Here is a 72089-nt window from a genome sequence, read left to right on the forward strand (position 1 = left end):
ATCTGGTAATTTTTAATCAACGTGGATTTGCTGCATCAAATAGTTCCTTCTTTTTCAAATATAAATATATAAATATATTGATCAACTCACACCTATGTGTTAGGGGAATGTCATACCTTTAGTAGCAAACTTGAAATCTTGGCCATTGGTTATGATTTTTGTTTTGGTTTGATTTGATTCGGTTTTTGTAATTTTAAAAATCCCTCCAGCCCTTGGCTCTGTCTGACCTGATTGCTTTCAGCTGTTTCTGCAACAAAGTTGTCCCAGCAGCAAAAACTCTCATTGTTTACAGTGGCGCCCCCTTCTGAACACTTTGTTAATAAAAAGCTTTTTCTTTTCTTTTTTTTTTTTTTTGCTATGGTAAATGTGGAACAACAGTGAGTATTTCAAAGAGTGAACCACAGATAAATTTCTCTAAGGGTGCGGTGAGGGTTACTCAAAAAGTAACTTGACAAGGCTTTTAAAGATATCGAAAATCATTATAACATAACGTGACTGATTGTTACCGTGCTCTTAACTGGGCAAACACTGGTTGGCTTCCAAGATAGACTAACATAGTTGAGATGGTTCTAGCAGCCTGCTAGCTCAGGGTCTCATGAGGCAGGGATTCTAGCCACTGGCTGTGCAAGGCATGAGGCCTGTTAGTGATTCTATTTTTTCCTTTCCAAATTTGTCTTTCTACATTCCAGGTCTTTTCTACCCCAATAAATAATGCGGCGATTCTCTCAGTGAGTTGTACTTTGGTTTAAACAGCCAACTGTCTCTATTCGCTCTTTTGGGTGAATACCAAGGAGCACGATTGCTGGATCATATGGTAAGAATATTTTTAGTTTTGTAAGAAACTGCCCAACTGTCTTCCAAAGTGGTAGCACCATTTTGGTGTTCTCACCAGAATGAATGAGAGTTTCTCTTGTTCCTCATTGTCAAAAGCATTTTATGTTGTCAGTAATTTGGTTTTTAGCCATTCTAATAGTTGTGTAGCGATATATCATTGTTTTATTTATTTATTTATTTTTTAAAAAGATTTTATTTATTTATTTGACTGAGAGAGATCACAGGAAGACGGAGAAGCAGTCAGAGAGAGAGAAAAAGGGAAGCAGGCTCCTGCTGAGCAGAGAGCCCAACGTGGAACTCGATACCAGGACCCTGAGATCATGACCTGAGCCAAAGGTAGCGGCTTAATCCACTGAGCCATCCAGTTGCCCCTCATTGTTCTTTTAATTTACAATTCCTTAATTAGACATGCTGTGGATGATCACAGCATCTTTTCATATCATTATTGCCATCTTAGTATCTTCTTAAGTGAGTTGTCTGTTCCAGTCCTTGCCATTTTTTCAATCAGGTCATTTATTTTCTTGTGTTTGAGTTAATAAATGAATAAATAATAATAATAAATAATAAATAAATAAATAATAAATGAATGAATGAATTTATTATATATATTATATATGTTATATATTATAAATATTATTTTATATTAAATAATAATTTATTAAAAATAGATTTACTTATGAGGCCAAGAATTCAGAATCACACATACTTCAGAACTATTAATAACTGCCTTCACTTGATGTTATTCTATAAGATAAATCCTACGATCAAGTTACAAATTTAAATTCTTACAATTTTAAATTCTTAAATCCTTATGAAGAAGCATCATTTGGAGGGAGCAGTTTTCATAATTTAGCATCCACCAGCCTTTTTTTTAAGATTTTATTTATTTAATGGACACAGAGAGAGAGAGAGATCACAAGTAAGCAGAGACGCAGGCAAGCAGGGAGGGAAGCAGGCTTCCTTTTGAGCAGAGCCCGATGTGGGGCTGTATCCCAGGACCCAGAGACCATGACTTGAGATGAAGGCAGAGGCTTAACCCACCACCCACGTGATGAGAGAGCCCCTCAGGTGCCCCTCATCCATCAGTCTTAATTGTTTGGAGGAAAATGTGTGGATGAATAATGCCTTAGGGAGCTAATCTCTCTAAAGAATTTTTAAGTCTTTACCCCTTCAAGGTTTTTGTACAGTTCTGATAGCCTCTAAACATCCAGCTGATTTCTACAGTGACAGGCCTATTAAGACCTTTCCTCAAACCAGGAATAGAGCTTGAAACATACCAGTCAAGAGCAACTTTGAGTCTTTTAAGGAATTTATCATCATTTCTTTGTTTTTGGTTCATATCCTAAATAGTTCCATATTACACTTGCATAATTTCTCCAGAGCTGACTTTGAAGGAGGCATTCAGTTCCAGCTAGTTCCATATTTTGGCAAGAACTATAATTCTGTATATAAAAAAAACATATTTTAGTGTGCCTGGGTGGCTCAGTGGGTTAAAATCTCTGCCTTCGGCTCAGGTTATGATTCCAGGTTCCTGGGATTGAGTCCCACAGTGGGCTCTCTTCTCAGCAGGGAGCCTGCTTCCATTCCTCTCTCTCTGCCTGCCTCTCTGCCTTCCTGTGATCTCTGTCAAGTAAATAAATAAAATTTTTTAAAAAACATATTTTATACCAGTTATTCATGTTTATTAACTAAGATATCACAATACAAATAATACAAACAGTTGCTCTTTATTAATACCTTCAACCAAGATCAAAAAAATATGTCATATTTTCTCCAAAAATGTTATATCATCTGATAGGTCAGATATATATAAAATTACATTTAACGTTTTAAAAATATTAGCAAATATTGGGAAGTGGTAGACTACCTTAGGTAGAAATAAGACCCACAGACCATAGAAGAAATGAAATGCCACTTTATTTTAAAAATTTGAAAAAGATTTGTATATCAAAAAAGAGTAAAGCTGCATGTGGGCAACAGGCTGTGAAAAGCATCTGTAACATCAGCTGTTCAAGGAGTTCATGTCTCTGACGTGCCTACAAATTGAGAAGAAGACAAACAGTCCGATTAAAAAACAGACCAAATGAGAGGAAGGAGAAGTTCATGGAAAAGGAAACAGAAATGACCCTGGATTTCATAGTGAGCCAGGGAACACCATTAGTTCTGGACCATGTTGAGACACCTTTATTCACTCACCCTGTAGACAAAAACTAAAAATCATCAGGTAGACAAAAATTTGCCTGAAATCATACATAAGAAACTCAGCCCCACTCTTTAATAAATTTTACAGTCTATCTTGTGTGATTGTTAAGTCAATTCAAAACAATCTGTTTAGAGACTCTGTTCCCTACTTGGTTACAAATTTTCAGGGAACCATCACTGTATTCATTGAGAATAAGTTCCTCATTCTTGAAAAATACATTTGAGTGATGAAAAATAGCAAGAATAGCGGAATAACCACAAACTCAAGGTTCTAGTTTCCCCCCCGCCCTTAGTTGGAAAGGAAACTTATCACACATGTGAGTCATCTACTTTTATTATCTGGCTTTCTTAGTTTCCGTAAAGTCTGACGTCCTGAATCAGTTTGGATGGTTGTCTCATCCTAACTCAAACTGCATTAAAGATTAAAAAAAATAAAAACAAAAACAAAACAACAACAACAAAAAACCCTTCAATCTCATGAAGAAGCAGCTCATGGCAGGGCTTGCAGAGAATGTGTTTTATTCACACTGTCTCCATGATTTTCTCCATTTTTCCCTACTCTGCCCTTTCCCTCTGGCCAGTTTGTCTTCCACCCCCTGCTGACTGTGTGATGGCTGCCCGCAGTGGGGGCACTGCTTTCCTTGTTCACATTCAGAGACAACCCAGATATTTCTGTAAAGCCCTTCCCGTTTGTGTGTGTGGGACATCCTAGGTTACTGTCTCTCGTAGAACAGTAACAAGGCACTGACTGTCGTGCAGCTGGTTGTGTGAATGGCCCAGGAGGAACATGACTGGCTTCCATGACAGAACCCTTCCCTGTAGTGTGGATGGGGCCAGCTTCCTGTGAGTCACCTGGGCTGCAGTGGAGGAGGCACACAGTGCACTGGGGTTCAGGAAGGGGGAGGGAGGAAGGATGCTGGCAGTCAACTCTCCAGACCCAGTACTACCACACCCTGAAGATAGTCCTACCTAGAAATGGTCCCTGCCATTGTACAGACTCAATATGTCTCAGTGAGTTCTAGTAGTTTTTTAGTGCCACTGTAGCAAATGACAAATTCTCAGTGGCTTGAAACAACACAAATTGATTATCTTGCAGTTCTGGAGGTCAGAAGTTCAAAAATCAGTCTCAGTGTGGTAAAATCAGGGTGTTAGCAGCCTGTGTTCCTTCTGTAGGCTCTAGAGGAGAATCCACTTTCTTGCCTTGTCCTGCTTCTAAAGCTACCTGCATTCCCTGACTTGTGGCCCTTCATTGCACCACCTTTTATCCCTCTGTTTCCAACTTCACATTGCCTTCTGATTCTGATCCTCCTGTCTCCTTATGGATTCTCATGATTACATTGGGACCACCGAGGTAATCCAGGATAAACTCTCCCCCCTCACACCTTAATTTAATCATGCTTGCTAAATCCCATTTGCCAGGTAAGGTGAAGTACTCAGAGCTTCTTGGGCTCAGGATATGGTCATCTTTGGGGCAGTCGCTATTCAGCTGATCAGTTGCCTCCTGTACTCCCTTTTATGCCTCACCCCTCATCTCACCTGTGTCTGCATTGCAAATGAGAAATGCAGCAATTTAAACCATTGAATATTAGATTTTGGAGATAGTTGCGGGAATAAAAGCACATATAATTTTATTTGTGTCCTAAAAGTTTTTGTTTGGAATTTTAAATTTTATCTAATTGTCCCTAGGTAAATTAAATATGATTCAATCAGTTGATCTGAAAAATCTTTTCAAAGAGTATACCGCTGTTGTAAAGGCCCTTCAAAACAGTATTTTGAGTGCTGTTTCCAAATGAAGTTTACACTTTCACCCTTATCACTGTATTAAAGGTCATGTTGGAGGGTTTTGTGTGTGTGTGTGTGTGTGCTTTTTTCCAAAGTGAACTTGCTTCTCTGTCTAAAACTAATACCTCTAACAGTATTTTTCACCAGGGAGGAGAGGAATTAGTGTACCTTCTAGACTAAGTTTTCTTTCCACGTGAAGAGTCTGTTAGGACTAATATTCATGGGAGAAGGAAAACACAGTAGCTCTTACACCCCATATACTATGTTGACAACAGCAGTATAAGCCTGACCAAAGCTGTACATCTTGGTGCATCATTTCAGCTGAAACGTGTTCAGTGAAGTGTGATTTATTCCTTAGTAATTCATTTTTGTGTGAGATAAAAGTACATCAACAGGAATTAGGGAAAGCAGAGTGGTAATTTTAAAATTTCATCAGTGACTGTTTTTTTACCAGTTCTATAAGCACATTAATTGATCTTAAAACCCATAAAAGTTCATTTGGGAATAAAAAAGAACGTTTGAGGTGGTATTGATTTTTTTAATGATATTTGTATTTATGTGTATGATTACGCTTAGTTACACTTTGATTGAGTCCGAATGTGCCCTTAACAATAATCCATGGGCTCTGGGTTTCCTGAAATTGTATGTCATGGGGTGAACAGTTAGAAAAAGTGAATCCCACAAATTGACAACCCTATGGGGTTTATATATTACACAAACACATTTGTTTGTTGACTGCCACTCCAGTACATTCTGTGTCCTAGAGCTCTACCCACGTGGTGCAGGCTGCCCCCATCTGTGCTGGAGAATCATGACGGGGCATTCAGTGGCCTTAGGCATCCCCACAGAGCTGCAGTTGCATCCTCTCATTTCCCACCTAGTTTGTGGGCATCCATCCCCCTTTAGCTTGACCCTGACAGTGGACAGGTCTCAGTATGAGCTGTCTGTGGGAAGAAACAAGATGTAGGGGGGCAGGGTAGTTGTTGATGGGAAGTTTTAAGTGTCAGGTTGTATCTTGCAATTTTCCGAACCCTGGAAGTGCAGGCCTGGGCCAACCTGGTATGTCTGTTTCACCGACCAAATCTTCCTCATGTGCCCAAGAAGTGAAACCATATTTGCATTTGCCACCAGAATCAACTAATACTAAATAATCTTTGAGAATTCCAGCTTGATTATAGTGAGTGGAAAATAGACCTCTCTCTGGTTAATTCTTACATATGATTTTACTGTTCATCTTCATAAAAGGGATAAGAAATGAGGAAAAGTGGATTATCAGTTTGTTTTCTCTCTCATCACTCACTGCAGTTATAATTTTCAAAATACTAAGATGTTTTTCGAAAGTAGGTTTTTTTTTTTTTTTTTTTTTTTTGTGGAGGGAGTAGGGACTAAGACTAAGGAAAGCATTGTTCTATCAAGAGAAGTCGTTTTCAATTTATGGTATGATGGGAAATCCATCTCGTATGTCCTATTTGGATAACAGAGCTCACTTTTAATTTTTTTAAACTTCCTTTGATTTTTTAATTGAAGTATAGCTGACCCACAATGTTGCATTAGTTTCAGATATAAAACAACAAGATTTGACAAGTCTGTACGTTATGCTGCACTCGCCGTACTGTACTACCAACCATATTCCCTATGCTGTGCCTTTCGTCCTGCAACTTATTAATTTTGTAACTGGAAGCCTGTTATCTCCCACTGTATTTCACGCATTTTGCCTGTCCACCCACTTCCTCCTCTTTGGAAACGATCAATTTGTTCTCTGTAGTTATGGGTCTCTTTCTGTTTTTCTGTGTGTTCAGAGAACTTTTTAAGATAACTTGGTGCCTTTAAACATATTCCTTGATTTACATTATTTTGGATACGTATTTGCCATGTTACCCAATTAGTTATGTAATGACTTCAAAATTTGGGGGCTTAAAACAACCCTTTTGTCATATTACATATGTTTTGGGGGTCAGAAATTAGGGCAGGATCACATGGGGCAATTTTTATGCTTAATACGGCATTAACTGAGGTCAGTGGGTGGTGGCCTTCAGCAGGTGGCTGCTTGGTCTAGAGGATTTAGGATGACTTCATGCACATGCCTGTCACTCAGGCATGGAGGGCTCAGATGGCCCTCCACTTCCGTGCAGTCTTTGTAACAAGGTTGTTGGACTTCTTTCCTGTCCACTCAGAGCTCCAATAGCAAATGTTCCAAGAGAGGGGTTCCTTTTGGACTTGGGCCTGAAACTGACACGTTTCTTTCACTGTTTAACAGTCACATAGCCCATGTGAATCAAAGGGAATAGGGAGTCATAGGATTTGTGATCATGTTTTAACGTGCTACATATGTTCATATGTGCATTTTTTCCCGTTTCTCTGACCTGTGGGAAAATGGAAGTTATCGATCAAAGAGTCACAGGTTATCAAGCTGTACGAGAGACTTCAGACTTAATCCAACCTCCATACTTTATAGATTAAAGAATATATATGTAGGTGCACATGTACATCTCCATATCAGTTATTATATATACACTTGTATATCACTAAAAATGGTATCTGTGGATCAGCCAATTCTTCTATTTTCATAGGAATGAAAAGGACTCGTCATTCCCCGGCAAATCTGAAGAAAGAAGCCAGATCAAGAGTAAGGGAGAAAGAGAGTGAGAGGAGCATCTGATGGGATAGGATTTCTTACAAAAGGACTCCTGAAATGACCAGAGAAAACAGACCAACAGAAAAGGGCAGACTTTGACCAAGCGGTGCTCAATGACGTGAATATCCACATGGAACAGAAGAGGTTTTAACGCTATTCCCTACTGATGTAGCCTACATACTAAAGAGGACATCAGAAGTTTTCTGGAAGATACAATAGAAAACCATTTTGAGGACCTGGGGGCGGTGGCAGAGATGAGTGAAACAGAACACCAAAAACAGGAAGCCCAAGAAAGCTTGGGTGCCGCTTCCAGTCGGCGACGAGAGAAGAATTAGGCATGAACCAGTCAGCTGCAAAAGACTGGGAGCAGGGGACAACAGTCGAAAAGGACGGCTGCCAGGAGCAACTCCAGTGTCTCACTTTTATTGGATAGAAAACAATAGCCAATAGAAGGATTGAGGAAGGTCAAATGTTAATCCCATCTTGCTGACAAGCAAGAAGGAGGATAAAGTTTATAGTTAAACAAGCACATTGAAAGAACTCTTCTAACTAACAAGGGCACTTCTGGGAAGAGAAAGGCTCCATGGCGGATAACGGAGGCAGGCGGTTTTCATTCCACCCTGAGCTAACCTGGCGTTCCCGGGTGCTCCGCTTTCCTGAAGCAGGCGGCATTCCGCCCTGGGCCGGCCAGGCTTCCAGCCAGCGCAGCTTCTGTGAGGGGGCTGCATTCTGCCATGAGCAAGCGAGGTATCCCCCGCTGCCCAGCTTCTGTGAAGGGGCGGTGTTCCGCCCTGAGGATCTGGCCATGCCATCCTGGGGGGAGATGCCCCAAGCAGGATCAGGCTGATGAGGGGTTAGATGTCTGGTGGGCAAGTCATGTTCACACCCCAGGTTGAGGCTGGTTAAGTGGGATCGGGTGTAGGGTCTAGACACTTCTGCCAAGGGTTTATCCTGAGACCTTGAAGAGATGGGTCCATGACCCAGAAGCCGGGCTAGCCCTAACAGTTAACACTAACCCTGAACCTGACACTTACTGTGAGCCTACCCCAAACCCTAACCCAAGCCCTGACCATGACCCTGACACTGTCCCTGACTGTGATCCAGACCTGAACCCTAAACCTAAACCTAAGGCTGACACTGACCCTGATGTGGACCCTGAACCTAAACCTAACTCTGACATTACCATAACCATGACTCAAACCTAACCAGGACCCTGACCCTGACCCTAATCCTAACCCTGACGCTGACCTAACCCAGTCCCTAACCCTAACCCTGACCGTGACTGTGTGCTTGACCCTAACCCTAAACCTAATGGTAACTCTCACCAGGACCATAATAAGGACCCGGAACCTACACCTCATGCTGACCCTGACCCTAACACTAAACCCTACCCTAAACCAAACCCTAAACCTGACCTTACGCTGTCTAACCCTAACCCTAACCATAACCGTACTTCTAACTCTAACCCTAACCCCAATCCCAAACCCTACCGCCAAAACCTAACTGTGACACTGAACCGAACATTGACCCTATACCAAAGCCTGACCCTCAACCTGACCCTGGCCCTGACCTTTACCTGACCCTGACTCTGACCCTAATCCTAACCTTGACACTAACCCTGACCACTACATAGCCCTATCCCTGACCCGAATGTGGACTTTAAACCCTGAACCTGAACCTAAAAGGACACTGGTGCTAACCTTCACCCTGACCCTACCCAGAACATGACGATAACCTAACCCTGACCTTTACAGTAACCCCGACAATCAACTGAACATTAAACCTGACCCTGACTGTGAGACTGAACCTAACTCTGACCCTAAGTGTAACCCTGACCCTGACACTAACATGGGCCCTCCCCCGAATCCTATCTCTGAACCTAACCCTAACACTAATACCTAACCCTACCACAGACCCTGACTTTACGAGGTCTAACCCTAACACTCAACCTAACGTTAAATGTAGAACTAACCCTAAACATTAACAATAACCCTGACCCTATACCTGACTATGATCATAACCGTAAACCTGAATTTTGCCTATACCAGACCCTGACACTAAACCTGACACTGGCCCTGACCCTAAACCTAACCATGACCCTAACAATGACCACTACATAACCCTGTCCCTGACCCGAATGTGGACTTTAAACCAATACCTGATCCTGACCGTAAACCTGACACTGGGCCTAGACTTCACGCTGACCCTGACCCAGGCAAAGACCATAAAATTAACCCTGACCCTAACAGTGACCCTGACCCTGACCCTAACAATAATCCTGACACTGAATGGGAGCCTGACCCTAACTCTAACCCTAAACGTAACCCTGACCCTGACACTAACACGGGCACTGACCCGAAACCTAACGCTGAACCTAACCCTAAAACTAACCCCTAACATTATCCCTGACACTGACCCTAACCCGGTCTAACCCTCACCCTCAACCTACCTCTAACCCTAACCCTAACCCCACTTTAACAATAAACCTGACCCTCTCCCTGACCCTGATCATAACCCTAACTCTGAACTTTGCCTATGTCACACCTTGACTTTAAACCTGACCCTGGCCTTGACCTTAACACTGACCCTAACCCTGACTGTAAACCTAACTCTTACCCAATCCGTGAGCCTGAACAGAATCATAACTGTAAAGGTAACCCTGATCCTGAACCTACTCATGAAACAGAACCTAAACATAAAGCTGACTTACCATAACCATGAACCTAACCCTGACCCTGACCCTAACCCTGACACTAAACCTGCCCAAAACCTAACCCTGACCCTGACATGAACCTTGCCCCCATACCAAATCTTGAACCTGACACTAAGTCTGACCATGACCCTGCCTGGACCTAAACCTAACCGTCAGCCTAACACTGAACTTGACCCTGACTCTGAGCGCAATGCTAACCGTGACCCTACTGTGATCCTGACCCTAAAGCTAACCATGAACCTAACCCTAACCCTGACCCCTACCCTAAGCCTTATGCTAACCCTGACCCCAAAGACGTCTAACCCTAACCCTGACCCTACGCCTTTCTTAGCCCTAACCCTAACACTAAGCTGGTCTAAACCCAGCTCTGTTCCCTCCTGCGGGGACAACAGCTGCACCCAGGCCTCCCAGAGTCTGGGGTCACTGGATGGGCACTGCATTGAGTGGAGTGTGAGCCTTGAGCAGCTTGGGGACCGGAGGCTCAGGGAGCTCTGGTGGAACAGGAAGTTCGGTAAGGAGCCCCAGGCAGTGGTGACCTCACTTCCCTGAAGACAGAGCCCAACGCAATTGGAACCCACATATCACGGCACCCCATAACAAAGAAAACAACCTGTGTAAATAACTTTAGGCATATCCTAAAGGAAGCGACATGTTCTTCTACTGTACTGAAGCCCAGAGGATACAGGAAGATGTGAGCTCGCCCGCCAGACACGTCCCCTCCCTGGCAGGTCATATCAGGTTTCCGCAACGCCGCAGGCCCTTTGGCTAATAAAATCAAAAGGTGAAACCAGTGGGCTCAGAGTCAGAGAGTCCCACACCATCTGATCTATGGATGTAACCCTAGGTCTCCTCCATGTCTGTGTGTGTGTGTGTGTGTGTGTGTGTGTGTGTGTGTGTGTGTGTGCCTCTGGGTGTCTGTGTGTCTGTGTGTAAAGAGGACCTGGCAATGCCATCGTGGGTGGAGATGCCCCAAGCAGGATCAGGCTGATGAGGGGTTAGATGTCTGGTGGGTAAGTCATGTTCACACCCCAGTTTTAGGCTGCTTAAGTGGGATAGGTTGTAGGGTCTACACCCTTCTGCCCAGGGTTTATCCTGAGACTCTGAATGGATCGGTCCATGACCCAGGAGCGGGGCTAACCCTAACAGTAACCACTAGCCCTGACCCTGACACTGACTGTGAGCCTGCCCCAAACCCTAACCCAAGAACTGACCCTGACTCTGACTGTGATCCTTACCTGAACCCAAAACAAAACCTAAGCCTGGAAAGGACCCTGATGTGGACCCTGAACCTAAACCTAACTCGGATAGTACCATAAATATGACTAATACGTAACCATGACCCAGACCCTGACCCTAATCCTAACCCTGACGCTGATCTAACCCTGACCCTAACACTAACCCTGACACTGAATGTGAGCCTGAACCTAACTCTAAACCTAAACTTAACCCTGACCCTGACACTAACACAGGCCCTGACCCGAAACCTAACGCTGAACCTAACCCTAAAACTAACCCCTAACATTATCTCTGACACTGACCCTAGCCCGGTCTAATCCTAACCGTCCACCTACCTCTAACCCTAACCCTAACCCCACTTTAACAATTATCCTGACCCTCTCCCTTAACCTGATCATAACCCTAACTCTGAACGTTGCCTACGTCAGAACTTAACCTTAAAACTGACCCTGGCCTTGACCTTAACACTGACCCTAACCCTGACTGTAAACCTAAATCTGACCCAATCCATGATCCTGAAACAGATTAGTAACCCTAAAGCTAACCCTGATCCTAACCTACTCATAAAACAGAAGCTAAACATACAGCTGACCTTACCATAACCATGAACCTAACCCTGACCCTAACCCTAACTCTGACACTAAACTGGTCCCAAACCTAACCCTGACCTGACATGACCTTCCCCCCAAACCAAAACTTGAACCTAACCCTAAAACTGACCATGACCCTGAACTTGACCCTAAACCTAGTCATCAGCCTAACACTGACCCTGAGCCTGACTCTGACCGGAACGCTACCCTGAATCTACTGTGATCCTGACCCTAAACCTAACCATGAACCTAACCCTAACCCTGACCCCTACCCTAAACCTTACACTGACCCTGACCCTAAAGACGTCTAACCCTAACCCTGACCCTAAGTCATTCTTAACCCTAACCCTAACACTAACCTGGTCTAAAACCAGCTCTGTTCCCCCAAGCGGGGAAAACAGGGCACCCAGGCCTCCCAGGGCCTGGGGGGAGGCTGTATGGGGGTCACTGGATGGGCACTGCATTGAGTGGAGTGTGAGCCTTAAGCAGCTTGGGGACTGGCGGCTCAGGGATCTCTGGTGGAGCAGGAAGTTCATAAGGAGCCCCCAGGCAGTGGTGACCTCACTTCCTTGACGACAGAGCCCAACGGTATTGAAACCCAAATATCCAGACACCCCATTACAGAGAAAACCGCCATGCCCAGCTCATTTCTAGGCACATCCTAAAGGAAGCGACATGTTCTCTGCTGTACTGAAGCCGAGAGGATGCAGGGAAAAGAGAGCTCGCCCGCCAGACACGACCCCTCCCTGGCATGTCATATAAGGTTTCCCCAACGCCTCAGGCCCTGTGGCTAATGAAATTAAAAGGTGACACCAGGGGACTCAGAGTCAGAGAGTCCCACACATCTTATCCAATTGTGTAGCCATAAGTCTCCTCCCTGTCGCTGTGTGTGTGTGTGTGCGAGTGCCTCTGGGTGTCTGTGTGTCTGTGTGTAAAGAGGACCTTGCTATGCCATCGTGGGTGGAGATGCTCCAAGCAGGATCAGGCTGACGAGGGGGTAGATGTCTGGTGGGCAAGTCATGATCACACCCCAGTTTAAGGCTGGTTAAGTGGGACTGGGTTTAGGGTGTACACCCTTCTGCCAAGGGTTTATCCTGACACCCTGAAGGGATGGGTCCATGACCCAGGAGCGGGGCTAACCCTAACAGTAAACACTAACCCTGACCCTGACAGTGACTGTGTGCCTGCCCCAAACCCTAACCCAATACCTGACACTTACCCTGACCCTGAACCTGACTGTGATCCTGACCTGAACCCTAAACCTAAACCTAACCTGACACTGACCCTGATGTGGACTCTAACCTAAACCAAACTCTGACATTACCGTAACCATGACTCAAACCTAAACAGGACCCTGACTCTGACCCTAATCCTAACCCTGATGCTGACATAACCCGGACACTAACCCTATCCCTGACCGTGACAGTGTGCTTGACCCTAACCCTAAACCTAATGGAAACTCCAACCATGACCCTAATAAGGACACTGAACCTACATATCATGCTGACCCTGAACTTAACACTAACCCCTAACCTAAACCAAACCCTAACCCTGACCTTACTCTGTCTATCCCTAACCCTAACCATAACCCTACTTCTAACTCTAACCCAAACCCCAATCCCAAACCCTACCGCTAAAACCTAACTGTGACCCTGAACCAAACATGGACCCTATACCAAAGCCTGACCCTCAACCTGACCCTGGCCCTGACCTTTACCTGACCCTGACTCTGACCCTAATCCTCACCTTGACACTAACCCTGAACACTACATAACCCTGTCCCTGACCCGAATGTGGACTTTAAACCAATACCTGAGCCTGACACTAAACCGGACACTGGCGCTAAACTTCACCCTGACCCTGACCCAGACCATGGAGATAACCTAACCCTGAACCTTACAGTGACTCCGACAATCAATTGAACACTAAACCTGACCCTGACTGTGAGACTGAACCCTACTCAAACCCTAAATGTAACCCTGACCCAGACACTAACATTGGCCCACTCCCGAATTCTATCTCTGAACTTAACCCTAACACTAACCCCTAACCTTACCACGGACCCCGACCCTAACAAGTTCTAACCCAAACCGTCAACCTAACGCTAAACGTAAAACTAACCCTAAACATTAACAATAACCCTGACCCTATACCTGACTAAGATCATAACCCTAACCCTGAACTTTGCCTATACCAGACCCTGACACTAAACTGTACAGTGGCCCTGACCCTTAACCTAACCATGACCCTAACAATGACCACTACATAACACTGTTCCTGACCCGAATGTGGACTTTAAACCAATACCTGATCCTGACCGTAAACCTGACACTGGCCCTAGTCTTCACCCTGACCCCGACCCAGGCAAAGACCAAAAACCTAAGCCTGACCCTAACAGTGACCCTGACCCTAAACCTAACACTAACCCTGACACTGAATGGGAGCCTGACTCTATCTCTAACCCTAAATGTAAGCCTGACCCTGACACTAACACGGGCCCGACCCGAAACCTAACGCTGAACCTAACCCTAACACTAACCCCTAACATTATCCCTGACACTGACCCTAACCCGGTCTAACCCTCACCTGCAACCTACCACTAACCCTAAACCGAACCACAATTTAACAATAATCCTGACCCTCCCCCTGACCCTGATCATACCCCTAAGTCTGAACTTTGCCTATGTCAGACCTTAACCTTAAACCAGAACCTGGCCTTGACCTTAATACTGACCCTAACCCTGACTGTAAACCTACCTCTGACCCAATCCGTGAGCCTGAACAGAATCGTAACTGTAAAGCTAACCCTGATCCTGAACCTACTCATGAAACAGAACCTAAACATAAAGCAGACCTTACCATAACCATAAACCTAACACTGACATTGACCCTAACCCTGACACTAAACCTGTCCCAAACCTAACCCTGAACCTGACATGAACTTTGCCCCCACACCAAAACATGAACCTGACCCTAAATCTGACCATGACCCTGCCTGACCCTAAACCTAACTGTCAGCCTAACACTGACCCTGACCCTGACTATGACTGTAACGCTAACCCTGACCCTACTGTGATCCTGATCCTAAAACAAACCATGAACCTAACCCTTACCCTGACCCCTACCCTAAGCATTACACTAACCCTGACCGCAAAGACGTCTAACCCTAACCCTAACCCTACATCTTTCTTAGCCCTAACCCTAACACTAAACTGGTCTAAACCCAGCTCTGTTCGCTACAGCGGGATAACAGCTGCACCCAGGACTCCCAGGATCTGGGAGGAGGCTGTATGGGGGTCACTGGATGGGCACTACATTGAGTGGAGTGTGAGCTTTGAGCAGATTGGGGACTCTGGTGGAGGGGGAGTTCGATAAGGAGCCCCCAGGCAGTGGTGACCTCACTTCCTTGATGACAGAGCCCAACGGAATTGGAACCCACGTATCCAGGCAACCCAATACAGAGAAAACCGCCCTTCCCAGCTCATTTCTAGGCACATCCTAAAGGAAGCGACATGCTCTTCTGCTGTACTGAAGCCAAGAGGAAGCAGGGAGAAGAGAGCTGGCCCGTCAGACACGTCCCCTCCCTGGCAGGTCATATCAGGTTTCCCCAAAGCCTCAGGCCCTTTGGCTAATAAAATCAAAAGGTCACACCAGGGGGCTCAGAGTCAGAGAGGCCCACACCTTATGAACTACCAGTGTAGCCCTAGGTCTCCTCCGCATATCTCTTTGTGTGTGTGTGTGTGTTTGTGTGTGTGTGTGTGCCTCTGGGTGTCTGTGTGTCTGTGTGTAAAGAGGACCTGGCCATGCCATCAGGGGTGGAGATGCCCCAAGCAGGATCAGGCTGATGAGGGGTTAGATGTCTGGTGGGCAAGTCATGTTCACACCCCAGTTTAAGGCTGGTTAAGTGAGATCAGGTATAGGGTCTATACCCTTCTGCCCAGGATTTATCCTGAGACCCTGAAGGGATGGGTCCATAACCCAGAAGAGGGGCTAACCCTAACAGTAACCACTAACCCTGATCCTGACACTGACTGTGAGCCTGCCCCAAAGCCAAACCCAGCCCTGACCCTGACCCTGACCCTGACCCTGGCTGTGATGCTGACCTGAACCCTAAACCTAAACCTAAGGCTGACACTGACCCTGATGTGGACCCTGAACCTAAACCTAACTCTAACATTACCGTAACCATGACTCAAACCTAACCAGGACCCTGACCCTGACCCTAATCCTTAACCTGATGCTGACCTAAACCCGACACTAAGCCTACCCCTGAACGTGACAGTATGCTTGACCCTAACCCTAAACCTAATGGTAACTCTAACCATGACCCAAATAAGGACCCTGAACCTACACATCATGCTGACCCTGAACTTAACACTAACCCCTAACCTAAACCAAACCCTAACCCTGACCTCCTCTGTCTATCCCTAACCCTAACCATAACCCTACTTCTAACTCTAACCCTAACCCCAATCCCAAACCCTACCGCCAAAACCTAACTGTGACACTGAACCGAACATTGACCCTATACCAAAGCCTGACCCTCAACCTGACCCTGGCCCTGACCTTTACCTGACCCTGACTCTGACCCTAATCCTAACCTTGACACTAACCCTGACCACTACATAACCCTGTTCCTGACCCGAATGTGGACTTTAAACCAATACCTGAACCTGACCCTAAACCGGACACTGGCGCTAAACTTCACCCTGACCCTGACCCAGACCATGACGATAACCTAACCCTAACCCTTACAGTGACCCCGACAATCAATTGAACACTAAACCTGACCCTGACTGTGAGACTTAATCCTACTCAAACCCTAAATGTAACCCTGACCCAGACACTAACATTGGCCCACCCCCGAATCCTATCTCTGAACCTAACCCTAACACTAACCCCTAGCCCTACCACGGACCCTGACCCTAACAAGTTCTAACCCTAACCGTCAACCTAACGCTAAACGTAAAACTAACCCTAAACTTTAACAATAACCCTGACCCTATACCTGACTAAGATCATAACCCTAACCCTGATCTTTGCCTATACCAGACGCTGACCCAAATCCGGGCCCTGAGCTTTGCCTATACCAGACCGAGACCCTAAACCTGACCCTGGCCCTGACCCTAAACCTAACCATGACCTTAACAATGACCACTATATAAACCTGTCCCTTACCCGAATCTGGACTTTAAACCAATACCTGATCTTGACCGTAGACCTGACACTGGCCCTAGACTTCACCCTGATTCTGACCCAGATAAAGACCATAAACTTAACCCTGACCCTAACAGTGACCCGGACCCTGACCCTAACACTAACCCTGACACTGAATGGAAGCCTGACCCTAACTCTAACCCTAAACGTAACACTGACCCTGACACTAACACGGACCCTGACCCGAAACCTAACGCTGAACCTAACCCTAAAACTAACCCCTAACATTATCCCTGACACTGACCCTAACCCGGTCTAACCCTCACCTTCAACCTACCTCTAACCCTAACCCGAACCCCACTTAACAATAATCCTGACCCTCTCCCTGACCCAAATCATAACCCGAACTCTGAACTTTGCCTATAGCAGACCCTAAACTTAAACCTGACCCTGGCCTTGACCTTAACACTGACCCTAACCCTGACTGTAAACCTAAATCTGACCCAATCCGTGAGCCTGAACAGAATCCTAATCCTAAAGCTACCCCTGATCCTGAACCTACTCATAAAACAGAACCTACAAAAGCTGAACTTACCATAATCATGAACCTGACCCTAACCCTGACACTAAACCGGTCCCAAACCTAATCCTGACCCTGACATGAACCTTGCCCCCAAACCAAAACTTGAACCTGAACCGAAATCTGACCATGACGCTGAACCTGACCCTAAACCTAACCGTCACCCTAACACTGACCCTGTCCCTGACTCTGACCGAAACGCTAACCCTGACTTTACTGTGAGCCTGACCCTAAACCTAACCATGAAACTAACCCTAACCCTGACCCCTACCCTAAGCCATCCGCTAACCCTGACGCCAACGACGTGTAACCCTAACCCTGACCCTAAGTATTTCTTAACCCTAACCTAACCCTAACCCTAACCCTAACCCTGACCCTAAGTATTTCTTAACCCTAATCCTAACACTAACGTTGTCTAATCCCAGCTCTGTCCCTCCAGTGGGGATAACAGCTGCACTCAGGCATCCTAGGGGCAGGTGGGAGGCTGTATGGGTGTCATTGGAGGGGCACTTCATTGAGTGGATTGTGAGCCCTGAGCAGCTTGGGGACCGGTGGCTCAGGGAGCTCTTGTGCAGCAGGAAGTTTGGTAAGGAGCCCCCAGGCAGTGGTGACCTCACTTCCCAGATGACAGAGCCCAACGGAATTGGAACCCACGTATCCAGGCACTCCAATACAGAGAAAACCGCCCTGCCCAGCTCATTTCTAGGCACATGCTAAAGGATGTGACATGTTCTTCTGCTGTACTGAAGCCAAGAGGAAGCAGGGAGAAGAGAGCTGGCCCGTCAGACACGTCCCCTCCCTGGCAGGTCATATCAGGTTTCCCCAATGCCTCAGGCCCTTTGGCTAATAAAATCAAAAGGTGACACCAGGGTCTCAGAGTCAGAGAGGCCCACACCTTATGAACTACCAGTGTAGCCCTAGGTCTCCTCTGCATATCTCTTTGTGTGTGTGTGTGTGTTTCTGTGTGTGTGTGCCTCTGGGTGTCTGTGTGTCTGTGTGTAAAGAGGACCTGGCCATGCCATCATGGGTGGAGATGCCCCAAGCAGGATCAGGCTGATGAGGGGTTAGATGTCTGGTGGGCAAGTCATGTTCACACCCCAGTTTAAGGCTGGTTAAGTGGGATCAGGTATATGGTCTATACCCTTTGGCCCAGGGTTTATCCTGAGACCCTGAAGGGATGGGTCCATGACCCAGAAGAGGGGCTAACCCTAACAGCAACCACTAACCCTGATCCTGACACTGACTGTGAGCCTGCCCCAAACCCAAACCCAGCCCTGACCCTGACCCTGACCCTGACGCTGGCTGTGATGCTGACCTGAACCCTAAACTTAAACCTAAGCCTGACACTGACCATGATGTGGACCCTGAACCTAAACCTAACTCTGACATTACCATAACCATGACTCATACCTAACCATGACACTGACCCTGACCCTAATCCTAACCCTGATGCTGACCTAACTCTCACCCTAACCCTAACCCTGACCGTGATTGTGATCCTGACCCTAACCCTAAACCTAATGGTAACTCTAACCATGACCCTAAAAAGGAACCTGAACCTAAACCTAACGCTGACCCTGACCCTAACAATAACCCCTACCCTAAACCAAACCTTAACCCTGACCTTACACTGTCAATCCTAAACCTAACCATAACCCTATTTCTAACTCTAACCCTAACCACAATCCCAAACCCTACCGTCAAAACCTAAGTGTGACACTGAACCGAACATTGACCCTAAACCAAAGCCTGACCCTAAACCTGACCCTGGCCCTGTCCTTCTCCTGACCCTGACCCTGACCCTAATCCTAACCATGACACTAACACTGACAACTACATAACCCTGTCCCTGACCCGAATGTGGACTTTAAACCAATACCTGAACTGACCCTAAACCTGACCCTGGCGCTAACTTCACCCTGACCCTGACCCAGACCATGACCATAAACCTAACCCTGACCTTAACAGTGACCCCGATCCTGACCTGAACACTAACCCTGACCATTACTGTGAGCCTGACCCTAACTCTAACCCTAAATATATCCCAGACCCTGACACTAACACGGGCCGTACCCCGAATCCTATCTCTGAACCTAACCCTAACACTAACCCCTAACCCTACCACGGACCCTGACCCTAACAGGTCTAACCCTAACAGTCAACGTAACGGTTACCCTAACACTAACTCTAAACTTTAACAATAACCCTGACCCTTTACCTGACTAAGATCATAACCCTACCCCTGAACGTTGCCTATATCAGACCGTGACCCTAAACCTGAACCTGGCCCTGACCGAAAACCTAACCATGACCCTAACAATGACCACTATATAAGCCTGTCCCTTACCCGAATGTGGACTTTAAACCAATACCTGATCTTGACTGTAAACCTGACACGGGCCCTAGACTTCACCCTGACCCTGACCCAGGTAAAGAACATAAACCTGCGCCTGACCCTAACAGTGATGCTGACCCTGACCATAACACTAACCCTGACACTGAATGGGAGCCTGACCCTAACTCTAACCCTAAACGTAACCCTGACCCTGACACTAACACGGGCCCTGACCCGAAACCTAACGCTGAACCGAACCCTAAAACTAACCCCTAACATTATCCCTGACACTGACCCTAACCCGGTCTAACCCTAACCCTCAACCTACCTCTAACCCTAACCCTAACCCTACATTAACAATAAACCTGACCCTCTCCCTGACACTGATCATAACCCTAACTCTGAACATTGTCTATGTCAGACCTTAACCTTAAACCTGACCCTGGCCTTGACCTTAACACTGACCCTAACCCTGACTGTAAACCTAAATCTGACACAATCCGTGAGCCTGAAGAGAATCGGAATCCTAAAGCTAACCGTGATCCTGAACCTACTCATAAAACAGAACCTACAAAAGCTGACCTTACCATAATCATGAACCTAACCCTGAACCTGACCCTAACCCTGACACTAAACCTGTCCCAAACCAAAACTTGAACCTGACCCTAAATCTGACCATGACCCTGAACCTGACCCTAAACCTCACCGTCATCCTAACAATGACCCTGTCCCTGACTCTGACCGTAACGCTAACCCTGACCCTACTTTGAGCCTGACCTTAAACCTAACCATGAAACTAACCCTAACCCTGACCCCTACCCTAAGCCATCCGCTAACCCTGATGCCAACGACGTATAACCGTGACCCTGACCCTAAGTATTTCTTAACCCTAACCCTAACACTAACGTAGTCTAATCCCAGCTCTGTTCCCTCCAGCGGGGATAACAGCTGCACCCAGGCCTCCTAGGGGCAGGTGGGAGGATGTATGGGTGTCATTGGAGGGGCACTTCATTGAGTGGATTGAGAGCCCTGAGCAGCTTGGGGACCGGCGTCTCAGGGAGCTCTGGTGCAGCAGGAAGTTTGGTAAAGAGCCCCCAGGCAGTGGTGACCTCACTTCCCACATGACAGATCCCAACGGAATTGGAACCCACGTATCCAGGCACCCCAATACAGAGAAAATCGCCCTGCCCAGCTCATTTCTAGGCACATCCTAAAGGAAGCAACATGTTCTTCTGCTGTACTGAAGCCAAGAGGAAGCAGGGAGAAGAGAGCTGTACCGTCAGACACGTCCCCTCCCTGGCAGGTCATATCAGGATTCCCCAATGCCTCAGGCCCTTTGGCTAATAAAATCAAAGGTCACACCAAGGGGCTCAGAGTCAGAGAGGCCCACACGTTATGAACAACCAGTGTAGCCCTAGGTCTCCTCCGCATATCTGTGTGTGTGTGTGTGTGTGTGTGTGTGTGTGTGTGCCTCTGAGTGTCGGTGTGTAAAGAGGACCTGGCCATGCCATCATGGGTGGAGATGCCCCAAGCAGGATCAGGCTGATGAGGGGTTAGATGTCTGTTCGGTAAGTCATGTTCACACCCCAGTTTAAGGCTGGTTAAGTGGGATCAGGTGTAGGGTCTACACACTTCTGCCCGGAGTTTATCCTGAGACCCTGAGAGATGGGTCCATGACCCAGAAGAGGGGCTAACCCTAACAGTAACCACTAACCCTGATCCTGACACTGACTGTGAGCCTGCCCCAAACCCAAACCCAGCCCTGACCCCGACCCTGACCCTGACCCTGGCTGTGATGCTGACCTGAACACTAATCCTAAACCTAAGCCTGAAACTGACCCTGATGTGGACCCTGAACCTAAACCTAACTCTGACATTACCGTAACCATACTCATACCTAACCATGACACTGACCCTGACCCTAATCGTAACCCTGACGCTGACCTAACCCTGACCCTAACTCTACCCCGTACCGTGACTGTGAGCCTGATGCTAACCCTAAACCTAAAGGTAACTCTAATCATGACCCTCTACGGACCCTGAACCTAAACCTAACGGTGACCCTGACCCTAACACTAACCCCTACCCTAAACCAAACCCTAACTCTGACCTTACGCTGTCTATCCCTAACCCTAACTATAACCCTACTTGTAACTCTAATCCTAACCCCTATCCCAAACCCTACCACCAATACTTAACTGTGACACTGAAACGAACATTGACCTAAACCAAAGCCTGACCCTAAACCTGACCATGGCCCTGACCTTCACTGACCCTGACCATGATCCTACCCTAATCCTAACCATGACACTAACACGGACCACTACATAACCCTGTCTCTGACCCGAATGTGGATTTTAAACCAATACCTGAACCTGACCCTAAACCTGACACTGTTGCTAAATTCACCCTGACCCTGACCCAGACCATGACCATAAACCTAACACTGACCGTAACAGTGACCCCGACACTGACCTGAACACTAATCCTGACCCTGACTGTGAGCCTGACCCTAACTCTAACCCTAAATGTAACCCTGACCCTGACACTAACACGGGCCCTGATCCGAAACCTATCGCTGAACCTAACCCTAAAACTAACCCCTAACATTATCCCTGACACTGACCCTAACCCAGTCTAACCCTAACCCTCAACCTACCTCTAACCCTAACCCTAACCCCACTTTAACAATAAACCTTACCCTCTCCCTGACCCTGATCATAACTCTAACTCTGAACTTTGCCTATGTCAGAACTTAACCTTAAACCTCACCCTGGCCTAGACCTTAAGACTGACCCTAACAGTGTCTGTAAACCCAACTCTGACCCAATCCGTGATTCTGAACAGAATCGTAACCCTAAATCTAACCCTGATCCTAAACCTACTCACAAAACAGAACCTAAACATAAAGCTGACTTAACCCTAGCCCTGACACTAAACCTGTCCCAAACCTAACCCTGACCCTGACATGAACCTTGCCCCCAAACCAAATCTTGAACCTGACCTTAAATCTGACCATGATCCTGAACATGACCCTAAACCTAACCGTCACCCTAACACTGATCCTGACCCTGACTCTGAGCGTAATGCTAACCCTGACCCTACTGTGAGCCTGACCCTAAACCTAACCATGAACCTAACCCTAACCCTGACACCTACCCTAAGCCTTACGCTAACCCTGGCCCCAACGACGTCTAACCCTAACCCTCTGCCTGTCCTCCGTCCACTTGTGATCTCTCTCTGTCAAATAAATAATAAATAAAATCTTAAAAAAAAAGAATGACTCTACTTTTAAATAATAGCTTAAAAGGGGCACCTGGGTGGCTCAGTGGGTTAAGAAGACATGTAGACCAGTGGATTAGAGTAGAGTGCCCAGATATGGACCATCAACTCTATGTTCAAAAAATCTTTGACAAAGCAGAACAAATTACACAGTGGAAAAAGACAGCCTCTTCAATCAATGGTGCTGGAAAAATTGGACAGCTATGTATGGAAGAATGACACTCAACCATTCTCTTATACCATACATAAAGATAAATTTGAAATGGACAAACGTCCTCAACGTGAGGCAGGAATCTATCAAAATCCCAGAGGAGAACATAGGCAGTAACCTCTTGGACACTGGCCACAGCAAATTCTTTCAAGACATGTCCCCAAAGACAAAGGAAACAAAAGCAAAAATGAACTTTTGGGACTTCATCAAGATCAAAAGTTTCTGCACAGCAAAGGAAACCGTCAACAAAATGAAGAGACAACCCACGGAATGGGAGAACATTTTCACAAATGACATTACAGATAAAGGGCTGATATCCAAGATCTATAAAGAACTCCTCAAACTCAACACACACAAAACAGATAATCATGTCAAAAAATGGGCAGAAGACATGAACAGACACTTCTCCAAAGAAGACATACAAATGGCAAACAGATGCATGAGAAAATGTTCATCATCATTAGCCACCAGGGAGATTCAAATCAAAAGCACTTTGGGATACCACCTTACACAGTTAGAAGGGCCAAAATTAACAAGGCAATAAACAACAAGTGCTGGAGAGCATGTGGAGAATGGGGAACCCTCTTACTCTATTGGTGAGAATGCCAGTTGGTGCAGCTACTTTGGGATACAGTGTGGAGACTCCTTAAGAAATTAAAATTAGAGCTACCCTATGACCCTGCAATTGCACTACTGAGTATTTACCCCTAAGATACAGATGCAGTGAAAAGAAGGGACATCTGTACCCTAATGTTTATAGCAGCAATGGCCACAGTCATTAAACTTTGGAAAGAACCAAGATGACCTTCAATGGATGAACGGATAAAGAAGATATGATCCATTTTTACAATGGAGTATTATGCTTCCTTCTGAAAGGAAGGATACCCAACTTTTGTATCAACATGGACGGGACTGGAGGAGATAATCCTGAGTGGAATAATTCAAGCAGAGATTGTCAATTTTCATATGGTTTCACTTAATTGTGGAGCATAAAGAATAACACAGAAGACACTGGGTGATCAAGAGGAGAAGTGAGTGGGGGGAAATTGGAGGGGGGAACAAACCATGAGAGACTCTGAGAAACAAACTGAGAGTTTTGAGGGGAGGGGGCAGAGGGTTGGGTAAGCCTGTTAATGGGAGTTATGGAGGGCACATATTGCATAGAGCACTGGGTGTGGTGCATAAACAGTGAATTTTGGAACCCTGAAAAAAATAAAATAAAGATGACAACAACTCCTTTTCCCAACATGTGGTAGGAGTCCCCCAAATGATTGGAAGCAGCCTCCATTAGAGATCAATCCACTGCATGTTGAAGGTCCTCCCACTTCAAAAAGACCAAGAAATATCCAATGCCAAAACAAAGTAAGGGCCAGCTCCAACTCATGGAATACCACCTGCTCTCCCTTAGATAGTGTGCTGTTGCTTTAATAAACATGCCTTCTGCTTTCACTTGGGCATTGATCACTAATTCTCACGGGCCAACAATAAAAATAATGATGGTTTACCGTTACAATTCATAGAAAAGGAGGTACAGGGAAATTGAATGAAAGGGAATAACAAAGTAGATTCATAAGTCAATCTTCCTTGTAAAAAAATCAACCTGAAAGTGCGTTTCTGCCACCTCTCTCCTGTTTGATATGATAAAGAATGACCACGATACATGAATTATAGTTCGGGGTTTTGAAAAGCATAATAGCTTTATACCAACACTTGAGCTTTTATTTATTTATTTATTTATTTATTTATTTATTTATTGCTAACAAGATAGGTCGATTTGATATGCGGTTCCTGACAACCAACCTCAGATGTAATTCCATCTTCATGAGAAGTCTGAAGGAACCACAGACCAAACCTCAAAATAGATTCAAAGAGAAAATACTCTTAAAAAAAATTTCCCTTCCTGGGGCACCTGAGTGGCTCAGTGTCTTTGGCTCACTGAGCCTTTGCGTTCGGCTCAGGTCATGATCCTAGGGTCCTGGGATTGAGCCCCATGTCTAGCTCTCTGCTCAGCAGAGAGCCTGCTTCCACTTCTCTCTCTGCCTGCTCTCTGCCTACTTGTGATCTCTGTCTGTCAAATAAATAAATAAAAGCTTTAAAAAAAAATTTCCCTTGGGCACCTGGGTGGCAGAGTGAGTTAAAGCCTCTGCCTTCGGCTCAGGTCATGATTCCAGGGTCCTGGGATCGAGCCCAACATCAGGCTCACTCCTCAGCAGGGAGCCTGTTTCTTCCTCTCTCTCTGCCTGCCTCTCTTCCTACTTGTGATCTCTATCAAATAAATAAATAAAATCTTTAAAAAGAAAATTTCCCTTCCTATCAGAAGCAGACCAAACCACTAACAAATTCCCCAGAAAGCTTCATCTAAAAGGTTGTACTTTCTTCAGACACCCAGCAGGACCTTCTTCTCTGGGCCTGGTATTTCTTCAATGGCCTATTCCAGAGAATAAGACACTAAACTATTGAGCGCCAAGGGCCTCAGAACCACGAAAGACATGATGAGGGGTCCAAAGCACGCCTCTGGTCACCAAGAGGGCGTGTAAACATTTGCTGCTTTTCTGCATTTTTCAAAGCTGAGCTTTTAGCTGGAGGCCGCTCCTTTAGGATAAATTGCTGATACCATATAGTAAAAGCTATTATATGATCTTTTACAAACCATTTCCTATCTTTGCATTCTCATGTGCCAAGACAGACACGGATTATTTAAAACCCTGAAGAGAGTGCTATTGCATTTAAATTACCTGTAACCTTCATGCAATAGATTTATGATTGATGATAGATTTAGTTAAAATATAACTGTTTTAATTATTTATTCTCAATAAACGATTTCAAACTATGCTCATTTAAGTAAGTTGCTGCATAATCCCTTTTCTATTAAACCATAGTGCAAGGACCAATGCCGCGCTTCCGAGAGAACCCCAAGCTCTTTTTCTAGAATGGCCATATGCGTATGTATCAGGCGTCCTCTTTTCAGTCCCTTTGCGGAGCACCTACCATGGAGGTCATGTAATAACCAATAACCAAAAAACAAACAAAAAACCCAAACATCCAGGTCGAAGTGATTCACGGGTGCCATCATGCAATGGCGGACCCTGCCTGGAGACTAGGAGACTGCTAAAAGAGATCGCGGGCAGGCATCTCAGCCCAGGCCTGTGCTTGGGAAGCTGGTTCCCGGCTTTGGGCACAATCAGGAAACCGACAAAGTGACCCGAGAGTGCAGTCGTGGTTTAGGGCTGATGATCTTTTTGAGCCAGGCAGCGCTTGGACAATGGCTCGGGGAGCCAGGCTAGGAGGCCGCTCAGCGCCGGCGCTGGCCACGCTCGCAGGCCCCCAGGGCTTCGCTGGCGCCCTGCCCTGGGCCCGCGCCTCAGGACGGAGGGGGAGGGTGGCGAGGGCGGGGGCGGCTGGGAGAAGGGGCTTTGCTAATTGCGGAATCCGGAAGTGAGCTCGGGGGACTGGCGGAGGAGGGGCGCGCAGCGCCGCGGTGCTGTGCTGTGGCCCAGTCCACACTGCAGGACCCCCGCACTCCCGTGTTCCCGCCCAGCCCCTGAGGCCGCGCTGTTCCGCTTCCGGGGCCCGCTGCCCCGCGACGCCCCATGGCTTCTCCGGAAGACCCTCTGCGAGCAGGTAGATGACACCGCGCCCGCCGCACCCTCACCTGGAGCAGAAAGCGTGGGCCGCGAGATCGCGGGGGTGTGGGGACCCAGCCTCCCGCGACCCCCGGGGCTGCGAGACCACCCCGGTCGCCGCGCCGCACCGTGGTCCGCACGGGATCTGGCCGGGGATGGCGCCGCCTGAGGTGCCTCCCGCCAGAGGGCGCGCTAGCCCCCATCCTTCGGCAACCCCATGCGTGCATGCCAAGGTCCCCCTTCCCTTGTCTCCCGCCTTGGCCCCGCCGCTTTTGTTCTGGACTTGGGATCCTAGGTGGAAACTAGTCCCTCAGACCTCCCTGGCAGCAAGGAGCACAGGGAGGGATTCTCGGTTTTTCCGCCCCGCCTGGCTCTTCCTCTCTCCACATTCACATGCCTTCTTGTGTCCTTTCCTCTCCTCATTGTCACTTTTATTAAATGGTTTTGTTCTGCATGTTGACCCACAGAGCGATTTCATGAATGAATATACAGGAAACTGAGTCGGAGCCCACCTGTGAGAGCCCACCTGTGGAGGCCGTTCATTAGAATGGTCTCTGGTGCTAGCCTCAGTTCAGAATACTGCGTGTACCTAAGGACTGAGTCCAGATGTTTCTTTCATCTCTGACTTGAATTTGAAATCCAAACGTCAATATGACCTGGGAAGCCGAGGTCCACAGCATCTTCATCTGAAATTCCACTAGAGCTCCCATTTACCTAGTGCCCAGCCTGAGTCTGTTTTGCACTACTGTCAGGGTCCTAGAAGTTCATGCACTGCCCACCACTGACAGTAGGGGCATCTCTCTGTCCAGATTTTCCCTTTACATAAGGAGGTCAGTTACAGGAGATTAGGACTCACTCTAAGGACTTCGACAGCAGCAAGGTTTCTTGGGGTAATGCAGGTCAGCTCTTAACAGTCCACTCTCTGGCTCTCCAAATTCGTGTCCTTCCCGTGTGCAAAATACCTTCACCCAATGCCCTCCAAAGCACTAATCATCCCAGAATCAACTCAAAATCTGAAATCTCAACTGTCCTCCTCCACTGAAAGACCCTGATCTCACCCTTCCATGGGACCTGAGGACTGCATCCAGAAGCCACAGTCTCCTGGTAAAGCTGCCCATCAGGTACTGATATCACCCTCATTTGTCCCAGCAGCCCAGGGCCTACAGTTCCCAGAGACAGTTTCTCAGAGGAAGTTTGAAGACCACCTCAGAGGACGTTCTTTGGGAGTGGATGAAGAGGGAAGGTAGTCAAAGCCTCCTGCCATTCCCAGGGCATGCAGAACCCAGAAAGTGAGGCCTTGGGTGCTTTCTAGTGACAGATTCAAGGCAATTCTTTGACATTGGGACTTCAGAGCTAACTTAGTTTTCATTTGTAATTATTATTTTTGTGTGGGGGTCATAGCTTTTCTTTTGACCTATGGCTGTTTTCACTCCCGGTTCTGAAGAAGCCCCTAAATCCTAACCCTGTTGAGGACACAGAAAGCTCTCAGAGCAGCAGTACTGGGGGACAGTGTGGACACATGGTTTGGTTTCTCCTCTGGCCTGATTCTGCGGCAGCCCCGCTCTGTCCTCCTCAGACTTCAGAGCAATAGCTGAATAAGTGGAGAAAGGACCAGGGGGTCAAGAAGGTGACCACCGAAGAGTGACTTCTCTGGAGGGTGGCTGAGCTAGCGAGTGAGCGTGTTAGTCCAGCTCTGCCTGCAGTATGGATGGAGCTGAACAGGGGCCAGGGAAGGGGGGGGAGGAGCTGAGAGCAGGGAGAAAGGGACCAAAGAGGAGATTCAGACGAAGGGAAGTAATTGGGAGGAAAGAAGAAACTCTAGAAGACAGGCATGTAAGAAAAAAAAGGGATGAAGTGGGCATTGGGAAAGGGCACCACCAGGGAAGGAGAGAGGGGAAGGGAAAAGGGAGGGAGGGAGGAAAGGGGAAAGGAAGAAGGGAGGAGTCAGCACGCCAGGGCTCCCCCTGCATCTGAAGAAGAGGTGGCTGGTCCAGCTTGTCAAACAGGGTGCTCACTCTTAGGTCCCAGTTTCTGCTCCCAGTGCTACTGGGCTTTGCAAGGAAGGCAGGCTGTCCCCTGGGACCCACTGGAGCCCACTGGAGCCCACAGGAGGTTGGGAGAGGTAAGATGCCACCTGCTCCTGTCCTGAGCTGCTCCCAGCTGCTAGCCTCACCACATGGTGAAATAGGGACCCCAGAACAAAGGACACAGGCCCGCATGTCTGCCGGTGGCCCTGGGCACTTAGCTCATCACAGTGAACCACACCGCCTCCTCAACCCAGGCTTTCAAAGCCTGCTTCTTCGTTCCTGGCTTTCATGTCTGTACGAACATGAGCCAGATCTATCTCATCTCCGACAGACAATTCTGACTCACCCCGTGTCAGATTTTTATTAGTGGCTGTGATAGAGTAAGATAGCAATGCTCTCACAAACGGACTATTGCCTCCCACATGACCTCAACAGTCTTATACATTTTCTTAGCAAAAAAATCTTGTCTCCATTAAGCTCATAACGTGGTCTAATAGTATACATGTGCCTTCATTAGATGTGAAGCGATACAGAGGTCCTTTTTTTTTTTTTTAATTTTACAAGGTAAAGTCAGTGAACACATCTAACTTGACAAATACGTCTCTAAAATATCAATCCAGACAAAGCTTTTTCTGCCTACAGTTTGGAGCCTATGTGGTGACATTTTTAAAATGCTTTCAGTCCCTCAGTGAGGCTCTTAGAAGCTAGCCAGGGCTTACTACGTGCCAGGCACTGTGTCAGGTGTTGGAGCTAAACGGACGGAGAGTTTGGAGGCAGGCTGGGGAGGGACATCCGTGACACAACCACAGCTAGAAACGGAGGGCAGTGCTAGAAAAGAGAGAGCAGGCTGCATGGAGAGTGTGTACCATGGGGCTTGTGAGCTCACGAATAAGTGGGAGTAACTGGGGGAGAGGAAGAGGGTCTTCCCATCAATGGGAATCACCTGTGCTTGGGGGCATGCACCATGAGGGGTCTCCACAGCAAGAGGGAGGCAGCGTGGTTGAAGGGCAGAAAGACAGGGCAGAACAGGCATCAGTCAATTGGAAGGGTAAGAAGGGACGGATGGGAGGATTATGGATGCCTTTGGAAGACTGAGAATTTGTTAGAAGATCAGTGCAGTTTTCTATGGAGACAAATGCCAGGAACTGATAGGTCTTTGAAAGGTCACTCTGGCTGCCTTTTGGCAAAGGGTTTGGTAAAAGGCATGTGCAGGTGTGAACACACCAGGTGGGAGGTGAGTGCAGGAAATCAGGTGAGGGAGCATGGGAACTTGGTCCGGGGGTATATAAGGGAAAATAGCCTTTAATGAGTTCCACAAATTGGCACCAGCTGTAGCTTCATTACAGCGCTGGAAGGGGTAGGTGGGTGTGTCCTGGAGGTTACAGAAATTACATGAGAAAGGGAAGTCTTTTTAGATCTTTTTTCCAACTAGAGGAACTCTCACCTTATTGATAGAATTCCAGAGTGGGAACGGATGGACATGAGGACATTTTTGAAATGTCTGAATATGTTCTTTGACATCTTTTAAAGTGACGAGGAGACCTTGACCTTAGGAGGCCTCGGCCTTCTTTGTAGCCAAGAAGATTTCACCTACAGATTTGGGTTCTCCCTTTTAAAGTCAAGAAGACAGTCATTCCAAAGGACACCTCCTATCATTTTACGCTCTCATCATACCACATTTGTTGGGATCTCCAAGACCCTCTGTTCCAGGTTGTGAGTATCCACTTTGGCCGGGCTGGTCTTGCCAAGAACACCACCACATGAAATCTAGAGCCTGTAGTGCTATTAATAACATCATCTAAGACTGTCTTTGCTGCCCTCATGGCCTCTTCCCACCATGACTCACTGAAGCTTTTTACACGTTGTATCCATTAAGCTATAGTTCCCAAAGCTCATCTTCTCTAGTGCCATTAATTTTTAGGGGACCAGGCAAACCTTAAACTTGTCCCCCTTAATTGGATCCCTGTGCCCCCACAATCTCTTTGAATGACTTTCACCATGATCCTTGAATGAGCTCTGAGACCACTGCTGGTACCTAACACTTCTTGGCACCTTGTCTGTTAGTTCTTGGAAGAGGAGGTGGCTATGGAGGTGAGTGGGGATGGGAGTGGGAGGATTTCTCCCTTCACTTCCTTTTTTGTTTTTTCAAATAATGGATTTTGAGGGGGAGGGAAAGGTTAACCAGACAGTTTATTTTCCATCTCCCACTGATAAAATGTTTACCACTCCCCATTGGAAGAATTTAGATCTTTCTTTAGAATCTCCAGGAAAATCTCCCAAACCCAACCCACCACCATGTGGATTCAGCCATCTTCTGATTCACCTCCAGATTTTCTCCTCCTAACTGCTCAAGCCACAGGTTAAGGGCGAAATGTTCAATGCCCAAGCAATTAAGTGGGGAACACGTTTATCTAAGCAATTGCATGCAGCTCTGTATCTGCATACAGGGGGTCTCTCCCAAGCCTTTTCAACCTCAGCAAAACAAGAAAAAGCCCCAGCGACCTGGGGCTATATTTCATTCATTCATTCCTGTGTTCAACACTCATGGCGGACCCCACCGAGACAGTGGGAAAGCAAGGACGGGAGCAATCCTGGAAGCTGAAGTCTGAGGAGGATTTCAAATTCAAGTCAGAGAGGAAAGAAACCTCTGGACTCAGTCCTCAGGTACACACAGTATACTGAACTGAGGCTAGCACCAGAGACCATTCTAATGAAAGGCCTCCACAGGTGGGCTCTCACAGGTGGGCTCTGACTCAGTTTCCTGTATATTCATTCATGAAATCGCTCTGCGGGTCAACATGCAGAACAAAACCATTTAATAAAAGTGACAATGAGGAGAGGAAAGGACACAAGAAGGCATGTGAATGTGGAGAGAGGAAGAGCCAGGGTGGAAAAACCGAGAATCCCTCCCTGTGCTCCTTGCTGCCAGGGAGGTCTGAGGGACTAGTTTCCACCTAGGATCCCAAGTCCAGAACAAAAGTGGCGGGGCCATGGTGGAGGCAAGGGAAGGGGGACCTTGGCATGCATGCATGGGGTTGCCGAACGATGGGGGCTAGCGCGCCCACTGGCGGGGGGGGGGGCACCTCAGGTGGCGCCATCCCTGGCCCGATCCCGTGCGGACACCAGTGCGGCGCAGCGTCCAGCGTGGTCCCGCTGCCGCGGGGGACGCGGGAAGCTGGGTCCCCACACCCCCGCGAGCTCGCGGCCCGCACTTTCTGCTCCAGGTGAGGGCGCGGCGCGGTTTCAATTTGCCTTCGCGCAGAGGGTCCTCTGGAGACGCCATGGGGCTGGGAGGGGCAGCGGGCTGCGGGAGCGGGACAGCGCAGGCTCAGGGGCTGGGCTGGAGCGCAGGAGCGCATGGAGGGCGAGTCCTATGGGTCCTCCAGAACCGACTGGGCGGCAGCACAGCACCGGGGCGCTGCACGCCCCTCCCCCGCCAGCCCCTCCACATCCTCCCAGACTCTCCGCCACGTCCTCTGCCAGCTCACTACCCGCTTTGGCAATTAGCAAAGCCCCTTCTCCGGGCTGCCCCCGCCCCCACCCCTTCCTTCCTGAGGCGGAGGCCGGGCCTGGGCACGGGGTGAGCCCCGGGGGCCTGCGAGCGTGGCCAGCGCCAGCGCTCAGCGGCCTCCTAGCCTGGCTCCCCGAGCGCGTGTCGGGGTGCAGCCTGGCTGCGAAAAGATCATCAGCCCTTAACCCGGCTGCACTCTCGGGTCACTTTGCTGGCTTCCTGATTGCGCCAGAAGCCCGGAACCAACCTCCCCAGCACAAGCCTGGGCTGAGATGCCTTCCTGCTATTTGAGCAGTCTCCTGGTCTCCAGGCAGGGTCTTCCTTTGCATGATGGCAGGCGCAAATCACTTCGACCTGGATGTTTGGGTTTTTTGTTTGTTTTTTGGTCATTGGTTATTACATGACCTCCATGGTAGGTGCTCCACAAAGCGAGTGAAAAGAGGACGCCTGATACATACGCATATGGCCATTCCAGAAAAAGAGCTTGGGGTTCTCGCAGAAGCGTGGCATTGGTCCTTGCACTATGGTTTAATAGAAAAGGGATTATGCAGCAACTTACTTAAATGAGAATAGGTTGAAATCGTTTACTGAGAATAAATAATTAAAACAGTTATATTTTAACTAAATCTATCATCAATCATAAATCTATTGCATGAAGGTTACAGGCAATTTAAATGCAATAGCACTCTCTTCAGGGTTTTAAATAATCTGTGTCTGTCTTGGCACGTGAGAATGCAAAGATAGGAAATGGTTTGTAAAAGATCATATAATGGCTTTTACTCTATGGTATCAGCAATTTATCCTAAAGGAGCGGCCTCCAGCTAAAAACACAGCTTTGAAAAATGCAGAAAAGCAGCAAACGTTTACATACCCTCTTGGTGACCAGAGGCGTGCTTTGGGCCCCTCATTATGTCTTTCGTGGTTCTGAGGCCCATGGCGCTCAGTAGTTTAGAATAAGCCATTGAAGAAATACCAGGCCCAGAGAAGAAGGTCCTGCTGGGTGTCTGAAGAAAGTACAACCTTTTAGATGAAGCTTTCTGGGGAATTTGTTAGTGGTTTGGTCTGCTTCTGAGAGGAAGGGAAATTTTTTTTTAAAGATTTTATTTATTTATTTGACAGACATCGATCACCAATAGGCAGAGAGCAGGCAGAGAAAAGTGGAAGCAGGCTCCCCAGTGAACAGAGAGCCAGACATTGGGCTCAATCCCAGGACCCTAGGTTCATGACCTGAGTCGAACGCAGAGGCTTTAACTCACTGAGCCTCTCGGGTGCCCCAGGAAGGGAAATTTTTTTAAGAGTATTTTCTCTTTGAATCTATTTTGAGGTTTGGTTTGTGGTTCTTTCAGACTTCTCATGAAGATGGAATTACTTCTGAGGTTGGTTGTCAGGAACCGCATATCAAATCGAGCTATCTTGTTAGCAAAAAATAAATAAATAAATAAATAAATAAATAAATAAAAGCTCAAGTGTTGGTATAAAGCTATTATGCTTTTCAAAACCCCGAACTATAATTCATGTGTCGTGGTCATTCTTTATCAGATCAAACAGGAGAGAGGTGGCAGAAACGCACTTTCTGGTTAATATTTTTAAAAAGAAGATTGACTTATGAACCTACTTTGTTATTCCCTTTCATTCAATTTCCCTGTACCTCCTTTTCTATGAATTGTAACGGTAACCCATCATTATTTTTATTGTTGGCACGTGCTTTGTGAACCATAAAGTGTACGCTATAAATGGGAGTGCTTTTCTTTTTTGGCAATTTACAAAAAACTAATTTTTTAATTTATTTTTTATTGATTTTCAGCATAACCGTATTCATTCTTTTTGCACCACACCCAGTGCTCCATGCAAGCAGTGCCCTCTAAAATACCCACCACCTGGTACCCCAACCTTCCAACCCCCCGCGCCTTCAAAACCCTCAGATTGTTTTTCAGAGTCCATAGTCTCCCATGGTTCAGCTCCCCTTCCAATTTCTCCCACCTCCCTTCTCCTCTCTAACTCCCCATGTCCATGAAAAACTAATTTAAAAACATTCATCCACCAGAGTACCCAATTGGCTCCCACATAAACTATCTGTCGTTACATTATGTCATTCTGCTTTCGCTTCTATTGCTGTCCAAACAATGTTTTAAAACATTCTTTAAAATGGGCCTTTTTAACAAGATTTTTACAAAAGATTTAATTTATTCATTTGTCAGAGAGATAGCACAAGCAGAGGGAGAGGCAGGCAGAGTGGGAAGCAGGCTCCTGGTAAGCAGGAAGCCTGTTGGGGGACTTGATCCCAGGATGTTGGGATTATGACCTGAGCTGGAGGTAGACAATTAACCAACTGAGCCATCCATGTGTCCCTGAAATGGGAATTTTTGACATTTCTTGATAGCACCTACACACTCATGAATCTCAGATTCATGATATATGGGGCTAGTGGACTTGACAATCATGGAGTCAAGCATGCTGGATTTGACTCACGGGCCTGTCACTGTGAATTTGGGTGGCTTGCTAAACTTGCTACATAGAAACCCAAGCATGTAAGAATTTGCAGGATTGTGACAGTTCAGTGGTATAATGTATACATAAAAATACCTAAACCAGTGTCTCTCACAAAGTAGGTCCAAATAGACCAGCTCCCTTCCTGCCTTCATTCTGTCCTTGGAATTCTGTCCCTTGGGAGAAGTTCCTACTGCCTTTGTTACAAGAAATGAACGATATTTACTACACTGTTGGTGCATAGCATGGATCAATACATCGAGTGATAGTATTAACATACTTCTTGAACTGCCCATTGCCCCCCAAGCACCGAATAAAATGTCATGCTCTGGGGAAACCAAAGTGAGAGGTCCCCAACTTTTAGGAGTTATGGACAGGAGAGAGATGCAAATACTGTGTCAGTGTAGAACCAGGGTAACTAATGTTTAAACCAGGAAGAGAATGTGTGTGGAAGAAAGGCACTGATGATGTTTAAAGCCATTTGGCTGGATGGTGACTACCCTCAGACTGACAATTTGCCATGAAAGCTTCCAGGCAAATTTGAGATCTTTATTAGTGACAATATGGCTATAGCCTTAAGGGGAAGAAAAAAACCAAAAACCTAAAACCAAAACACACATACACACAAACTGTTGGTCTTGTGTCTTTTCACAAATAATTACAGTTATCAGAAATTTTATCTTTAAATGGGGAAAACAGCAATTGAAAATGTATTTCATTTGATTCATCACAGAATATGGTGTTTTTGTTCATTTCACACCATTTTTGTTAGGTTTTATTTAAATTAATGCAATCTGAGATAAACTGTTAATATTCCTGAGGGAATGGACATTGTATACAAATGAACCCAGCTAAGTGGGCTCCTGGACAGGGTCTGATCTATTTATAAAAGTAGCTGGAGCTAAGTGGTTTGTTCCAGAAGAAGATAACGCCTTCCCTCCGTTGCATTTGCCTTCTACAGCCTAAGTGGGAGTTAATACGTTCACTTGTCTCCTTAAATTTTGTCCAGAGTGTGTTAAAGCAGTCATAGGGGACCTGGGTGGTTTTGCCGTCTGCCTTCTCATAACAATGCCCCAGTTTTCTCCTGGAGAATCAACGTTCCCGCTTTCAGTCCATGCACTTAGGCAGCGGCAACTTCACACTGGCTCCTGACTCTAGCAGTGGCATGTCACCCACTAATGGCCTTTGAGAACATCACTGAGTGAGCCGTGAGTTTAGTAGATGCATGAGACCTTTGCTGGGTCGGTGAGGAGGTGGGTCTCTGAATAACTAGCCCGAGATCCACTTGTGTGTGGAGGAACAAACGAGCAGTGATGTGTTGGCCAGAGTGCCCATCCTAGAGAGCTCTGAATGCCAGACAAAAGCATTTGAGATTATTTTTTCAGGCAACAGGAAGACAGGAAGCTAGTTTTGAAAAGCAGCACATGAAAATGTGTGTTTTTGGAAGATTAGTCGGACAGCTGTGTGTATGATAGGATGGAGGGAGGAGAGAACGCAATCCCAAGTGCATTTAATATTTATGATGCAGTGTAATTTATTATGAAGTTGAATTTGCATCCTTATCCAAACGTAAGGGAAACTCCTGTCCAAAACTGTAAATGTTTTCTGGTTGCCTTTTTTTTTTTTTAAAGATTGTATTTATTTATATGACACAGAGAGAGATCACAACCGGCAGAGAGGCAGGCAGAAAGAGAGAGAGAGATGCAGGCTCCCGGCTGAGCAGTGAGACTGATGCAAGGCTCGATCCCAGGACCCTGAAATTATGACCTGAGCCAAAGGCAGAGGCTTAACCCACTGAGCCACCCCGGTGCCCCTGGTTGCCTTTTTAAGCATTCCTTGTCTCACATGAAGTGATTACAAATTTGCAGATGTGCATTAAAATGATGTATTCCAAAATGTTAACAGAGGAATTAAAAAACTTATTAAGTAAAATATTATCATTTTTGTTGAATTGAAGCCTATTTGACAAGGGACATAGCATTCTGGTGCATATATGTAAACATGAATAATTATTTTTTTTAAATCTTTATTTATTTATTTGACAGAGATCACAAGTAGGCAGAGACAGGAAGAAAGTGGGAGGGGGGAAAATGGTTCCCCGCTGAGCAGAGAACCTGATGTGGGGCTTGATCCCAGGACCCTGAGATCATGTCCTGAGCTAAAGGCAGAGGCTTAACCCGCTGAGCCACCCAGGTGCCCCTAAACATGAATAATTCTTAAAGGTTCCTCTACTCACTTATATAGAAGGCCTTTTCCAAACAGAAGATTAAATCTCTCTTGGCTACTCCTATCAGCTTATTCTGAATTATTTTCAATCCAGAAGCATGAACTAGAAAACCACAGTTTTTACACAGTGTTTGGTTTTCCACCAAGAGAATCACATAATTTGTGGTGATTCAGTGTGCTGTGTTGCTAAAAGCATTTCCAATGCTGTGGATACAAGAGGGTAGTGCAGAGAGGTAAGGAAACAGGAGAAAAGGTATGGCTCTCTAATAAGCACTTTATTCTAGAATTTTCCTCCAGCCTTGGGAGCTCACCACTCACAAGTGTGTGCTGGTGCCTTGATCTCATGGGCCACAGTGCTCAGCATCTTCCAGCTGCTTTTTTAGTGAATACATATGTAACAATTGATTTCTTGCCCCAGACTTTGAGAGAAAAATCTGTTCAGAGGGATGGACACTCTGAACCAACACCAGAAAACACTCTCTGTAGTCTTCTTGTTAAATGAAAAAATATGGTTAAACCACTTTTGACAGTCTACTACATACAGCAAAATGTAAATCTTAATTGAAATATGTCCTCTCAGCTGTGCTTAAGCAACTGAGTCCTGAGCTTTTCAGGTTTTCAGTCTGAAAGAGTACACCTCTGGTGCTCTGAAAGGGAAGAGAAAGGACACCCTGTTCTCCATATAAATTAAAGAAGAGAAATCTGTGCATTTAAGTGGGCCATATAAAATTTATCAAGCAATTATCTCCTAACTCCTTCCTATCCAAATTACCTGATATGCTCTCCCTACTCCTTTATTCCACGTTACTGCCTTCTCCAGGATTCTGTCTCACATCACAACATGTCTTCTGTTATTTCCTTCTTGCAAGCTAGTTTTGTTTTCTCCATCTAAAAAAATCAACAATCATTGTGTACTTCAATTTCCATTTTCCTCAAATGCATTGATTCTTCTTATCTATTACTCTTTTCTCATACTCAGTGTCTTTGTCTTTATGGGGTTTGTACTTTGCTTTTCCCCATCCTTTACTGCCATTATATAATCAAATCTAATAACTTCTTAGAGAAAGTTAAAAATTCCTGCATAGCCACACGTGAACACAAAGTCACTGATTTTTAGCAAACCTATAAGATAGTCAGACATCCATTCAATTTCTTTTTTTTAAGGTTTTATTTATTTATTTGACAGAGAGAGTTGACAAGCAGGCAAAGAGGCAGGCAGAGAGAGAGGAGGAAGCAGGCTCCCTGCTGAGCAGAGAGCCCGATTTGGGGCTCGGTCCCAGGACCCTGGGATCATGACCTGAGCCAAAGACAGTGGCTTAACCCACTGAGCCACCCAGGCGTCCCTCCATTCAATTTCTTAACTGAGTCTCAAATGCATCCTGAGTTCTAACCTAAACCTAAGTTCTACTTCTTACACGTTGTTATATGACCAAATTCTTTCAGTTCAGTATTTTGTAACATTTAAATATTAATCAATTGATGCTTTGTCTGTATATTTCTATGAAAATAATTGGAATACTGTAGATTTATTGTTATATTTATAATTTATATATTTATATATAATTTATGATTTATAATCAAAGTTTCATCAGTTGAAGTTTTTGGAAATTTCAGATATAATGATTAACCTAAAATGATACTGCCTCAAATCCCTCTGATATCAAGGCCCAACACCTGATTATAGCCAAACCTGTGGTGGATAATTCCATGGGAAATTGCAGTTACTTAACACTGATAGCATCTCATGTTCTCTCTCTCATTTTAGAATGTCGCCAACACAACCCAAAAGTGTAGGAGGAGGGTTAATGTCCTCTGAGGACAGCTCTCAGTGAAGTGGAAATAAGAACCATAGATAAAATTGTCAGTTTTCAGGTCTTCATGAGGACAACTTAAAGAAGTTTCTCAGGACCTTTCAGTAAAAGCAAGCCTTCATTTTCTATCCACAACAATTATATCAACAATGTACCTCTTTGACAAAGTTGCTTCTTCACTGTATCACTTTCCCATTCTTTTCTACCTTGGATAATCTCCCAGATAAACTAACAGTACTCAAATCCTTTGTCCTACTCTTTGCTCTCAGGATAAATGGAGCCAAAAAACTTAGATTAATATCAAGTTCTGAATGGGATCTTAGAGCTATTTCTGTCCAGATTTTCATAAACATAGGGACCTTTGAATTATCAGGCTATAAATAAGTTCTAAATGGAGGGGGCAAAAGCAAAAAGTAGAAATTTTTATGTTTGATTTTTAATCATGATTAATTGACTTTATTGATTATTAAAAATACTAACATTATAAAAGTGTGGATCTTTGTAAAACAATGTCATAATGTAAGAAATAAGTTGCATAGTCCTTTGCAGAATATTAAACCAAGTGTTCAGGTGCCATCTAATTTCTTGTTTAATCCAGAACTTTGGTGTGCATTATCTTGAGGAATAGGATTTTGAAGTCCAGACAGACTAAGAGAAAACTGACCCAAATGTGTGTGTTTATATTTCTGCTTTTGTTGTAAAAATCAAAGTGTGATTGCTGGTTTAAAATGGTAAAACTAATAATGTTCATGGACTCTATTATAAATTTTCTAATTGTAGGGGAAGAATCCAATAAACATAGAATTAATTGATTTGCAAATCCTCAAAGAGCTACAGGATCAGGTAGTGGTATGTTATGATTCAACAGCATCATAATGCAGCATTTTATATGTGTGGCTAATGGATATTTTCATGAATGTTTGCTAGCTAGTCAGCCAATACAGAGAATTATTAGGTAGGGTAATTACTCACAGTTGTGTTTAATAAAATGAGAGAAAACTATCAAATGACACTACTAATAATAATCCTATAGCAGGCTAAATAATTCAATGATAATTACAAGTATTAATCTAGCTTTCTTCCCTAATTATGACTCTTCTCTCCTTTATCATAATGGGAGTAGCAGATTTTCTGCAATGAATTGTGAAAACACAGCAGTGACTTTGGCAGTGAAGGCCTCCCATCAATTTTGATAGGTTAAAATGATTCTGGTTGGTCTTGAGCAAATGTGTCAATTTTTTTTCTGTGTGTGTCATAAAAGAAAGAAGCAATAGTAAATTCTTGCTGTTATTCCATGAAGCCAATAAAATCATACTGCCAACAAGAGGCTGTTGACACCGTAAGTGTAGTTAACTGTCTTGAAATACTAGGCCTCGAAATAAAATTCCAATATTTCACATAACCTCTTATTTTTTAAAGAAAAAAAAACAAAATAAAATAAAACAAAACAACTATACTGCTTACATTTAGGGCCCTGCTGTTGTGTAACTATTTTTGAAGATGTCTACTGTAAGTGTATATATATATATTTTTTCTGTGCAATAAATTCATTTAGAGATAAATTTGGATTGCAAATTATTTTGGGGGAGGCATGGTATTTGTGGCTAGTCTTACACTTAAAAAGGACTAAAAGAAGAAAAACATTTTTTATTACAGCCTATTTACATCTGTCCAAAGTACTTATTTACTATAGTACTGACTAATGTATAATACTGTACACAAAGAAAGAAGTTAAATGAGTTATAATTCAGTCAAAGTATAACTGGCCATTTTAAAACTTACCACTGAATCTTTCTGGTATGAAATGTGATATCTGGCAATCTGGTCCAGTTCATTACATCAGGTCATTTGTATGTTATTATTACCATTTTGATAGCATAGCACATTTTATAACCCAGACATTTTACAATGGAACTATGATGCATGTATTTTCAAAAGTATAGACATACATGAAGCTATGAGGTCAAAAGGGATGAATGTCCATATTACCATATAGACTCAACAAATAAAAGTGTCCAAGGCTCTGAGTGAGAGTTATGAATATTGTGTAAGATTAGGCCAACATGTGGTTTTGATATAAATAATCTGTTCTTAAATTAGAATTACAATCGTTGAGTACAGTGTTGAAAATGGCAGATAGATTTTAGCTATCGTTGCTCACTAGGGAAAATGGAAAAATGTTTAGTTTGGTCAGATTTTCACTTACCTTCTGAAAAATCTTATGTTTGTGAGAACCCTTCTGAAATAAGAATCCTTGAAGACATAACCCCTTTGGCACAAGTTTTCAAGAAACTTGTTTGATGTTGTAGACAATTATATGGCACACGTACTGTTCTAGATGTTTCATGCCAATAATATGTAAGCCATACCAAGGCTACATATACATATAGAGATGTTCCTCAGCTTACAAGGGGACTATGTACAGAGAAACACATAAAAAATTGAAAATGCATTTAATACCCCTAAACTATCAAATATCATAGCTTACCTTAAGCTTATTTAAACATACTCAGAACACTTACATTTGCCTGCATTTGGGCAAAATCATCTTAAGCAAAGCCTATTTTATAACAAAGTATCAAATATCACATGCAATTTATTAAATATTACACTAAAAAGAAGAAGAATGGTTGTCGCTCTCGGCCCGCAAGAACGACCCGCAGACGAGGTGAGTGGCAAACTTCTTTTATTACTAATGCTAATGTACTAATGCTAATGGCGGCCGCGCCGCACCAAGCACTTACAGCAGTATTTATCCACGAAGTTCACCCGTTCTCGCCCCCCTATTTGGCCAATCATAACGCCGTGCACGCAGTGTCCTTGTGGATCCTTATGTAACCATACAGGACTCTATTGTTCTCTAGCGGTGATCATGCGTTTATCTCTTGGCTCCTGGTGCTGTGTGCGTCAGCCACGAGCGCACCCACATCCTCCTAAACCAATCATTCTCAGTTCCTCAATCTTCAGGCACTCCCGTCTACGTGACTCCTTGCATCTGCTGGATGGCTCTCCACAAATGGTTATATATAGAATGGTTGTAAGAATATCAGGTGTTCACCCCTGTAATCTTCTAGCTGACTGGGAGCTGTGGCTCACTGCCCCTGCCCAGCATCACAAGACGGCACTATACCACATGTCACTGGCCCTTTTTATAAAGACCCAAATTCAAAATTCAAAGTACAGTTTCTACTGAATCACTTTCACTTTCACATCATTGCCAAATATATCATAAGTTGAATCATTGTAAATCAGGAGCCATCTGATTTGAAAGTTAAATCCCAGTCACCCATATACACACACAAAAAAGGCCTTCATGTAGGGCCATCTATGTATCTCTAAACAACATAGCATGACATATCAATGGCAAAAAATGGATGGGAACGGGACAATTGCTTTGCATCAGTACTCTGAGCAGTAACATACATGGCCTTACTCACCTAGCAGAACTCCAGAGCTAGCTGATGGCAAGGAATTTTACAAATGTTTGCTGAACAGCTTAAGCACTATTATTTTTAACTTAGTGTGCATATCTATTTTCTAAAGATATGTTCATTTATTTTATTGACTTATTACAAAACCAAATAATTTCCTCTTATTTAAGTGGCAGGTAAATAGAATTCTTTTTATTTTAAATTAAATGGCTTTTTAGGGAAAATATACTAAAAATTCTGAAACTTGTATTGCTTATGAATCTTTTATTGGAATCCTTATCAAGTTGTATTTTTCAAGTATTTCCTAAATAATCTTCAATGAATTGAAAATATTTTTTGGATTTTACTCAAGGCTATTAACACACAATTTCACTTTGTTAAATATAGTGCTAAACGTTCAACAAAAATGTTGTGTCTTTTTTTTTTCCACTACCACATCCTCCATCTCCTGACTGGATTCTCTCCCCAACTAGCACATATATACCATTGTCTATCTTTAGGATAAGTAAGGGTCATCTTTTGTCTTTATTCTATTCCTCGTATGCTTCTGAACTTGTTGAATTTTAATATAGTCACACCATAAGCATCACATATTTGATTCCCCTTTCAATAGTAAACAGTGCACAACCAGAGCATACCTTCAAAGCTATCAATATACTTACTCTGATATATTATTTTTGTATTTTTGTAAATTAAAATAATTAAATTATAGAACAAGAGTTTCAGGTGGTAAGTGTTGTAAGTTTTACCCAAACTGACTTTTGTCAAACTCGTTTTTGTCATCATATATGTCAAGTAGTTTTCTCACGTTTATTTTTAGAATATCCTTGTATAATGAATATTTACACTGATATCTAGTATAAAAATCTTGCAATTTATTTTAGAAATATTAAGATATTGAAAATCAATCTATTTCTTTAATTCATTAAAGACATTTTTGGCTTGTTTCCAGTACTTTCTTACTGGTTAAAAAATGAATTTGAAGTAGTCTGAATTTCATTATTATATGGCACTTTCCATTTGATGAATACAAAGATGATATTCTCTATTAGCTATCTGAGAAGAATTTATTTTTTTAAATTTTATTTATTTGTAAGAGAGAGAGTGAGAGAGATCACAAGCAGGGGGAGCAGCAGGGTGAGGGAGAAGCAAACTCCCGGCTAAACAGGGAATCTGTTGCAGAACTGAGTCCCAGGACCCTAAGATCATGACCTGAGCTAAAGGCTCAGGCGTTTAACTGACTGAGCCACCCAGGTGTCCCAATCTGAGAAGAGTTCTGTATGATATTCCTATTCATATGAAGTTTAAAGTCTAGGTAATTAACTTAATATTTTAGTGGCTATGTTCCAGGCAGAGAGTAAGAAACAAATATTAAATCAACCATATTCTATGCATTCTAAATGAAAATAATTAATCAATCATAATAAAACCTTCTATTTATGGAATATCAACTTATAAGCTTTCCTCCATATGAACAATGCCAAATACCAGAATAAAGGGTCATCTAATACAAATAAAGGATAGAATTAAAGAATTCTGGTAAGCCATTTAATTTTGAAAAATGGTGCTATATTGTTGCTGAGTTGTGGTTTTCAGTTACATAATATCTGATAAGTGTAGAAGTAACATGAGTGTTACGTGAGATGAGAAATGGTTTATAATTAAGATATTTTTAAAGGTACAGATAAATACAAATTTGTAAACATAGCATTATGGAGTAATAAAAATAAAAGATAGCTACACACTCTAAAGTGAATAAATCTTGGAAAGTTAATAGAGAAGTAAAACAAGGACAGTGCGAAAGTATGGTACATTTTTATGAAGTTCAAACAAATTCTGTGAAACCGTAGATGGACTTAAAGATACTATTATGTATCAAATATTGTAAAAATTAAGCAAGGAAATAGCAAACATAAAATAACCAAAGCATACAAACTTGGGTAGATACAATAGGTGTGATCATGTTCTACTTCATAAAGAGATGAGTTAATAGAGAAAGAGAAGTAACTAGACTTTTTAGAAGTTAATAAAACTTTGCCTGTTATTTCTTAGTAATATAAAATATATGGTTTTCTAACAAAAACGCTTATCTTAAAAATATTTAAAAATAAATTTCAGGGTACTCATAAGGTTCTATTTACTTTTCCACTGAAGGAAAAGCTGGTTGTTGTAGTTGTAGTTGTTTGTTTGTTTTAGTCTCCTCCTAGTTTTTATTATTATAATGTGGAATGAGGAATGTTAGATTGAAAAGTGAATTTTTTTATAGAAAAAATCATTACTTGATTCACCTCCTGGTACAGCAGATGGAACTCCTGAAAATATGCCCTTTTGCCTTATGGAAGAGTAACAGTTATGCTTACTTCTGAAACATGCTTGGTGGTTGCCCTAAATAGTGACACCATAGTAAACATTTTGAATATTTGCAGTTAATTTTTATAGTCATAGGGCTCCAAAAGGCACTGCTGGTATCTTAGCAGGTATTTCAATAAAGCTAAAAGTTGCCTGAATGTTTAAAAATATTAACCACGCACAAAACATGGCAGAAGTATTGTCCTCAGATATTATTTTTTCCCATATGCTCCTGATTCCAGACATGAAAGTTATTTTTTTAAATTTTTTTATAATAGATTTTATTTATTTATTTGACATAAATCACAAGTAGGCAGAGTCAGGCAGAGAGAGAGGAGGAAGCAGGCTCCCTATTGAGCTGAGAGCCCGATGTGGGACTTGATACAAGGATCCTGGGATCATGACTTGAGATGAAGGCAGAGGCTTTAACCCACTGAGCCACCCTGTGCCCCCATGACAAGTTATTTTTTATAGATATATATACAATGTATTTTCCAGTTATAAGAAAAATGGTTCTGCTATTTTTAACCTTTTTTTAAAAATTACATTATTTTTTAATTAAAATTTTATTTTTTAATGTTTTACTTTTCATCTCTCTTTTTTAAAGATTTTATTTATTTATTTGACAGACAGAGATCACAAGTAGGCAGAGAGGCAGGCAGAGAGAGAGAGATAGAGAGAGAGAGAGAGGGAAGCAGGCTTCCTGTGGAGCAGGGAGCCCGATTCAGGGCTCTATCCCAGGACCCTGAGATCATGACCCGAGCCAAAGGCAGCAGCCCAAACCACTGAGCCACCCAGGCGCCCCAATGTTTTACTTTTCAATATACTACTTAGAATATAAAACCTATTCCAGTTGGTAAGAAGTTTACCGTTTAAAAAAATGGTAATTTTCTCATTGTGTCTTCCCCTCTCATTGCTTTATTTTGAATAAAAACTTTCACAATAAACATAACTGATGCTTTCCTTTTGATAGTCCCTCTGTTGGTCATATTGTATATGAGCCATGACAATAAGTTTTACAAAATTTATTCATGTTTGTTGATATGTTTTATCATAACTAATTTTTCCTCCCTTTTCTAGATTCCCCAGCTTTCAGACAGGTGGACACTTCAATAAACCATACCCAAGGGATGTATCAAGTACTTCTTAGACATCTCTCAGATCCTTGAGGTCTCATTTTGCTTAATATTAACAAAGATATTTTAAAGTTTATATGGAGAGGCAAAGACTCACAATAGTCAACATAGTGTTGAAGGAGAACAAAGACTGAGGACTGATTTCAAAGTTTACCATAACGATGGGGCCCTGGGTGGCTCAGTGGGTTAAGCCTCTACCTTCAGCTCAGGTCATGATCCCAGGGGCCTGGGATCGAGTCCCGCATAGGGCTCTCTGCTCAGCAGGGAGCAGGGAGCCTGCTTCTCCTCATCACTCTCTGTCTGTCTCTCTGCCTATTTGTGATCTCTCTCTCTGTCAAATAAATAAATAAAATCTTTTAAAAAAAGTATACCATAACGATAATTGTAAGCAAGATATTGTAATATCACAGAAAGACTAGATTAAAGGAACGGAATATATATTATCAATTATATTTTATATTTAATATAAAAGCAAAAGCAATACAAGAGAGCAAAATACAATCTTTTAAACAAAAGGTTCTGGAATAATGGTGAAGCTAAATGTAAAAATATAAAATAAAATAATAAAATAAAATAAATCCAGGAAGATATCATACACTCTTCACAAAAATTAACTCAGATTGGATTATAAACCTAACCATGAAACATGTAGAATGTAATATAGAAGAAAATTTAAATGACCTTGGTTTTGGAAATAACTTTAGCTACAAAAGCACAAGCACTGAATTTAAAAATGTCTGCTCTGTGAAACAAAGCCAAAAGAATGAAAAGGCAAAGCACAGACTAAGAAAAAATTTGCAAAATACACATCTGGCAAAGGACTGTTAATCAAAAATACACAAAGACCACTTAAAACTCAACAATGGGGGAAAAACCTGATTAAAAATGACCTTAGCAGATACCTCACAAAGACCAAAGACCTTAGCAGATACCTCACAAAAGAAAATATTACAGATGGCAAATAAGGATATAAAAAGTTGCTTCACATCATATGTCATCCGGAAAATGCAAATTAAAACAAAAAAGAGACACCAGTGCATACCCAGAATCCAGAACACTGACAACAGAACACGAAATGTTGGTGAGGATGTGGAGCAACAGGAATGTTCTTCCATGTCTATTGAGAATAAAGAATGGAAAACAACTTGGCAGTTTCTTACAAAACTAAACATATTCTTGCCAGATGATTCAGCAGTAGCAGTTCTTGGTATTTATCCAAAGAAGATGAAATCTATACCCACAAAGATGTCTATAGTAGTTTTATTCATAACTGACAAAAGCTTGGAAGCAACCAAGATATCCTTCCATAGGTGAAAGGTCAAATAAAGTGTAAAACATGCAAACAATGGAATATTATATAATGCTAGAGAAATGAATTACCACGCCATGAAAAGATATGGATATAAATATTTAATAAATATTTGATTTTAGGCTTCTACCAGTCTATCAATAGTATTAGTATATTGTAACAGTGAATGCTCAGCATTCACGAATTTACCTAATAAAATGTTTTGGGTTCAATATTTTAAATACTTCAACCTCTATGATTATATTCCTAATAATTTTGAATTGGGGTAAATAAACCTTAATTTTCTGTAACTTGTTTCTTATTGCAAAAGAGCTCAATGAAATTATAGAAAATAAAAATTTACAAAAAAAAGTTTAGTTTACTATTGCCAAATGATTTAAAACTTTATCTTATATTCAAATACATATATTTTTCTAAATTAATTTATATGCTACTAAAACCAAAAACTTTTAGTTATATTAGATTTCATATCATGCAGTCAATACCAGAAAGCCATCTGGCGATGACTTGTCTTAAATAGAGTTAAGATGGGTGTTATTACAATGCAAGATGGAAACAAAGATAGTATAACAATTGAGTGTTACATAACTTTTCTGTTTTGATCAAGTTACTAATCAAAAAAGGCTTTTATCGGTGACAGACTAGGGAATTTAACAAAACTTTTAAACTAGCATGTGCGACTCATTCCTAGAAAACAACACAATCAATAACACTTTATTTAGATTAAATCATGACTATTTCTCCATTTGAATAAAAAAGGTAGCAGCCCCAATAAGTTTATTGAACAGGAAAAGTTGAAATGCTATAATGCTCCTAAGGAATTAAATGATCCAGTCATGAAGTACAAAAAAAGGATATAAATTACCAAAGTGTTTGTATAATTGGAATGTACAACTGCCCATTATCGTTCAATAGTGTCGGCTTGTACAAGAACTCTATAAAAGAACTCCACTTCTAAACTGTGGAAAATACGTTCCCTTTAACCCTATATACAACTATTAAGCCACCATTTAGCTTTTAAAATATCCACTTAATACAGGCTTTTTACTCATTTGAACAGGCAGCAGGGCTCTATTCTTATTGCTTACATCTGAAGGATAGACTTCTAGCGTAAGAGGTAAAGCCCATAAAGGAGCCCAATAATAACAACAAAATACAGTTTAGTGAGCCCTTACAATCTGCCAGCTACCTTTCTGAGAATACTTCAATTAATAAAACATATAAAATACCTGACCACAAAGAGCTTACATTCTTTTGAAATATAATAGTGAAATAAACCAATAATAGAGGGGCACCTCGGGGGCTCAGTCTATTGAGTGACTGCGTTTGGCTTGGGTCATGATCTCAGGGTCCTGGGATGTAACTCCCCAGCAGGCTTTCTAGGCAATGGGGTGTTTTCTTCTTCCTCTGCGCCCCCTCCCAATTCTCACTCTCTCTGTCTCCAATAAGAAAATAAACCAGTAATAGAATAATGATTGATGGTTGATGGTGATAAGTGTTACAAAAAAATACAAGAAAGGAAAGAGTCATTGGAGAATGCTGCGATGAAAGTTAATTTTATTTTGTGTTGGGTGGTTATATCTCATTTATGAGATGTTATTTGCACAAAGACCCAGGAAGTGAAGAAGGGTGTTATACACATATTAAAGGAAAAGATTGCTCTAGGCAGAGCAAGTAAGTATATAGACTTTGTATGAACAGCTGGTCTGTTACTTTTGAGGAAAAGCAAGGAGGCCAATGAGGAGTTCATAGAGGTGGAGAGAGGAAGAACGTATTGATGCATGACCTTCTAGTACATTGAAACGCCTTCAGTTTTTATTCAATATGAAAGGGGAAGATACCAAAAGACTTTCAACAGCAGAATAAAATCATCTGACTTGATTTTTAGGTTAAGTTGCTGTACCAAAATAAATTTGCAGGGAGAAAGGAGTGCAGTATGTGTGGAAGTGGGGTTATCAATCAAGTCAATAATTCAGGAACATATGATGGTGTTTTTAGCATGCTGGGTGGTAATAGAAGTGGTGAAGTATGGTTTTTATTTTGTATATATTTGGATGGTGAATATTCTGGTGAACAGGATGGAGTATGTGCAGGACAGACAATATCAACATTTATTTTACCTGCACAAACAGAAGGGTGGAGTCTTCATTCCCTGATATGGAAAGAACTCTGAGTTCAAATGTTCTTTCTGATTAAATGGCATAGTGATGATGAGGATTTAGTCAGACAGTGAAAGAGAGCAGTAAGCATAGTGTTAAGCGGTAAGACATTATAATACATTTGAACATCAAAAAACTTTGTGTTGGATCATCTGTTTATGTGAGTAAATAAATAAATAATGCTTCCTGGGGTTCTGATAGAGGTAAAGAAGACTACTATATGATCCAAAGGGGCACGTGCACCAAATGTTTATAGCAGCAATATCCACAATAGCCAAACTATGGAAAGAACCTCGATGTCCATCAACAAATAAAATATATATATATATATATATATATATATATATATATATATATATATGATGGTATACTATGCAGCCATCAAAAGAAATGAAATCTTGCCATTTGCGATGACATGGATGGAACTAGAGGGTATTATGCTTAGCAAAATAAGCCAACCAGAGAAAGACACTATCATATGATCCCCCTGATATGAGGAAATGGAGGTGCAATATGGGGGACAGGAAAAGAGTAAATGAAACAAGATGGGAGGGAAGGGAGACAAACCATAAGAGACTCTTAATCTCACAAAACAAACTGAGAGTTGCCGGGGGGGTTGGGGAGGGTAGGGAGAGGGTGGTGGGGTTATGAACATTGGGGAGGGTATGTGCTGTGGTGAGTGCTGTGAAGTGTGTAAACCTGGCGATTCACAGACCTGTACCCCTGGGGCTAATAATACATTATATGTTAATTTAAAAAAGAAGAAGAAGAAGAAGACTACTATAAATCAAATGCTATGGTTTTCAGCAAAGAGTGTGCAATCAGGCATATTTTATTAAGTAACCAAGTAAAATGATGGTCGAAAATTGGAATAACAGAAAACATAAAAATCGGAGATTTTAAAAAGAGATATGGGGCAGTGTAGAGAATATAATCAATGATATTATAATCGTGTTATATGGTGACAGATGGTGGCTATATTTGTAGTGATCATAGAATAATGTATGGAGATATTGAACACCTGAAACCAATGTAACACTGAATATCAACTATACTCAAATAAAAGAATAGTAAAAATAAAACATTTTAATTTAAAAAGATAAAAAGAGGGACAAGAATTTGAAAAGTGAATTTCAAAAAGAGTAAAGATGAGGCTAAGACATACTCTGAACCTTGAGGAAAACAACATTTTGAAAAATCTTCCCATTTTTAGAAAACTCAAATGAATACCATAAAAGAACCCATTTTAACTGAGAGATGTAATGAATGCTCAAGAAATAATTTTATGACAGGATAATTCTTCCCTATGAAACAGCATACAGATACCAGGGGAAACCCCTGGAAGCAAAATAAACTATACTGAAAATAAGAATTAAGAAAAAGATAAATGATGAAGGATAAGAAAATTAGACCTGCGACAGAGACCTAGTGAAGAGAATTTTTAGCTTGTGGTTTAATGTTTTTGAGGATAATCTAGAGTTCATAACTGCCTTGAGACAGACTGGTTGTAGGCAGTTTAGGCAGACCCCTAAGACAGGCCTACTTTGGGCAGGTGGTGTTGGAGGAGGCCATTGGACTGGACAAAGACAAATCCAACCATTTGACTAAAGTGTCTGTGAAGATGTTGAAGTCAGATGCAACAGAGAAAGACCTGTCAAACCAAATCTCAGAAATGGAGATGATGAAGATGATTGGACAGCACAAGGACACCATCAACCTGCTGGGTCCTGCACACAGGACGGTCCTTTGTACACTCTCATGGAATATGCCTCCAAAGACAACATACAGGAGTACCTGCAGACCCAGAGGCCTCCTGACCTGGAGTACTGTTACAACATCAGCCACAATGCAGCAGAGCAACTCTCCTCCAAGGACCTGGTATCCTGTGCCTATCAGGTAGCCTGAGGCATGGAGTACCTTGCCTCCAAGAAGTACATACACCAAGACCTGGCCACCAGGGAAGTGCTGGTGACAAAGGACAACATGATGAAGATCTCAGACTTCAGCCTTGCCAGAGATATCACCACATCAGTTACTATAAAAAGACAACCAACAGTGAACTACCTGTGAAGTGGATGGTCCCTAAGGCCATGTTTGACCAGATCTACATCGACCAGAGTGACTTCTGGTCTTTTGGGGTGATCCTGTGCAAAATCTTCACTCTGGAAGCCTCCCATATCCTGGCGTGCCTGTGGAGGTGGTTTTCAAGCTGCTGAAGGAGTCATTTGATGGATAAGCCAATAAGTGCACCAGAGAGTTATACACAATAATGAGGGGTGGCTGGCATTTGGTTCCTTCAAGCTGCTGGTAGAAGACCGGGATCATACTGTGGCCTTGACCTCCAACCAGGAGTACCCGGACCTGTCCTTGGCCCTGAAAAATACTGTCTATGCTTTCCCAACACCCAAAGCTCCACCTGCTCCTCAGAGAAGAATTCCACCTTCTCTCATGTGCTGTTGCCCATGGAGGCCTATCTGCCCTGACACCCAGCCCCGCTTGCCAATGGTGGAATCAAATGACTAGTATCCCTATTACTCCTGTCCACAGTCCATCATAAGCTGTAACCCTTATTCCCCACCCTCCCTGCAAGACTCACTTCCTTCTCCTTTGTCCCTTTCCTACTGGCAGGAGCCAGCTGCCTACCTGAGGCCTTCACCCCTTGAAGATCACCTCTCTTCCCCTTCCTCTTCCTCCGCCTTACAATATGCTCATGAAAGAAAGGCACAGAGAGGCAGGTACTTGCTCGTGGCTACTTCCTTCCGTCCCATATGTTGGACCAAGACCCCTCCTTGGCATCTGGTACTGCCTGGATGTCGAGGGAGTGGGAGATGAGGCATGCCAGTGAAAGCTGTCAGAGCTTTCCTGTTTTGGTTTTGTCTGCTTAGCATAACATGTAAGACTGAATTCTGGTGGCAGGGACCTAGTCCTTGGGGCTATAGCACTAGCAAGGGTAGGTCAACTGCTCTGGGGCTTGGCTAAGAGCAACCCCTGCTCCAGAGATATGGTGCCAAGGGCTTATTAATTTTGATTCTAATTTGCTTTGCTAACCAAATACCTGGTATCAAAAGATGGGAAAGCAAAGACTGGTAGCAGTGTTGTGACCATGGGGTCCAGCCCCAAACTATGAAGAAAACACAAAGTGTATAAATCTGAGTAAGTATATATTTACACACCTTTTTAAATAGGTTGTTATCAAAGATTTAATCAATGGGTAATATGCTCCTCGTGGCTGGGAAGCATCAGTTGCCATATATTAAAAACAAAGAAAAGAGGTGTCTGGGTGGCTTCCTCCATAAGTGTCCCTTCTTTTCAGGTCATGATCCCAGGGTCCTGGGATGGAGCCCCACATCAGTCTTTCTGCTCAGTGGGAAACCTGCTTCTCCTTTTCCCTATGCCCTGCTTATAGTTCCTCTTCCTGTCTCTCTGTCTGTCAAATAAATAAAATATTTAAAAAAAAGAAAGAAACAAAATATTTTTAAAAGTTCTTTTTTTTTTTTTTTAATTTTCTAGGGGTGCCTGGATGACTCAGTTGTTTAAGCATAAGTTTGCCTTTGGCTGAGGTCATGATTCCAGTGTACAATGGGACTACTTGCACCCCAAGGAGCTTGCTTCTTCCTCTCCCTTTGCACGTGATTCCCCCCGCTTGTGCACTTTTTCTCTCTATCTCTCTCTTTCTCTCTCTTGCTGTCAATAAACAAAATAAAATCTTTTACTAAATAAATAAATAAATTTCTAAACCTACTTTCACTTTAGGTCCCTTAACAAAAATTGCTACTGCTTCATTAAAAAAAAAAAAAAAAAAAAAAAAAAGGTAATTTAGAAAGATGCTTCCAGAGCTAAAAGGCTGTTTTTTTGGGGTTTTTTGTTTTTTTTGTTTGTTTGTTTGTTTTTTGGTCAGGATTAAATATAGAAGTGCTTTAAAAAGTAAAAGAAAAAATATGCTATATTAACACTAATCACAGTATAACTTTGGTGGTTATATCAAGATAATGAAAAGTGATTTTAAAGCAAATTTCATTATCAGACATAAAGATCAAGTCAAAATTACAGAAGAGTAAAAGGATGAATTCCTCAGGGAGTATAATAATTCTTGACATTTGGGGATATATACGGAAAAACTAAGAACAAAAATCATAACTTCTACCTTAGAAGAGAAAAGGAAAAACATTTCAACACCTTTATTTAAGATTATATAGATAAATGGTCATCAAATTGGTAAGATATGTAAGACTTGAACAAAATTATCAACTAACTAGATATGCTTGATATTACAGAAAACTCCCAACAACCGCCGACTACATATATCTTAAGCCATGATTTTCTTTGCAAAGGTAAACATTGATAATGCTCTAGTCATACCTCCGTGTACCAGGAAAGAAGTAGCATATTTCTTGAAAGACACAGCTATCAAAGCTCCATTGAGAAACCGTAAAGATGGAGAAGGGATTTGCAACTTATATATCTGATAATGGACATCTCCTCTGATTATTAAAAAATGAATAAAAATAAAAAACCTTACTAATAACCAAACAGAGTATCCAATTTTACATGTGAAGAAAATTATTGAAGAGACATGTCAACAAAAGGATATGGATGGCTTATAAGCACATGACAAATTTCTCAACATTTAGACATTAAAGAAATACAAATTAAAATCATAACGAGACATGCTTACATATCTATTAGAATGGCTAAAATTATAAAGGCTAATTGTACTTCGTCTGAGCTAGATTGAGAAGCAACAAAAAATCTAAACTGTTGTTGGAATATATCATGATACCACCACTTTGGAAAATAGTTTGAAATATTTTTTAAATGCAAAATATGTTGCAGTTACACAAATAGCCATTTTACTTCTAGGCATTTAACCAAGAGAAACAAACCCTATGTTTGTACAAGGACTTGTATATGAATTTCATAGCAGCTTTATTTTTAAGAATTGAAAACAGTGGAAATGTTCATCAATGTCCATCAATAGAGCAAAGACAAATGATGATCTATTCATTAAAGAGATTACTATTCAACATCAAAATGAACTATTTACAATTGGAGATTCTCAAAGTAATGGTGCTGAGAAAAGAAAAGCCAGGCAATGAATAGTATATACTGTGTGATTCCATGACTAAAAAAAATCTAGAAAATACAAATTTATATATAGTCAGTCATCAAATATATTGGTGAGATTTTAGTGCCTTCTTCTGTGCTCCCATAGCTTCCTACACTTGGATCTCCGAGCATTTGTTACACCATGTGACAATATGAACTCTTTTTCTTTATTCTGTCTTACTAGAATAAGAATCCTTGAAATTTTATGGACATTTGAACTCTCAGTTATTAGCAGAAATTCGATCACACAGTAAGTTTCCAAATATAAAAGCCAGAGTTTTACAATGACTTCTAAGCTTTTACATGATCTAGCCACTCATTTAACCTCTGTGACCTCTTTCCCTGCTACTCTTCAGTCCCTCACAGTGGCCTCCTTGCTATTCCTCAGATATGCCAGGCACGATCCAACCTTATGGCCTTCAAGACAGCCAATTCCTTTGTCTGGAGTGACCTTATTGCTGATAGTTCTGGGCAAATTCATCACCTTTCCATACCTTTGTTCCATTGTCAGCTTCATTGTAACGGTCCTGATGTTCCTATTAAAAATTTTAACTCCCCATCCCCTGCCTAACAACCTTGATTTTTCTCACCCTGATCTAATTTTTCTTTTTCCCCATTGTACTCATCATTTTTGAATGACCTATGCAATTTTTATTAAGGTTTATAGCTCTTAATTTTCTCACTCATTAAAATAAAAGTTCTACAAAGCCAAGTATTTCATTTACCAGTGTAGTCTGAAGTAATATCTGCCATATAATAGGTTCAATAGACAATTGGTAAATTTCAGAAAAAATTAATGTTGAGAGTATACTGAATTTCATAAGTCATTTCAATATTTTTTTCCAAAAAATAAACTATGTAAACATACCTTAAATTTACTTTCAAAATATTTTATAGCATAAAATGGACAATATACATAAGCCTTAAAGAAAATATCATATAAATAACCATTTCATACCTACTTAAAAATTGCATCATACCACACTCCTAGATCCTCTCTGAATGCTCTAAAATAACCCTTCAAAGGAAATACATTTTTAAAAATAACAGATTTTTTGACAAATAATTTAATAAAATAAAAGTTTCATTCATCTATGTAGATCATAATAAATGTTTTTAATAAGCATGAAATTATAACTCTGAAGTATGCTAAAATGAAACCACCTGCTAAGGGTGAGAGAACAAATATAAACATCATTTTTCCAAATAAGAGGAATTTATTACCTTTGAATCAAATCATGTGGGTTTGTTCAAACTGGCAATAAAGGAATATGGAAACACAAACGATAGAATGTCATATTTTAGATTTCTAAAAGACTACAAAGTGAAGAGTATACATTTTCTAAATGTTACATAATGCTACATAATGACAAGATGACAGGTTGTGAAAAATAGCATTTTAAAAGCTCTACTAATAATGGAACGGAAGGTGTCATTTCCCTATAATTTTATATATGTCATTAATTTACTATATCTGGATACAACATATTACCAAACAGATGTTCATCAAAGACTAAATCATTTTTAATGGAACATAATAATTTGAACCTACATCTATTAATCATTTTTTTCGATCAAACATTTATATTCTCGCTAAACATTTTATCAGTTGTCGACAAAATTTAAAAAAAATAGTATAAAAAGTCGTGTTAGGAAAAGTAGATTTTCTTTGAAATTTGCATTTAAATGAAAATATTTGCTGATATTTTTAAAACTTTAAATGTAATTTTATATATATCTGACCTATCAAATGATATAAAAATTTTGGAGACTTAATATAGTATGGGGCACATGGTAAGCAATAATCAGTTTTTTAGTTGATCCAAGTGTTCGACCTTTTTAATTATTGTAGTACCACAATTTACTTGTTCTAAGATTTGTCCTCCCCCCCCATTTTAATGTCTCTTAAGGTGGCATTCACCTTGCACTTGAGGACATATCCTAGTTTAACTGACAGCATTTCTCTTTCTTAGTCGAACATAAACTATATTGCATCTTACACTTGATGAAAGCTAGGATGCAATTAAATACTTTATTATAGTTATGATTCTGATATTTGAAATCCTCCAGTAGCTTCCTGTGCCCCCAGAGTGTAGTACCTCACCTCCTCGGCATAGTATACAAACCATCTCAGCCCCAGTGTTAACCCCGCGGCTCAGACTCCGTCCCCAGGTGATGCTGCCAGATCAGCTGTCGGTTGTCATGAACTTGCTGTAGTTTCCCGAATGCACTGTGCTGCCTCCTGGCACTTTGAAACTTGACACACTCATCCTCATTCTTCGCTTTGCCCTTGTCTATCACCTCCCCTGAAAATCTGTTCCTAAGTGGCTTTTCCCAGCTCCAACCTACCCTTGGCAGTCTTTTATCTCCCTGTGGTAAAGCCTGTCACACTGCACCATGGACATGCCCTTTGTCCCACTGAGAAGAGGAAAGGGACAGTGAGGGCCCGCCAGCATTTGCAGCTCTAGTGCAGAGCCCCATGCCTGGCTTGCAGGAAATGCCAGATCATAAAGACAAACGAAGATCATCCTCTGCATAAAAGCAGCTGTTCTTTGCCTACCGCAGGATCTGGATCAATAAAGGGCAGCCAGTTATTATTGCTGTTTTTCTAGGGATTTTTTTCCCATATATTTAAGGGGTTTCTGGTTAGCCCCAGAGGGCAATGTTTTTTCTTCTAGAGGGCAGGCAGAGGGCTGCATTGTAGTTCTGGAATTGCCAAACTGGAGGGCTTGTGGGCCAGGAGTTGAGGACAGAAGTCTGAGAACACAAGCAAACTTATGTTTCTGGGCAAGGGCATGGCAGTTACGCTCTGCAGAGCTGAATCGAGATCTCGTGCATCTGAAATCAGGTGAGGATCTGACGAACACTCAGGTTGGAGTTTCTGTCCCTTATGGCCCTCTTCATGAAGAGGTGGTGGATCACGAGGCCATGGAATTTTTCCCACAATGGGAGTTGTGAGATGCTCCAAATCGTAAAGAGTCTTCTGCAGAATGATTGAGACCTGTTGGTTGGCTCCAGGATTTCCCATACAGATCGATTCCGAGTAGGGTTCTAAGAATGGATGGCTGGGAAGCCCGACTCTCATTCCTCTTGTGTCCTAGTGACAAGACACATTAGATCAGCTGGATCTGGGGGATCTTGGAATGAGGCAGGGGCACAGGGTCCCTGAAGGGTTCTCCTAACCAGAAGTTTTGACACAGCTCCAACGTGCAAGATTCCCACGTGGAGACGAGATTTGTTCTGATGGGTGCCTCAAGAAACAGCCATATGCTGCTATTGGAATCCAGGCCTCTGAGGAGAGATGACTGGACAACAAAGCAATGGATCCGATTAGGATCTAGGGGCCTGCTCATTCCAATTAACCTCTGGGGACATTTGTCCACGGGTCTAAGTGCAGATAGATGCTCAGCTGGTGTCAGACCGCCCTTGTTATTCCTGGGCATTCAACACTATTGGGATGGCCCCGGGCACTTTGGAGGTTTATCATCCTATTTCTAGGTTTGTGGCCAATGGAATGGGCAGAATTCCCAGGCACAGTCCTCAGGTTTGGCTCCAAGAACCTGTGCCTGTAGGTTTTGTGGGCCAGGGCTGTGGGGACAGTTGTCTGAAAACACAAACTCGGCTTAGGTTTCGGTTCATAGATATTGCAGGACTGATCTACAGACCGTGAGGAGAACTCTTCAGGATATGAATAAGGGTGCGAGTGTGAGACGCTTGCTCAAGATTTTGTCTCTGGATATTGTGTCACTGATGGCCGTGGAATGTCCGGGTGGCCTCATGGGCCATGGACGAGTCTTCCTCTCTGGGCATTTGGCCCGATCCCAAGAGTTTGAGGTTATTCTTTGAGATGGGAAGAGTCGGTTTTGTTTTGTTTTTACCTCAGGTGTCCCAACAAAAGAGAGTTTCCAGAGCAGAGCCCTGGGGAGGGATGACTGGACAACCAGAAAGCTGGTTAAAACTTGGGGCCTAGGGGCATGGCAAGCTCATTATGACATCTAACGGTCCAGCCACTGAGAGGACTTACTAGAGGACAGGACTCATGCTGAGGGTCACAATGCATGTTTGTGCCCTCTTCTTACTTAAGCATTGGCGGGGCATAATGGTGTCAGGGTCAGGGTCAGTGTCAGGGTTTGGGTTAGGGTTTGGGGCAGGCTCACAGTCAGTGTCAGGGTCAGGGTTAGTGGCTACTGTTAGTGTTAGCCCCGCTACTGGGTCATGGACCCATCCGTTCAGGGTCTCAGGATAAACCCTGGGCAGAAGGGTGTAGACCATAACCCGATCCCACTTAACCAGCCTTAAACTGGGTGTGAACATAACTTGCCCACCAGACATCTAACCCTCATCAGCCTGATCCTGCTTGGGGCATCTCCTCCCACGATGGCATGGCCAGGTCCTCTTTACACACAGACACACAGACACCCAGAGGCACACACACACATATACAGACACACACACAGAGACGGGGAGGAGACCTAGGGCTACACCCGTGGATCAGAAAGTGTGGGACTCTCTGACTCTGAGCCCCCTGGTGTCCCCTTTAGATTTTATTAGCCAAAGGTTCTGAGGCATTGGGGAATCCTGATATGACCTGAAGGGAGGCGACGTGTCTGGCGGGCGATCTCTCTTCTCCCTGCATCCTCTCGGCTTCAGTACAGCAGAAGAACATATCGCTTCCTTTAGGATGTGCCTAGAAATGAGCTGGGCAGGGGGGTTTTCTCTGTAATGGGGTGCCTGGATACGTGGGTTCCAATTCCGTTGGGCTCTGTCGTCAGGGAAGTGAGGTCACCACTGCCTGGGGGCTCCTTACCGATCTTCCTCCTTCACCAGAGCTCCCTGAGCCTCGGTCTGCAAGCTGCTCAGGCTCACACTCCACTCAATGCAGTGCCCATCCAGTGACCTCCATACAGCCTCCACCCAGCGCCTGGGAGGCCTGGGTGCAGCTGTTGTCCCCGCTGGAAGCAACCGAGCTGGGTTTAGACTAGGTTAGTGTTAGGGTTAGGGTTTAGAAAGACTTAGGGTCAGAGTTAGGTTTAGACGTCATTGGGGTCAGGGTTAGCGTAAGGCTTAGGGTAGGGGTCAGGGTTAGGGTTAGGTTCATGTTTAGGTTTAGGGTCAGGCTCACAGTAGGGTCACGGTTAGTGTAACGGTCAGAGTCAGGGTCAGGGTCAGTGTTAAGGTGACGGTTAGGTTTAGGGTCAGGTTCAGGGTCATAGTCAGATTTAGGGTCAGGTTCAGGTTTAGGTTTGGGGGCAAGGTTCATGTCAGGGTCAGGGTTAGCTTTGGGACAGGTTTAGTGTCAGGGTTAGGGTCAGGGTCAGGGTTAGTTTCATGGTTATGGTAAGGTCAGCTTTATGTTTAGGTTCTGTTTTATGAGTAAGTTCAGGATCAGTGTTACCTTTAGGGTTACGATTCTGTCCAGCATCACAGATTGGGTCAGAGTTAGGTTTACAGTCAGGGTTAGGGTCAGTGTTAAGGTCAAGGCCAGGGTCAGGTTTAAGGTTAAGGTCTGACATAGGCAAAGTTCAGAGTTAGGGTTATGATCAGGGTCAGGTAGAGGGTCAGGATTATTGTTAAAGTGGGTTAGGGTTAGGGTAGGAAGTAGGTTGAGTTAGACCAGGTTAGGGTCAGTGTCAGGGATAATGTTAGGGGTTAGTTTTAGGGTTAGGTTCAGCTTTAGTTTTCGGGTCAGGGCCCGTGTTAGTGTCAGGGTTAGGGTTACGATAGTGTTAGAGTTAGGGTCAGGCTCACATTCACTGTCAGGGTTATTGTTAGTGTCGGGGTGAGTGTCACTGTTAGGGTCAGGGTTAGGTTTATGGTCTTTGCCTGGGTCAGGTTCAGGGTGAAGGGTAGCGCCAGTGTCAGGTTTAGGGTCAGGTTCAGGTATTGGTTTAAAGACCACATTCGGGTCTGGGACAGGGTTATGTAGTGGTCAGTTTTAGTGTCATGGTTAGGATTAGGATCAGGGTCAGGGTCAGGTGAAGGTAATGGACAGGGTCCGGCTTAGCGTCAGGCTTTGGTTTAGGGTCAATGTTCGGTTCTGTGTCACAGTTAGGTTTTGGCTGTAGGGTTTGGGATTGGGGTTAGAGTTAGAGTTAGAAGTAGGGTTATGGTTAGGGGTAGGGTTAGTCAGCTTAAGGTCAGGGTTAGGGTTTGGTTTAGGGTACAGGGTAATATGGAGGTCAGGGTCAGTATTAAGTTTATGAAGGGTCCGTATTAGGGTCATGGTTAGACTTACCTTTAGTTTAGGGTTAGGATCAGGCTCACAGTCACGTTCAGGGTTAGTGTTAGGGTGAGGGTTAGGTCAGCGTCAGGTGTAGGAATAGGGTTAGGGTCAGTGTCTTGGTTAGGTATGAGTCATGGTTACGGTAATGTCAGAGTTAGGTTTAGGTTCAGAGTCCACATCACGGTGAGTGTCAGGCTTACATTTAGGTTTAGTGTTCAGGTCAGGATCACAGTCAGGGTCAGGGTCAGGGTCAGGGTCAGGGCTTCAGTTAGGGTTTGGGGCAGGCTCAGAGTCAGTATCAGGGTCAGGGTTAGTGGTTACTCTTAGGGTTAGGCCCGCTCCTGGGTCATGTACCCATCCCCTCATGGTCTCTCGAGAAACCCTGGGCCGAAGGGTATAGACCCTCCACCCGACCCACTTAACCAGCCTTAAATTGGGGTATGAACATGACTTGCCCACCAGATATCTAAACCCTCATCAGCCTGATCCTCCTTGGGGCATCTCCACCCACGATGGCATGGCCAGGTCCTTTTTACACAAAGACAAACAGACACCCAGAGGCACACACACACACACACACACACACAGAGACGGGGAGGAGACCTAAGGCTCCACCAGTCGATCAGAAGGTGTTGGACTCTCTGACTCTGAGTCTCCTGGTGTCACCTTTTGATTTAATTAGCCAAAGGGCCAGAGGGGTTGGGGAATCCTGATATGACCTGCCAGGGAGGGGACGTGTCTGGCGGGCGAGCTCTCTTCTCCCTGCATCCTCTCGGCTTCAGTACAGCAGAAGAACATGTCGCTTCTTTTAAAATGTGCCTAGAAATGAGCTTGGCAGGGGGGTTTTCTCTGTAATATGGTGCCGTGATATGTGGGTTCCAATTGCGTTGGGCTCTGTCTTCAGGGAAGTGAGGTCACCACTGCCTGGGGGCTCCTTACTGAACTTCCTGCTCTACCAGAGCTCCGTGAGCCACCGGTCCGCAAGCTGCTCAGGCTCACACTCCAGTCAATGCAGTGCCCATCCAGTGACCCCCATAAGACTCCAACCAGCCACTGGGAGGCCTGGGTGCAGCTGTTGTCCCCGCTGGAGGCAACAGAGCTGGGTTTAGACTAGGTTAGTGTTAGGGTTAGGGTTTAGAAAGACTTAGGGTCAGGGTTAGAGTTAGACGTCGTTGGGGTCAGGGTTAGTGTAAGGCTTAGGGTAGGGGTCAGGGTTAGGGTTAGGTTTATGGTTAGGTTTAGGGTCAAACTCACAGTAGGGTCAGGGTTAGGGTTACGGTCAGAATCAGGGTCAGTGTCAGTGTTTTGTGAAGGTTAGGTTTAGGGTCAGGTTCAGGGTCATGGTCAGATTTAGGGTCAAGTTCAAGTTTTGGTTTGGGGGCTAGGTTCATGTCAGGGTCAGGGTTAGGTTTGGGACAGGTTTAGTGTCAGAGTTAGGGTCAGGGTCAGGGTTGGATTCATGGTTATCGTAAGGTCAGCTTTACGTTTTGGATCTGTTTTAAGAGTAGGTTCAGAATCAGGGTTAGCTTTAGGGTTACGATTCTGTTCAGGATCATGGATTGGGTCAGAGTTAGGTGTACATTCAGGGCTAAGGTCAGTGTTAAGGTCAAGGCCAGGGACAGGTTTAAGGTTAAGTTCTGACATAGGCAACATTCAGAGATAGGGTTATGATCAGAGTCAGGTAGAGGGTCACGATTATTGTTAAAGTGGGGTTAGGGTTAGGGCTATGTAGGTTGAGGGTTAGGGTTAGACCAGGTTAGGGTCAGTGTCAGGGATAATGTTAGGGGTTAGTTTTAGTGTTAGGTTCAGCTTTAAGTTTCAGGTCCGGGCCCGTGTTAGTGTCAGGTTCAGGGTTACGTGTAGGGTTAGAGTTAGGGTTAGGCTCACATCAGTGTCAGGGCTATTGTTAGGGTCATGGTCAGGGTCACAGTTAGGGTCAGGGTTACGTTTCTGGTCTTTGCATGGGTCAGGGTCAGGGTGAAGTCTAGGGCCAGTGTCAGGTTTACGGGCAGTATCAGGTATTGGTTTAAAGTCCACATTCGGGTCAGCGACAGGTTTATGTCGTGGTCAGTGTTAGGGTCATGGTTAGGTTTAGGATCAGGGCCAGGTTCAGGTATAGGGTCAGGGTCTGGTATAGGCAAAGTTCAGGGTTAGGGTTATGATCATAATCAGGTATAACGTCAGGGTTATTGTTAAAGTTTAGGGTTAGTATTACGGGTAGCGTTTGGTTGACGGTTAGGGTCAGAACTTGTTAGGATCAGGGTCCGTGGTAGGGTTAGATATTAGTGTTAGTGTTGGGTTCAGTGATAGGATTTGGGGGAGGGCCCGTGTTAGTGTCAGGGTTAGGGTTACATTTAGGGTTAGAGTTAGGGTCAGGCTCACAGTCCTGGTCAGGTTTAGTGTTCAGGTCAGGGTCAGGGTCACCTTAAGGGTCAGGGTTAGGTTTATGTTCATGGTCTGGGTCAGATTCAGATGAAGTTTAGTGCCAGTGTCGGGTTTAGGGTCAGGTTCAGGTATTGGTTTAAAGTCCACCTTCAGGTCATGGACAGGGTTATGTAGTGGTCAGTGTTAGTGTCATGGTTAGATTTAGGATCAGGGTCAGGGTCAGGTGAAAGTCAGGGCCAGGGTGAGGTTTAGGTTCAGGCTTTGGTTTAGGGTCAATGTTCGGTTCAGTTTCACAGTTAGGTTTTGGCGGTAGTTTTTGGGATTGGGGTTAGGGTTAGAGTTAGAAGTAGTTTTATGGTTAGGGTTAGGGTTAGACAGCTTAAGGTCAGAAATAGGGTTTGGTTTAGGGTAGGGGTTATTGTTAGGGTCAGGGTCAGCGTTAGGTTTAGGTTCAGGGTCCGTATTAGGGTGATGGTTAGAGTTACCTTTAGGTTTAGGGTTAGGGTCAGGCTCACAGTCACGGTCAGGGGTAGGGTTAGGGTCAGAGTTAGGTCAGCGTCAGGGTTAGGATTATGGTCAGGTTCAGGTTCATGGTTATGTATGAGTCTTGGTTACAATACTATCAACGTTAGGTTTAGGTTCAGGGTGCAATCAGGGTCAGTGTCAGGCTTAGGTTTAGGTTTAGGGTTCAGTTCAGGATCACAGACAGGATCTGGGTCAGGGTCAGGGTTTGGGTTAGGGCTTGGTGCAGGCTCATAGTCAGTGTCAGGGTCAGGGTTAGTGGTTACTGTTAGGGTTAGCCCCGCTCCTGGGTCATGGACCCATCCGTTCACGTTCTCAGGATAAACCCTGGGCAGAAGGGTGTAGATCCTCCACCTGATCCCACTTAACCAGCCTTAAAATGGGGTGTGAACACAACTTGTCCACCAGACATCTAAACCCTCATCAGCCTGATCCTGCTTGTGGCATCTCCACCCACGATGGCATGGCCAGGTCCTCTTTACACACAGACACACAGACACCCAGAGGCACACCCAGACACACACACACACACACACACACACACACACACACAGACGAGGAGGAGACCTAGGGCTACACCGTCGATCAGAAGGCATGGGACTCTCTGACTCTGAGCCCCCTGGTGTCACCTTTTGATTTTATTAGCCAAAGGGCCTGAGATGTTTGGGAAACCTGATATGACCTGCCAGGGTGGGGACGTGTCTGGCGGGTGAGCTCTCTTCTCCCTGCATCCTCTCGGCTTCAGTTCAGCAGAAGAACATGTCACTTCCTTTAGGATGTGCCTAGAAATGAGCTGGGCAGGGGTGTTTTCTCTGTAATGGGGTGCCTGGATACGTGGGTTCCAATTCCGTTGGGCTCTGTCGTCAGGGAAGTGAGGGAACCACTGCCTGGGGGCTCCTTACCGAACTTCCTTCTCCAGCAGAGCTCCCTGAGCCACCGGTCCCCAAGCTGGTCAAGGCTCACAGTCCACTCAATGCATTTCCCATCCAGTGACCCCCATATAGCCATCCCAAACTCCTGGGAGGCCTGAGTGCAGCTGTTGTCCTCAACAGAGGGAACAGAGCTGGGTTTAGATGAGGTTACTGTTAGGGTTAGGGTTAAGAAAGACTTAGGGTGACGGTTAGGGTTAGACGTCTTTGGGGTCATGGTTACTTTTAGGCTTAGGGTAGGGGTCAGGGTTAGGGTTAGGTTCATGGTTAGGTTTAGAGTCAGGCTCACAGTAGGGTCACGGTTAGCGTTACTGTCAGAGTCAAGGTCCGGGTCAGTGTTAGGGTAACGGTTAGGTTTAGGGTCAGGCAGTGTCATGGTCAGATTTAGGTTCAGGTTCAAGTTTTGTTTTGGGGACCGGGTTCATGTCAGGGTTAGGGATAGGTTTGGCACAGGTTTAGTGTCAGGGTTAGGGTCAGGGTCAGCGTTAGGTTCATGGTTATGGTAAGGTCAGCTTTATGTTTAGGTTCTGTTTTATGAGTAGGTTCAGGATCAGTTTACCTTTAGGGTTACGATTCTGTCCAGCATCACTGATTGGGTCAGCGTTAGGTTTACAGTCAGGGTTAGGGTCAGTGTTAAGGTCAAGGCCAGGGTCAGGTTTAAGGTTAAGGTCTGACATAGGCAAATTCAGAGTTAGGGTTATGATCAGGGTCCGGGAGAGGGTCAGGATTATTGTTAATGTGGGGTTAGGGTTAGGGTTAGAGGTAGGTTGCGGGTTAGGGTTAGACCCGGTTAGGGTCAGTGTCAGGGATAATGTTAGGGGTTTGTTTTAGGGTTAGGTTCAGCGTTAGGTTTCGGTTCAGGGCCCTTGTTAGTGTCAGGGTCAGGGTTACGTTTAGGGTTAGAGTTAGGGTCGGGATCACATTCAGTGTCAGGGTTATTGTTAGGGTCAGGGTCAGGGTCACTGTTAGAGTCAGGGTTAGGTTTCTGGTCTTTGCCTGGGTCAGGGTCAGGGTGAAGTCTAGGGCCAGTGTCAGGTTTACGGGCAGGATCAGGTATTGGTTTAAAGTCCACTGTGTTAGGGTCATGGTTAGGTTTAGGGTCAGGCCAGATTCAGGTTTAGGGTCAGGGTCTGGTTTAGGCAAAGTTCAGGGTTAGGGTTATGATCACAGTCAGGTATAAGGTCAGGGTTATTGTTAAAGTTTAGGGTTAGTGTTAGTGTTAGCGTTAGTTTGACGATTAGGTTTAGAACTTGTTAGGGACAGGGTCCTTGGTAGGGTTAGGGGTTAGTGTTAGGGTTAGGTTCAGCGATAGGATTTGGGGGAGGGCCCGTGTTAGTGTCAGGGTCAGGGTTACAATTAGGGTTAGAGTTAAGATCAGGCTCAAAGTCAGGGTCAGGTTTAGTGTTTAGGTGAGGGTCGGGGTCACTGTAAGTGTCAGGGTTAGGTTTATGGTCATGGTCTGGGTCAGGGTCAGCGTGAAGTTTAGCGCTACTGTCAGGTTTAGGGTCAGTTTCAGGTCTTGGTTTAAAGTCCACCTTTGGGTCAGGGTAGGGTTATGTAGTGGTCAGTGTTAGTGTCATGGTTTGGATTAGGGTCAGGGTCAGGGTCAGGTGAAGGTCAGTGCCAGGGTCAGGTTTAGGGTCAGGCTTTGGTTTAGGGTCAATGTTCGGTTCAGTGTCACAGTTAGGTTTTGGCGGTAGGGTTTGGGATTGGAGTTAGGGTTAGAGTTAGAAGTAGGGTTATGGTTAGGCTTAGGGTTAGACAGCGTAAGGTCAGGGTTAGGATTTGGTTTAGGGTCGGGGTTAGTGTTAGGGTCAGGGTCAGCGTTAGGTTTAGGTTCAGGGTCCTTATTGGTTAGAGTTACCCTTAGGTTTATGGTTAGGGTCAGGCTCACAGTCACGGTCAGTTTTAGGGTTAGGGTCAGGGTTAGGTCAGTGTCAGGGTTAGGATTAGGGTCAGGGTCAGGGTCATGGTTAGGTATAACTCATGGTGACGGTAATATCAATGTTAGGTTTAGATTCAGGGTCCACATCAGGGTCAGTGTCAGGCTTAGGTTTATGTTTAGTGTTCAGGTCAGGATCACAGTCAGGTTCAGGGTCAGGGTCAGGGTCAGGGCTTGGTTTCGGGTTTGGGGCAGGCTCACAGTCAGTGTCAGGGTCAGGGTTAGTGGTTACTCTTAGGGTGAGCCCAGCTCCTGGGTCATGGACCCATCCCTTCAAGGTCTCACGATACCCTGGGCCGAAGGGTATAGACCCTCCACCCGACCCACTTAACCAGCCTTAAACTGGGGTATGAACATGACTTGCCCACCAGACATCTAACCCCTCATCAGCCTGATCTTGCTTGGGGCATCTCCACTCACGATGGCATGTCCAGGTCCTTATTACACAAAGACACACAGACACCCAGAGGCACACACACACACACACACACAGAGACGGGGAGGAGACCTAGGGCTACACCCGTGGATCAGAAAGTGTGGGACTCTCTGACTCTGAGCCCCCTGGTGTCACCTTTTGATTTTATTAGCCAAAGGGCCAGAGGCATTGGGGAATCCTGATATGACCTGCCAGGGAGGGGACGTGTCTGGCAGGCAAGCTCTCTTCTCCTTGCATCCTCTCAGCTTCAGTACAGCGGAAGAACATGTTGCTTCCTTTCGGATGTGCCTTGAAATGAGCTGGGCAGGGGGGTTTTCTCTGTAATGGGGTGCCTGGATACATGGGTTCCAATTCCGTTGGGCTCTGTCGTCAAGAATGTGTAATCACCACTGCCTGGGGGCTCCTTACCGAACTTCCTGCTGTACCAGCGATCCCTGAGCCGCCAGTCCCCAAAATGCTCGGGCTCACACTCCACTCAATGCCGTTCCCATCCAGTGACCCCCATACAGCCTCCACCCAGCGCCTGCGAGGCCTGGATGCAGCTGTTGTCCCCGCTCAAGGCAACAGACCTGGGTTTAGACCAGGTTAGTGTTAGGGTTAGGGTTAAGAAAGACTTAGGGTCAGGGTTAGGGTTAGACCTCATTGGGGTCAGGGTTAGCGTAAGGCTTAGGGTAGGGTTCAGGGTTAGTATTAGGTTCATGGTTAGGTTTAGGGTCAGGCTCACAGTAGGTTCACAGTTAGTGTTAGGGCCAGAGTCAGGGTCAGGGTCAGTGTTAGGTTGATGGTTAGGTTTAGGGTCAGGTTCAAGTTTTGGTTTGGGGGCAAGGTTCATGTCAGGGTCAGGGTTAGGTTTGGACAGGTTTAGTGTCAGGGTTAGGGTCAGGGTCAGGGTTAGGTTCATGGTTATGATAAGGTCAGCTTTATGTTTAGGTTCTGTTTTATGAGTAGGTTCAGGATCAGGGTTAGCTTTAGGGTTAAGATTCGTTTTTGGATCACGGATTGGGTCAGTGTTTGGTTTACAGTCAGGGTTAGGGTCAGTGTTAAGGTCAAGGTCAGGGTCAGGTTTAAGGTTAAGGTTGACATAGGCAAAGTTCAGAGTTAGGGTTATGATCAAGGTCAGGGAGAGGGTCAGGATTATTGTTAAAGTGCAGTTATGGTTAGGGCTAGAGGTAGGTTGAGGGTTAGGGTTAGACCGGGTTAGGGTCAGTGTCAGGGATAATGTTAGGAGTTAGTTTTAGTGTTTAGTTCAGCGTTAGGTTTCTGTCAGGGCCCGTGTTAGTGTCAGTGTCAGGGTTACGTTTAGAGTTAGAGTTAGGGTCGGGATCACATTCAGTGTCAGGGTTATTGTTAGGGTCAGCGTCAGGGTCACTGTTAGGGTCAGGGTTAAGTTTCTGGTCTTTGCCAGGGTCAGGGTCAGGGTGAAGTCTAGGGCCAGTATCAGGTTTACGGTCAGGATCAGGTATTGTTTTAATGTCAACATTCGGGTCAGCGACAGGTTTATGTCGTGGTCAATTTTAGGTCATGGTTACGATTATGCTCTGGGCCAGGGTCAGGTATAGGGTCAGGGTCTGGTATAGGCAAAGTTCAGGGTTAGGGTTATGATCATAGTCAGGTATAGGGTCAGGGTTATTGTTAAAGTTTAGGGTTAGTGTTAGGGTTAGCGTTTGGTTGACGGTTAGGGTTAGAACTTGTTAGGATCAGGGTCCGTGGTAGGGTTAGTGATTAGTGTTAGGGTTGGGTTCAGCGATAGGATTCGGGGGAGGGCCCGTGTTAGTGTCAGGGTAAGGGTTGTATTTAGGGTTAGAGTAGGTTCAGGCTCACAGTAAGGGTCAGGTTAGGGTTCAGGTCAGGGTCAAGATCACTGTTAGAGTCAGGGTTAAGTTTATGTTCATGGTCTGGGTCAGGGTCAGGGTGAAGTTTAGCGCCAGTGTCAGATATAGGGTCAGGTTCAGGTATTGGTTTAAAGTCCACATTCGGGTCAGGGACAGGGTTATGTAGTGGTCAGTGTTAATGTCATGGTTAGGATTAGGGTCAGGGTCAGGGTCAGGTAAAGGTCAGGGCCTGGGTCAGGTTTAGGGTCAGGCTTTGGTTTAGGGTCAATGTTCGGTTCAGTGTCACAGTTAGGTTTTGGCGGTAGGGTTTGGGATTGGGGTTAGGGTTAGAGTTAGAAGTAGTTTTATGGTTAGGGTTAGGGTTAGACAGCTTAAGGTCAGAAATAGGGTTTGGTTTAGGGTAGGGGTTATTGTTAGGGTCAGGGTCAGCGTTAGGTTTAGGTTCAGGGTCCGTATTAGGGTGATGGTTAGAGTTACCTTTAGGTTTAGGGTTAGGGTCAGGCTCACAGTCACGGTCAGGGGTAGGGTTAGGGTCAGAGTTAGGTCAGCGTCAGGGTTAGGATTATGGTCAGGTTCAGGTTCATGGTTATGTATGAGTCTTGGTTACAATACTATCAACGTTAGGTTTAGGTTAGGTTCAGGGTGCAATCAGGGTCAGTGTCAGGCTTAGGTTTAGGTTTAGGGTTCAGTTCAGGATCACAGACAGGATCTGGGTCAGGGTCAGGGTTTGGGTTAGGGCTTGGTGCAGGCTCATAGTCAGTGTCAGGGTCAGGGTTAGTGGTTACTGTTAGGGTTAGCCCCGCTCCTGGGTCATGGACCCATCCGTTCACGTTCTCAGGATAAACCCTGGGCAGAAGGGTGTAGATCCTCCACCTGATCCCACTTAACCAGCCTTAAAATGGGGTGTGAACACAACTTGTCCACCAGACATCTAAACCCTCATCAGCCTGATCCTGCTTGTGGCATCTCCACCCACGATGGCATGGCCAGGTCCTCTTTACACACAGACACACAGACACCCAGAGGCACACACACACACACACACACACACACACAGACGAGGAGGAGACCTAGGGCTACACCGTCGATCAGAAGGCATGGGACTCTCTGACTCTGAGCCCCCTGGTGTCACCTTTTGATTTTATTAGCCAAAGGGCCTGAGATGTTGGGGAAACCTGATATGACCTGCCAGGGTGGGGACGTGTCTGGCGGGTGAGCTCTCTTCTCCCTGCATCCTCTCGGCTTCAGTACAGCAGAAGAACATGTCGCTTCCTTTAGGATGTGCTTTGAAATGAGCTGGGCTGGGGGTTTTTCTCGGTAATGGGGTGCCTGGATACGTGGGTTCCAATTCCTTTGGATTCTGTCGTCAGGGAAGTGAGATCACCACTGCCTGGGGGCACCTTACTGAATTTCCTGCTTCACCAGACTCCCTGAGCCGCCGGTCCCCGAGCTGCTCAAGGCTCACCCTCCACTCAATGCAGTGCCAAACCAATGACCCCCATAGAGTGTCCCCCCAGCCCCTGAGAGGTCTGGGTGCAGCTGTTGTCCCTGCGCAAGGCAACAGAGCTGGATTTAGACTAGGTTAGTGTTAGGGTTAGGGTTAAGAAAGACTTAGGATCATGGTTAGGGTTAGACATCGTTGGGGTCAGGATTAGCATAAGGCTTAGGGTAGGGGTCAGCTTTAGGTTTAGGTTCATGGTTAGGTTTAGGGTCAGTCTCAGAGTAGGGTCACGGTTAGCGTTATGGTCAGAGTCAGGGTCAGGGTCAGTGTTAGTGACGGTTAGTTTTAGGGTCAGGTTCAGGGTCATGGTCAGATTTAGGGTCAGGTTCAGGTTTAGGTTTGGGGGCAAGGTTCATGTCAGGTTTAGGGATAGGTTTGGCACAGGTTTAGTTTCAGGGATAGGGTCAGGTTCAGGGTTAGGTTCATGGTTATGGTAAGGTCAGCTTTATGTTTAGGTTCTGTTTTATGTGTAGGTTAAGGATCAGGGTTAGCTTTAGGGTTAAGATTCTGTCAGGATCACGGATTGGTTGAGAGTTAGGTTTACAGTCAGGGTTAGGGTCCGTGTTAAGGTCAAGGCCAGGGTCAGGTTTAAGGTTAAGGTCTGACATAGGCAAAGTTCAGAGTTAGGGTTATGATCAGGCTCAGGGAGAGGGTCAGGTTTATTGTTAAAGTGGGGTTAGGGTTAGGGTTAGAGGTAGGTTGAGGGTTAGGGTTAGACCGGGTTATGGTCAGTGTCAGGGATAATGTTAGGGGTTAGTTTTAGTGTTAGGTTCAGCGTTAGGTTTCGGGTCGGGCCCGTGTTAGTGTCAGGGTCAGGGTTATGTTTAGGGTTAGAGTTAGGGTCAGACTCACAGTCAGGGTCAGGTTTAGTGTTCAGGTCAGGGTCGGGGTCATTTTTACGGTCATGGTTAGGTTTATGGTCATGGTCTGGGTCAGGGTCAGGGTGAAGTCTAGGGCCAGTGTCAGGTTTATGGTCAGGACCAGGTATTGGTTTAAAGTCCACATTCGGGTCAGCGACAGGGTTATGTAGTGGTCAGTGTTAGGGTCATGGTTAGGTTTAGGTTCAGGGCCAGGGTCAGGTATAGGGTCAGGGTCTGGTATAGACGAATTTCAGTGTTAGGGTTATGATCATACTCAGGTATAGGGTCAGGGTTATTGTTAAAGTTAGGGTTAGTGTTAGGGTTAGCATTTGGTTGACGGTTAGGGTTAGAGCTTGTTAGGCCAGGGTCCATGGTAGGGTTATTGGTTAGTGTTAGGGTTGGGTTCAGCGATAGGATCCGGGGGAGGTCCCGTGTTAGTGTCAGGGTCAGGGTTACATTTAGGGTTAGTGTTAAGGTCTGGCTCACAGTCAGGGTCAGGTTTGTTGTTCAGGTCAAGGTCGGGGTCACTGTTAGGGTCAGGGTTAGCTTTATCGTCATGGTCAGGGTCAGGGTGAAGTTTAGCAGCAGTGTCAGGTTTAGGGTCAGGTTCAGGTATTGGTTTAAAGTCCACATTCGGGTCAGGGACAGGATTGTGTAATGTTAGCATCAGGCTCACAGTCACGGTCAGGGGTAGGGTTAGGGTCAGGGTTAGGTCAGCGTCAGGATT

Source organism: Mustela lutreola, chromosome 1 (genome assembly GCF_030435805.1).
Source record: "Mustela lutreola isolate mMusLut2 chromosome 1, mMusLut2.pri, whole genome shotgun sequence".
NCBI lineage: Eukaryota > Metazoa > Chordata > Mammalia > Carnivora > Mustelidae > Mustela > Mustela lutreola.